We start from the raw sequence: 72,089 nt of genomic DNA on the forward strand, positions 1-72,089 counted from the left end.
ATCAGTCACTCCCTCTCTCAGGCTCCTACAAGTTTTTCAAACGATATCCACCCAGATACTCGACACCTGGCTGGCTGACTTCAGAGCTGAAATCAGCGGAGAAGTCTGTGTGTCTCTCAGTCTTTTTTAATCATCAATTCAGTCACTCCTCACATGTTGAAGCCTATGCATTCGGGGAGATCGCTCTCAATAGACGGATCATAAAGACGCAGAGTTTACTTTACTTGCGAGCAGGTGTGGGACGGCTGGTACAGTATGGTACTGGTTTGAGGACATGTGCGAGTCATTGTTTGTGTGTATGTGATCAAATACATGTGTGTTTTTCTGCTATGTACCACAGGTCTGCATGGGAAGAGTATTTGTTCAAAATGTCTTTCTCCTTGAAATGACAACAAAGAGAAATGTCCAGAGCAGATAATTACAAAGAAAAAATATACACAAGCAGATGGCGCTACCTATATTTTCAATGTTATCCATCTTATTCACAAGTCATAGTGTTTTCCTCAATAAACAATTCCATCTTAAACCAAAGACATTCAGGCCACATATTGTTTTTCTTCTTGAGAAAGTGTTCTCTTGGTTTACGGCCAAACAAAAGTTACTTCAGTGCAAAGTGCTGTTTGAGCCACTTTCCTGCCAGAGCAAGACTCCATATTTTAAACATTTGGAGGAGGGAACAATATCTATGAAAAGTGTGAAATTTGATTTCTACCCCACGGAATAGGCCGTTTCCTTCTGTTGTCAAACAGAATGACTAAACATGCTCATTCACACGCTCCCATGGTAGGACGTTATTAATTTATCACTTCAGAGTTATCAGTGCTCTTGTGCGCGCATACACACACACACACACACACACACACACACACACACACACACACACACACACACACACACGTTTGCTTCTCTATGATTGACAATGTGATAAATTTTATTTGAATATGGCTGACATGAATTATGTAACCAGGGAGACTGGTGGCTTTGTTGCTTCCCTCTAGCTCTTCGCTTTTCCTCCAAGATAACATACAGTTGATAATTTACAGTAGAACACATTCTGAAACTATAAAGAAAGATATAGCGACAAAGCCCCAAAGGGAAAAAAACAGAGCGCTTTCAGTGCAGCCAGCTGAGCTGATTCTGAGAACTGCAGAGAAGTGGAGAGGAGAAGGTTCACGGTGTGGCAGCGCAGCAATAAGGTTAGGTGGTTTGACACTTTTGACACTGGAAAGTGTTTTTTTCTTGAATACAGCTCTGATGGTAGCGATGAGGTCTCAGCGGACCGGGTTAGGCCAAAAAAAGAGAGAGAAAAATAAACACAAATGAAAGAAGAAAAAAAGAGCACAGCACTTGTGGTATCTGATGTTGATAGCTGTGGCCAAAGACAGCCCTTTGAAAGGCTTGAGGAAAATGACAATAGTGTATGTTTTTTCCTTGTTGCTGCTCCTCCAGACGGCCAACATAAAATAACTAAAAAACTTGTCTGATTGGTCTGAGAAGACTGTCAAATGTCAAGCAGTTATCAAACAGCCGACATGTTTTCTTTTAAAAAGAAACCGGCAGAAGGAAAAGCCTAACCTTTCGGCAAGTGAGGAGAAGTCACTCATCCCATCATGTGCGGTACTCCACACAAGAAAAACCCGCTGCTCTTTACAAGGCTTACACTTTCCCCTCTGATTCAAATCTATAGTTGTTGACGCAAGTTGTCTACGGCTCAAATAGATGGATCTGTACAAATACCTAATTCCAGGGAATTATTTATTTGGCGGGTTGCAACGCAGAGCCAAGAGGACAAACTCCAACACGCAGAAAAAAAGAGTTTGCAGAAACTCAAAATTAAGACATTTCATTTTCCAGTCAGAAACCCTCACACAGCCTTTTCCTCAATTCTTGGTCACTTTTTGATCTCTAATTGCTTCAAGGTCTTTTTTTCCACTCCCCACGCTCTCCTTGCATCATGTTTACATTTCAATGAGTACGGCGCAGATTTCATGTCATAATCATCGGCCCGGACTGACAGGAACAGCGTGCTCAACACTGGGCGTACGGTTGTATTTCTGCTGTTCCAGTTCCTGTGGCTGATGTTGTTCAACTCCCTCCACACAGAGCGGTGCTCGTACCAAAAGGGAGATGGGACGACAATGTCCTTGATTTTCAAAGCGACTTGTTAATGCCCTCATTTTCATGTACACTACTGAATCAATTCAATTCTTTTCTGCGGCATTGCACTGTTCAAACAAACTTCTGCACAACTTTCACATGAACCTACATTTCTATTCTCATTATTTTTGATTTTATTCGGAGAATGTCTCTTTGTGCTTCGTGCTCGCTGCGTGGGGAGGTCAGAGATCAGGCTGAAGCTGGCAAGGATTCAGTGTCTTGCTCAAAGACACTTTAGCAGACTGGGTGCTCGCTACTGTGGGCCTCGAGCCCAGCTACACTGCCCTGCAACCCCAACGCTGACAGTTGATATGAATCTCAAAGGCTGCGTAACACTGAGTATTTTTATCTTGCACTTGTGCTCTTGGATTGTCTAAAGAGACTGGGAGTAATCAATGACTCTTATCTCCAAATAGGAAATTACAACATCTCTGGCAATGTGTAAGGTGACCTGTATCTCAGGGAAAACAATAGCCAGAAATGAAAGTATCAGCAATAAAGTGAATTAGCTAGTTATTAAAGAAGCAATGTTGAGGTATATATATCGAGGAAATATATCACAGAAAACAATAATACTTTTTTTTCATTTGCCCTATATTTTTTTGGGGAGGTGGAGGATGGGGTTTTGTGTTGTCACACACTCCTCCATCTAAGAGTGGTTGAATCGCATCAGGGGGGCTGGAAAGAGAATTTTCTCAGCCAGATGCACTGTTGAGTCGTCAGTATTGATCAGAAACACGCAATCCAATTTCTCACATATACAATATTTAAATTTTCAGGCACAAAAAATCCTTAAAATCCACCTTAAATGCTGACAACTCATCTTTTTGAGGTAGATGGATTTTTTCTTGTTTTTATTATCCTGCAGCCAGATTCAAAGTGGTCACTTGCTTATTTAAAACACCAGCAGCTGACAACATCACAAACATCACATCTCCATTTTCAAACAAAGGTGAGGCCGGGACAAACTCTGTACTTTGGAATTTCACTGCATTGAAGGGAGGTGATAATTAACATTAATATGTACAGCTGGCTCTTTATACAACTCTTGCTGTATTGCCTTTGGTGTCCTGTTGAGAGGGTGTCTAAGCAGTGCACCATCAATGGCAGGGAACAAAGCCAGAGAAAATATCAAGTCTTTTTCCACAACTGCCTGTGTGCCTTGCACTGCCTTAAGATTAATCTAATTTGGTCTTTATTGAGAAATGGGTAAGAGCAGTTTTGTTTTATTTATGTATGTTTTTTCCTCCTCTGCTCCTTTCCTTTGTTGCTTCTCCTCGTCTGCCTCTGACAAAAGACAGCCAGCCTGCCAAGCCCGGTGTTGCTCTGGGACGGACCTGTCAATCACTCCTGACGGCACCCTGACAACATGTACGTTAAAATTTCAAACGGGACTCAAAGGCGGCGCGTGACAGCAGAGCCTTTGAAAGTGGCTGTAGCGCGCGGCGACAGCCAGAGGAGTACGGGTGGAAAACAAACTAGAAAACAACAGTGCGGAGGGAGAAGAGAGAGAGAGAGTCACAGACAGAGAGGGAAAGGAGAAAAAAACAAAAGTTAAAAGCAAAACAGTGAAGAATGTGGGTCTTGATGATGGGAATTGGCATTAGATTCTCCCTTGGTGTATCATTGTTTTTTAATTTGGTTGAAACTCCCTTGAGTGGAGAATTTGGTATTCCAGGGACTCAGCAGAAGGCCCCACTCTCGCCGCAGTCCAGGGACAGCAGCGCCAATCTCCTGCTCCTCCGAGGCATCACTCAGATCAAGTCAAGCCTCCCATGCATCTCGCTACCCGATCCTTCAACACAAAACAATTGCTCACGAATGTTAATAGCATTCTTGATTCCATCTCGCACACCTTCGCTTCATGGCTGTGCAATTTATTCCCAGTAGAAATGTGAACCGGCGCTTTTCACTGAGATAAGCCTTTTCTGTAGAATTCATAAATCTAAGATTTGTAGCTTCCAATACCAACAAGAAAATGGACAACTAAACAGAGAGTCTGCTGTCCTGAATGCCCCGGCACGATTTTTCTCTCGTGCATCCGCAATTTTCTTACGAACAAACGAGTGGCATATGGCGTACTATTTGCACACACATGCTTGAGGATGTACTTTTAAATGATCACCCGGCACACCACAGACACAGGCCACCATCACCTCTTCAACATGGCTAAATGAACGGTGTAAATGGGGGCAGCAAAAAGGCCCGGGCTGAGCCAGACCCTATGGGAGAACTGCCATCTCTGCAGTCCTGCAGTCTGTGCACTGATCCTTCAGTCAGCATCCACATCTGCAGTTCAAAAACACATACTGGCTTGAAACTAGTACAAAGCCAACTGTTCATTGTCTATCTGAGACTTTGTGTGACCATGCTGTGTGTGTGTGTGTGTGTGTGTGTGTGTGTGTGTGTGTGTGTGTGTGTGTGTGTGTGTGTGTGTGTGTGTGTGTGTGTGTGTGTGTGTGTGTGTGTGTGTGCATACATATGTGTGACAAGTCTAAGTTTGTTTGAAACTAGAATTCTAAAATCAACTCTTACGCTGTTTGTGTGTGTGTGTATTTTGTGTGTCGCTTGTACAAACAAGTGGCCAAGCAGCATGTGTGCTGGGACACAGGTTATGCCAGCCTGTTAGTGATTTTCCTCGATTTCTTTTATTTTTTTATGTTGTACTTCTCCCTGGGTGAAACTATGTCTAAGCACTGATAGGCTTCAGTTCAGACAGGAGCTATGGCACTGACACACACACACACAAACACACGCATGAGTGACGCACCACATGAATTTGTGCCATTGTCGTGTCTATATGCGTGAGTCCAAGCTTACTTACAAATGTATACATGTAAGCAAACAAACACACACACACACACACACACACACACACACACACACACACACACACACACACACACACACACACACACACACACACACACACACACACACACACACACACACACACACACACACACACTGTTCAGAGATGGCTATGGTATAAAGAACTTAAAACCTCCATCCTGCAGAAAGCCAATGCTTTGGCTTCTAGTGCCCTCTAGTGCTGGGAACTACCTGGCAAATTACTTGGGACATGTTCTGAAACTGCTCAACTGTGAGAACAAACTGGGTGCGATTGAAATGTGTTAGAACTATTAAAAAGAACAACAAGATATTTTGACCAACTTATGTAAAGAAGCTGTTTAGAAATTTGTTTAATTTGAACATAAAGGTGGCTATTTCCGGACAAATACTGAAGGATTTCGATAAGCGTAAATAGGAAGGAACTCATTTCAGAGAACAATAAATACATCTCATAAACAATTAGATACATTAAAATAGTCATATCTATATTGCAAATTCTACTATGGGCAGTTATGCAGTTCAAAAGAGTCAAAAGTATAATTCCACTGATCAATTTTCATACATGACATAGTTGTTATTTTCATGGCTTTAACTAAATATATTTAGAAATATTTTGTATACATATCTTCGATTTGTCAACATCAAGGATATTACTAAAATAATAATATGTAAAAATGTGAGAGTGAATTAACTTTGTTTTTTTTATGTAAAAAGTTGCTATTCTAATGAATATGTTCTTTACACAAAGCTGGCTGAGGGGAAAATCACATTACAATACTATTATGAGCCTGTAAGTTCCATTAAAATGCTATATAATAAGATAAATCTAACTAATTGACATACATACATATATTTTATTTATATTTTAAAAAGGATACTATTGCAGGACTAAGTTCATTGCAACATGCTCTAAATCATGTTTCTTTATTATTAAGAACTTATCAGCTGCAAAAACATTTTAAAATACATTTTCACTTTCTTTGTATCGGCTAGTTTCAGCTGACAGTAATAACTCTTAATCTGATCAAACTGAATCTCATAGATATTAATAACATAATGTTTCTGGTATCCAAGTTTTAAAACAGTGATATGTAAATACATGGTTAAACTGGTAATAATTACAATAGTTTGTTTTAACTGGGTCTTTAATGGGAAAGGGATTGAAGACTTATATTATGTGTGCTTATATTAAGTCTTATACTGTGTGCTCATAAGCAAACGAGTGCTTCTGGACAAAAAAAAAAGCATCCCGGTATTATGCTCTCTCTTTTGTATTATTAATGTGGAGCACAGGAAAGGCCTTTGAAAGACTGGTAACATTATTAAGGTGCCATGCACTACAAACAAGATCTTTGGCATAAAATGTGACTTTCATGTAACTAAGATCACACCTTTTTTTCTTCCACATGCTTATCCCCTCAAATGATTAATTCCTTCAACCGATCATGTTTATTGTACATAATTCTGCAAAAGAATCATTTTTATTTCATGTCACATAATGAAACATTTCCCCCTGTGAAAATACTGTACATGTTTAGATAAAACAATAGTTACGACTGTTAGATACAACACTTTTGTGTTTATATCTGAAAATATTCTTTTTATTAGAGAAATAAAACATAAAAATCAATTAGCAATTCAGTCTGAAGTAAAACTAAATAGAAAAATCCAATGAATCTTGTTATATTTAACTAAAACCAATATAACCTAAAACATATTTAGGGCAGCTAAGGTCACTTTCTTTGAGCAATTGGGTGTTCCACGTGAGGACACTACGTCTTATCTACTGCTTAATTTAATATAATAAGGACGTTTTTTTGTAAATCATATGCGTGTATATTTTGCGCATGCATGATAGAGCCAGCAGAGGTGGGATTTGAGAGGCACCTCAAAGCTATGATTATCCTGAGTGTCTCTGCCCAATAATGTTACCTGCTGGGACAGCAGCACTGCTCCTCTAAATAAATTGCAAGTGGCCTTGGGCAATAAGAGGAACCCTCCTTTGATCTGCCTGACTGCCAACCAGGAAAATGTGCAGGCAGTCAATCAAGCTCTTAAGGCTTTGCAACAATGGAGCCGACCCCAGTTTATTATTTATTTTTTAAATTGATGTATTTCATTATCACAAGGTGTCTACTTGCTGGGTAGAGACGGGGAGGGGGCAACATGATCAATAATTGATATGCGGTGTGAAAAAGCTGATTTGCTGCCTCTCCTCTGGTGCACTTGTCACTAGCTGTTGTCAGAACACATTTGCTTTGATGACAAATTTGAAGAAGTGAACAACAGCATCGCATCTGATTACAAATTTAGTGAGTGGTGAAAGGCAGCGGCCCCTTCTCGCTGAGGCTCTGTTTGTTCAGGGCGCTCAGGAGGGTTGACTACCGGGCTCTGAGGTGAGTTACAGTCTTGTAAGCACAGAGATGAGAAGGGGGTTGAACTTTTTTGTCATGTGTCAGTAAACAGCGTGACTTGTTTGAAAGGCACCTGGATTACAGGGGGAAAAGTTGCTCTTTAAACCTTTAAAGCTGTAGGGCATGGGAGACACGCCACGTCAAAACAGAGTGCGGAGATGAGGAGTGAGAGCAACTAAAAGCCATCACTTCCCTCAGTGCGCCTGCTGAAAGACCAAGGACTTGTCCTGTTTTCACAGAGTTTGGGTCACACTGGGTGGGAGAGCATCTCAAATCGATTTAGTCAAATAAAACAAGATGCTTGAGTGATTTGAACAGTCCACGTTTCCTGGAAGACAGCTTGTACAAATCGTAAACAAGAACACGGGTTTTCCTTCACAGTTAAATGATCACCTGCAGGTCATCAGACTCCAAATAAGAGCAACATCTTTATGCTGATTTCATTGCTAAGAGTAGTTCTTAATTAGCCTAAATGTTTTTTTAATTACATGTACGGAGTGGAGATTTAGCACAAACTTTAAAACTAAATCCTGATGGGGAAACGGTTCAACAAAAAAAAAAATCTCAAAGCAGGGAAAACAAACAACATATCAACAACTCAACATAATTGACAGCTGCATCCATTTGCTCGGTCCAAGCCCCCTCCTCCTGCTTTTTCCACTCTGTTCTTCCAACACCATTTCCTCTTTTAATTATCCCCCAGCAAAAAGATGGAGCACATCAGACGCATCGCGGTAAATCCTGGCCCTGGCACGGGCTCATAGTGGCTCCTGCGTCTGGCAATCCCGATAGAGCCTGGGCGCTGGCAGTGACAAGAGAGGGAGGATGCCTGGAGATTTTCTGACAGAAAAAATGGAGAGGATGATCTCACAGCAAAAGAGAGGTCCTCATTCTACTCCCGGCGTGGGAGGCATTTTGGCAAGCGCTTTCCGATCATACCACATTTTCAGCACCAGATTAGCCAGTTCTCAGGAGCAAAACTCACATAGACCCCCTTGTTTACACCTTAGTACCACAGTGTTTCTGTAATGACTGTTCAGTAAAAGAGCACATTGGAGGCACTGCAAGCACGGCTGCTCTCCTATCTCTGCCTACAACATTTTAGGGGTGAGACTTATTGTATATAGCAGGGTCAGAGAGACCATGGTTTGGATTAAGGGAATATGATTTGTTTTGAATTGAAAGAAGTCTCCTCTGACCCGAAATGTGTTTTACTGAGTGAATTTCACATTCACATTCTAATTAGGTATCAGCTACACGGATGGGGTTTTTCTTTTGGAAGCCGGATAGATGAAAAAGGTTGCAAGTTAACTAATGCTGGGGCTGCTATCTGTCAAAGTTTCTCCCATCTCTGTGGGGTGCACATCAATCACCGAGGTCCCCAACTGACAGTCATTCTGCGGGCTAATAGTGTCGTCATCTCCCACGCGATTACACAGATTGCACAATGAGATCCTCGGACACAATGGAGCTGCAAATCTAGCCCCCCACTCTGTTCCCCTCTCCTTTCCTTTTCTTCCATCATTCTGAGATGAAGAGCGGAATGCTCCACAGCGGGTAGCTTTCTTCTCCTCCGGGGGGAACTGGGAAAGCAGGCAAGGGCCTCTGTGATGTTACTTTCCCTTCAGGGTGGGGAGGAGATGTCTTGTAGCGCAGCTAAAGATGATCATTTGAGAGCCTGTGAAACAAGGTTCCCCTCTGGAAGCCATAGAGACGTGGAGAGAGCCAAGGTCCCAACTAATGAGTTAGGGTTAGCTGATGTTCCTCAGTGATGAAAACAAGAACAATGACAATGAGTCAGTTTTATTCCATGGTTTAGACATTGTATTGCACCTCTGTTACATGTGCTTCTCTGAATACAGAGGTCAGAGGTCAGGCTGAGCAGCAGCCTTAGAGGAGGTAGAGTCCCGCTCAAAGACACCTCAGAAAAGGGAACACTTTGCTACTGTACCATGCAGTGCTTGAACACATGCTATCCAGCCAGAGGATTGCGTGTCATTCTGCTACCTTCTTGCATCAAGACCGAGTACAAAGGTTTTACATTTAATAGGCACGATGAAGGAAATTAATAATCTAAGCATGAACATATGAGGAAAATCTAAACATTTGTTTCTTATATGTTCTGATGAAACCTCTGCACCGGAGTAAATATTTGCTCGACAAACTCACAAAACAAAACAACATCCCATCTGATAATCTGCCACAATTACGCTGCACGCTGTGATGAAAGGATATCAATGATCTACTTATGTCATAGAAAAAGAGTGCAGCTTCAAACATGAAAGCTATTGAAGCCTATGAGAGTTTCAAGTCAATGAATGATCAAAGGAGCAAAAGCTTATCAACGCTGTTCCTTAACACCGAAACAGTATCATATGGCTCTGGATGTGCTACCACAGTAGCAGCGTTTTTGCCCAGGAACATAATGGCTATTGTGCTTTCTGAAACCATTTGCCTTTTTACACAGTTGAAGCTGCAAAAAGCGCACAAAGTGGAGAGGGGGCATGAGCCCTTTATCCCGATGAAAGGCTAAAGGATGAGACTGACCGTTCTAGCATCAGCTGGGCTTTGGGAACACAATACATGGCGGCAACTCTTTCTGGCCTTTTCCCCTTCAGCTCTGGGCTATGCTTACAAGCCAAAGACTCAAGTCCAAACATCTATCATTTTATACAAAGACTCAAACACACAGATGCCCCGAACCCCTCCTTTTATATCACACAAACACACGCACACTGAGCAGTTCTGTCTGTGCATCTGCAAACAGACCAGTCTCGTCTGGCATCATAGTACAACTGCAGGCTATGGAAGCAAAAAGAGACAACATATCACTATAGATTACATCAACACAAACGCTTGACTCAGTCCACAGTATCAAAACCATTTTTCTTTAACAGGAATTGAATAACAATTACATTGTGACCTGCACGCACTTAGGGAACATACCAATCCAAACTCGCTTCAACTGGGACTGACTGGAAAGTAGCTACCGGTATGTTCCAATTTTCCACGCTAGCAACATATGAAATGAAATCCTGACATGGTTAAGTACTAGTTTAGAGCGTGCGCCCCAAAAATGACCTCACCCACTGTACTATTTTAAAGCTTTGTTGTTGGGGGGCCACGTACCTAAAGGGCCTTTGTGTGATATTTCAAAAGGCTGCATCACCAGGTCATGGCAGAACAAGGGTCATACAAACACAGAATAGCACTTGTGTTTTTGGTTTTTGGGGAGTAGGGGTTTGTCAATTCTATAGGTAAACTCTAGCAGACAGGAGATAAGGTAACCGTGGGCTGCCAGACAAAGGGAACAGTGGTTGGCATCTGAAAAGGTAAAGAGTAGTACTGCAGTCCCTGACGTGTCAGAGGCCTCATCGTCAGTGGGAGAGTATAAAAGGACCTGTAAGTGTGTCTAGGTCTATGGTGCGTTAGACATCCACAAACCTACAACCATGGGAAAGGTATGAGCTCACATGCAATATAGCAACAGCTTTGACGGAGTGGTAAAGAAGGAAAATGTCAGGATTTGGGAAAATGTGTCAAATAGTATAACAGGGAAAGAAAATGCAGCGACGGGCAAAGAGAGGGACTTAAAAAAAGTCCTCATTCGAGTGAAAGTATTAGATAAAAAAAAAAAATAGAGTGGACTGCTACCTCTCGACAACTTATTTTTAAGGGGAAAAACCCACTTATAGGTGTTTAAAAGGGAAGCGTCTATGGAGATCAACAATTATATGGTATCCACATATGACAGATTCATTGTATTTGTGTGACAGTAACAACAAAGTTGACTGTGTTCAGATTGGCCGAGCATATAATGAGTTCTTTAAAAAGAAGTCAGCTGAAACAATGGTTTCAATTACCTTGATTTTCACCTGTCAAGCTCTGAAAATAATATACAAGTGTTCAGCAGACAGGCGAGGCTTGTGCACTCTGTATGTCTCATAAAAAAGTAATTGAGTTTGTTCAAGGGAGAGCAGTGTCCCCTGCAGCCCATTCATGAGTATTGCAACTAGTAGATCTATATACCTAACATTAACCTGAGTGATGTATGCTTCTCTCTCCTCTTCAAGATTATCTTCTACGAAGGCCGCAACTTCCAGGGCCGCCAATGGGAGTGCAGCAGTGACTGCATGGACACCTTCAAGCACTTCAACTGCTGCAACTCCATCCGTGTCAGCGGTGGTCACTGGGTGGCCTATGAGAAGCCTCACTATATGGGTTACCAGTACATCGTTGGCCCCGGCGAGTACGCTGACTTCCACTGCTGGATGGGCTTCAACAACTGTGTTCGCTCCTGCCAGATGTACCCCCCTGTAAGTCAATCAAACAGACAGATAGGATTGGTATTCCTCTCCCCTCCCCCGCTCACCTTGTGCATCAAAGAAATGAATGTCAATCACTGGTCTTTTGATGTCATTAACAGAAAACTCAGGCAGGTCAGAGCATAAAAGTCTCTGTTGCAAGGCCCACAAGGAGACACAGTCAGTCTTTAAAAGAGAATATGATACGCACCCCATAAGACTTGGTGCCTTCATTCTAATTCTGTTAGTCACATTGAGTGTTTCTGGCAGTTAAGCGTGGGGGAAAAAAGAGTTGGTACTCATTTTCATCCGTAGTAAGTAAGTATGTAAGTAAGTGTACAAGTAGTCTCTTGAATTTAAAGTTTGAAATATTAACTCAGGGCTGAAAGCTCGACCAAATAGCTCTCAGGTTCACGCCAAAAATAATTATAATAATCGTGTTCTGATTTCTTTCACACACAGTATAGAGGAGCCTACAAGATGAGGATCTACAACAGGCCCGACATGATGGGACACACAATGGAGTTCATGGACGACTGCCCCAACCTGTACGATCGCTTCCGCTACCGTGACATTTACTCCTGCAACATCACGGAGGGTTTCTGGATCTTCTATGAGCACCCTAACTACAGGGGACGCCAGTATTTCCTGCGCCCCGGAGAGTACAGGGCCTGCGGTGACTGGGGCTGCCACAACCCCATGGTGGGCTCATTCAGGAGGATGAGGACTGTCATGTAATCTTTACCCATGCGCAACTCAAATTAAAAACTTGATTTTCAAATAACTATGTGCTTTGTGAACTTATTTGAACAAATCCATGCATTGTGCAAATGTGATAATGGTGTAGAATAATACTCTTTGGCCATGGAGCAGCCTGTTGCTGCTTCATGATCTATGTCACTGTCAAATACCCACTGAAACCAACCCAACCTTTTCTTTTTGCTGCCCTGCCTATCCTCACAGTCTGCATGTAGGTTTCTGGCATTCATGCCAATAAAGGCAAATGTTGCAACTCTTATTGTTGCCCTTTGAGAAAGTGCAGTTGTACAGTATTTTCCATAGACAGACGTGGCTTTGACAGAGACAAAGCGGCTGCTGCAGCTCACCAGTCCTATAGTGTTCTGCAGTCTGTGCTGACACGGCAAAGCTTTGTTTCACATTTGCAAAGCCCTGATCCCAGCAGGGTCTATAAAGAGGTCTGGTACAGCCCGACATTTGGTCTGGACAGAACTTGACACAGTTACAATGGGCAAGGTAAGCACGCAATTTAAAATCTATACAGTAAAAGCAACTCAAATGTTGTGTTATGTGTAACATGTTGATCATTTGCATCTAAAGGGTAAATAAGGGCTAAAAATGTTATTTTGTCACATAAAATGGGACTTAACCTTGTGTGGGAAGAATTGTAATGGTCACTAGTTTTAAAGGATTGTTTATCATATTTTCACATAGAACAGAAACGAAAGCTAGAAATGGCAAACAATCACAGAAAAAAATAAATTAAATTAAATGCAAATTAAAGCTGCACAATAAGACTTAGTTGGCTATACTTAATTAAATTATGCCTTTGTCTTTCGTTGAGGATAGTAAAACATTGCAATTATTCAACTGAACTTAGAGTTCTAATTTGTGTAAAAAAAAAAGAAAAGAGAAAAGATTTTTTTTCTCTCATTAAAATATACCACATGCTGCTCAGTATTTTATCAAACTTTGCGTCTGGTACAGCATTTGGGACATTTCTTCAGACTCCCTTAAGCTTATCTGTTTTAAAATTGTTCACTTGCAGTTATTTTGTACAAGAACTTTGTTTGACAAAGCTTACAAACCTGGCTGAGAATACCAAAATGGTATGGTTATGAATCTAAATGAGACTAAAAGATAGCTTTGTTGAAGAGTCTGAAGATCAGGAAAAGAGATAACCAGTCATAACTTGACATAACACCTTGGTGATAACGTCCACCCATCCCTCACTTGCAGGTTATCTTTTACGAAGAAAAGAACTTCCAGGGTCGTCACTATGAGTGCAATAGTGACTGTCCCGAGATGCAAAACCACTTCAGCCGCTGTAACTCGATAAAGGTGGATAGCGGTTGCTGGGTGGCATATGAGAAGCCCAATTATGGCGGCTACCAGTACATGCTGAACAAGGGCGAGTACCCCGACTACCAGCGCTGGGCCGGCTTCAATGACTGCATCCGCTCCTGCCGTATGGTGCCACCTGTGAGTTTTATCTGATGCCCTACCCTGTTTGCAGAAATGTTCTCACTAAAAACGTTCTGTAGGTGTGCCAGTTTAAGATAATTTAGTTCTCAAGCCTTTTCCTGCTGTTTTCACCACTCTGTGCCAGTATCTGAGGCCATTTTAAAGCATCTCTTTGTAGCTTGACCTGTGTGAAGAGAAAAAGAAACATATAGACTGTGTCATTGCATCAGTTAGTCAATCAATTCCATCAAATTGACAACTTATTCTACTGTGGTAATATGAAGTTGAATAAATGCTTATGGTCAATGACAGTATCATAATGTCATCCCTAGTATAATGGGAACTACAGGATGAAGATCTTTGAGCGGTCTGACTTTGGGGGTCAGAATCTGGAGCTGATGGACGACTGCCCGGATCTGAACGAGCGTTTCCACACCCGTGACATCTCCTCTGTCAATGTCATGGAGGGCTACTGGATTCTGCATGAACACCCCAATTACAGGGGGCGCCAGTACTTCCTGCGTCCTGGAGAGTACAGGAGGCACATCGAGTGGGGAAGCAACAGCCCCACCAGCGGCTCTCTGAGACGCATCACTGAGCTCAACTGATTCCCAGCTTCTTCTTTTTTTTTTGTTTACCCTGATTGAGCCGCACTGCTAAACATCCCACCTTCTTGTTCCCCTAATGTCAGCACTGTTTTCAGTGAGGTCTCAACACCGTGGTGTCCAAGCCCCAAATCATACATTAGAATGATGGAGGGTTTTAGTGTGTATGATGTTGGGTTCTGGTTTTGTTGGGTTGCTTTGCATTGTTGGGTAAAGTTCCTCCCCAACTCAGTGCTCAAGCAATGCTCAATAAATAGTGACGATCTTTTTTGCTTTGGTCGTCCCAGAGCAAAATGGTTTGCCTCGCCGGTCCCCAACCTCCTGTCCTACTGGAATGACAATAAAAGAAAACTTGATGAAAGTCAACTAAAGGAAGCCTTTGTTAATTTTCTATTGGCTACTACAGCTGTCACTATACAAAGATCAGAGGGATATGACTTTTCATAAATCTAAGGAATATCTTTCTCTTTTGTATGGTGATTGAACTTAGTTTCATCAGGCCACAGAGTTAGATCGAAATGTAACCACCGACGTCCTAGTCCAAGAGTTTCTACAGTTTGCCGTGCTATTGTCATTCCACATACACAAAGGGAAATTATCAAGGAAACAGAAGCTTATTCTTTGAAGTTCGATATTAAAGACCAAAAAAAGGGTATCTGAGGATGGGCATGTAGGAGTCTTTATGAGATCACATGGTACAGAGTAAGCGCGTTGGGTCCATGAAAGATGCCCATATTAGATCCACATCACAGGGCCAGTGCCGACTCAAAGAGTTGGAGTCAAAGTGGTCTGGTATTAGCCCCGAGCATCAAGCTCTCTCAGAACAAAAAACAAAACCCAGTCCGCATCCCTGCTCATGCATTTTTCATCAGCCCAAGATACTGAACCCTTTCAGAAATAAATATCAATTATTGAAATTGTTAATTAGACGCTGCGTAATTGGCAAAGATGAATAAATAACTTTGACCATTAATTATTGATTTAAAAAATATTTAAGCCCAGTGGGGAGTGCATTTGAGTGTCTCTTAAGATCAAGCACAACAAGAAATGTGAGTTTTGGCCTTGAATAATGTCCAATTAAAGGATTGTCGGCTTTGCTGTACAAGTCCAGTGATTTGCCCTCATCATTCGTTTTATATCTGTGGACAACATCAACAGGGTGCAACATGGGAACTGATCAGTTGGGGTCTGGGGGCAAAGCCAGATAAGAGATGAGAGGCTGCCAGTTCTCAGCCATAAATAGAAGTTAATCTAAGGTCGTAAAGGGGCACGGTCTCCAAATATTAACCAAATTCAGGAAGTAAGCACTTAAGACTTGCACAGATCTACAGAAAACAGGTGGTTTAGAGTTCATGGTTACAACCCTGCAAAAGCAAATAACCTGAAAACTCTGCAAACAGCCTGCCTTAAATGTTCAGTCAGGTTGCACAATCTAATAGTTCTACTGCATTTTCCACTTATAGCATCAATGCAATCGGTCCTAAGTTCAGTTTTTACACAGGTTGGTACATCAGCAGAGGGCAGAACTTGGCAATTTAAAATAAGTTGTTGACTTGGAGTCAAACCGGGAGTATGAGACACTTTGGGAACAATTTATCTGGGAATTTAGAGAATCCACCATACAGGGTTGCATCTTACTGCCAGTATACGATAAGTTCAATGCAAAATACACTACTCAACCCAAAAAATAATGCAGAGATTTTTGTCAGTGACCTGACAATGTAAGGCTTCCATATCACAACAAAACACTCATCAGCAGGAAACTGGTTAATAAAGCAACTGTGATCCTGAATAGCTATACTGGAGCAAACAACTTTGATGCAATATTGTAAAATACAACTATACAGTATATAAACACACTGAAGCAGGCAATACTCAATGTCCCTGGATTGTTCCTTCTCTACCTCAAGTCATTTAGATGATATTTTCAATCGCTTCAAACATAAAAAGGACAAAAGAGTGAGATCTGAGTTTTGTCTCCCTCTTCATCTCTGAGCCCTTTGGACTTGGTGATGGGAAGCTGATTGAAGGGTAAGTAGTGCGTTTTAGAGAATGAATTCTTTAGATGCTGGAAAAGAGAAAGAAAACGCAAGAAACAGAGAAACCCAGAACACAAGCCTGTGATTCCATTATTAGTCTCAGTTCTTCTTCTCCCTCTTTTCATTTCTGATGGCTGGATAATTAAACCTCTATAGTATTGTCTTCCATCTTCCTTGCCCCACTTCCAGCAATGCGAATTCCCCTATGGGCAACTTTAAAAAGGCTCTTTTAGACATCTGTTTTTCAGATCAGCACGACTTTTTTTTCTCCCCCCATTAATTTGTGTTCTTTGTGAAAGTAGAAAGACTAGTGCCAGGACAGAGATGAACATACGTGTATAAATCCCCAACATTTCAACTGCAAAAATCAAAGAAAGGGAGAAAAATATCCAAATATTCTTTTTCAACATTTTTTATTTTTAATGCTACAATATTGCTATTATACAACCCAAACCAATCCTTAAGTGTGCATTGCAAGACATCAGACAGGAGCTCAGAGGCTGGAATGTTACAGAGCTTAATTTAAAAGCAGTCACGTTTGCCCCTCCAGCTTGAAGGAGGCAGCTTGTCAATTACCGCTCCTGCTCTGACAGAAGCTTTGGGCGCCACAATGAACAAGCAGGAAAACAGCAAAGCAGAGAAAAATGAGCACAACTTGTAACAATAAAAAAAAGGGAAATAAGATGGATGCATACAAGTATTCTAACTTGTATTGCATTAAAACAAAATTGGTAAATGTGTGATACTTGTGTATAAATGTTCATCATGTCATTAAGTATTAAATACAGAAAATATTCATCTCTTAACACACCAGAATTTGGTTAAACTAAGAGAAAGCAACATTGTCTTCTATTGAACGCCAACTTGATGTTACAGCATTAGTTCCAAGTCTGAAATGACAGATCAGCACCTCATCTCATGAATACTTGTTCATTTAAAAAATCCAATCAAGCAAGAAATGAAAAAAGGGACGCTCTAAAAACAAAGAAAGCATACTGTAGAATCAGCAAGTACCTAGTAGGGAATGAGCCAATGCACTCAGCTGAAAGAAAATGAGGCCTTACAGTTATAGAATAAATGTACAATTATAGCAGACACCTTTTTGTGAGAATGATATACAATATCAAATAAATGTATCTTAGATAAAGATACATCATGCCCATCATCATAATACTGTTTTTAAGGGCTAGAGAGAAATACCAACTGTGCTGACCCTTGACAATACATTAGCTTTACACAATAACATTGACAAAGAAAGTACATGTTGTTTATGTCTTAAGAGTCCCATTTTGACTTGCATACATATTTAAATGAGCATTGTTGGTGGGAGCCTGAGAATATTGTAAATGCCAACGACTGCTTCTCTGTAATTGTGCACATAACAAGAAAGAACTTTAACTTCTTTCTTGTACACATATTACAATGAAATGTCTCTGTGAATTAGTTTCACTTTAAAATTCAAGTCCTGAGATTGCTTTATTAGAAGAATATCAAGCGCTTCAGTTTCCTTTGATATTGAGATATAAATAGTGTATTTACTCTCTCAAAGAATGTAATCTTAGTTAACTCCAATCTTGCTCAGAGTACTCCAATTAATCCAATAATGGAGTGGTATTGTGTTGAGATTGCCACATAATACATCTTGCAGGAGCCTCTAAGGGGGACTTTACCCAACTCATATAAAAGAATCATAAGCTGAGGTAGAATTTTTTATATTTGTAAACTCTTAGTGACAGCCTGAAGTCTAAACAGGGACAACTTTGTGGTAAAAAATGTCTCTCTGTGCTGTGTGCTTTAGAAGTTTAATGAAGTGACATCAGCCATGATCCGCAACAAGACCCCAGAGGGAGCTGCTGAACGTTAAGGCCAAGTGCGTGTTGTGAAAGTCTCTGGTCTAGTTGCTGTCCCTCTGCCCAGCAAGAGGTTGCACGACGGGCATGTTTTCATGGAGGTACTTCATGGTACCCTGTTCAGAGAAGTCAGCTGCTGTATGCCCGTCACCTCTCAGGACCCACTTGGTGGTGAGCAGCCCCTCCAGCCCAACGGGGCCTCGGGCATGGATCCGTGCAGTGCTAATGCCGACCTCTGCTCCTAGAGACAAAGACAGCAAGTGAGAATGTCAAACACATGTGTCCTTGAAAGAGGGTCTGCAGCTGTTTGAGAGTGAATAACAAATGAGTACATATATGTAGGCTGTTGAAAAATATTTCACAGGGGGGGAAAAAGGGAACAAAAGACAAACGCTACTGTGATAAGACCGCCACACTTACCGAGTCCGAAGCGGTAGCCATCAGCGAAACGTGAGCTTGCGTTCCAGAAAACACAGGCGCTGTCCAGCATCTGCAGGAACAGCTCAGCTGTGTCCTCTGAGAGAAAAGCAGCTTATTGGTGCCATTCGTCACAACTTTGCATCGCTTGGAACAAGGACAACTATTTATTGCGATTATGCCAAAGACATGTAGTTGAAATAATGCATAAGTGTCGGCTACAGAATACGAGAAACGGCAAAAAGGAAAACCTAAAACTGCAGTTCTGAGGATTTTATAACATAATTACGGGATTTCCATTGCCGTCAACAAATACCTCTGCTGATGTTATTTTAGTACACACCCAGTGCTAGGAAAGCTTTAAAATCACGTGAAGTGACTCAAATCAGGTTGACATTTTTGCAGGTTCTCTTGATGAGATATATCTTCTGATCGACCAATGAATATGTCTATACTTATGTATATACCTACAGTTTATATGATTAATCATCTATCTATCTCTTATCCAGTGTGTCTCTAATATCTATTAAACCTACCTATATGTCCAAATTGTATCCAGTGTATCTATTGTGTCTTTCTATCTATTTTAACTATCCTTTGTATTAATCCCTCTTCTTTGACACGAGCTGACATTGAGGCAAACAACAGAGTACATTTTAATTCACTGAGGTACCTTCTGTGGTCACCAGATGGCAGCAGCACATTATTCACTGCAGGTGAGAATAATCCATGTAGAAATGAGAACGGCACACTTTGGGTGTGTTCTATTACCCATATTGTTTAGTATGACGGAAAATTACTTAGTGTGTCAAATAGTAGTATGCCATGAAGTTTAGCTGCATGCAGGTTTTTTTTGCAGTATGCAGGTTTTTCCTGGCTATTCTGTCCCACAATCCTCTGAGACAGATGACAGCTCATTGATAGAAGCCACAATGATAGATGACAAGAGGACGTATGAGCAGGAGGGTCAAAGGTCAAGGTGCAATGTTATGACAAAGCATGCAACAGTTAGTACTTTGTAAGGGCAGCTTCTGTATGTACTACAAATATAAAGAAAAACTATGAGATTTGGAACACAGCTTTGCTTGAATTTTTCCTATACTGCTCACTTTTTATCTGATCGCCGAAAGACACTTGAAATATTCGGCATATTTATATATCAACCTTTAATGAGGGATTTCCACCAGTTTTTCTCATGCATTAATATATATATAACATATATATATATAATATATATACAACATATATATATATATATATATATATATATATATATATATATATATATATATATATATATATATATATATATATATATATATATATATATATATATATATATATATATATATATATATATATATATATATAACATATATATATATATATATATATATATATATATATATATATATATATATATATATATATATATATATATATATATACATATCTCTCTCTCTCTCTCTCTGGACTCTGCACAGAAAGGTTTAAATCAACATGAATTAGAAAGATGCAGCGTGACGGCTCACTGAAACACAAAAATGTATTGAAACTGTTACACGACCCAAAGTTATGACAGGGAGGACTCTTGTAACCTGTGTTTTAGCATCTGCTCTACATTTCAAATGGGCTCTGTCCCCTACATTGGAGTCACACAGGGAGGCTGTGCACTCATCTTGACAACAAAGTGTCACTGCTCATTAGTCCCTGTGGCAGAAATTGAGATGAATGAGGAAGGTGAATCAAGAGAGTGAGACGGAGAACTTGATGAATATCAGACACCTTCATGAAGAGGAATAAATCAAGACAAGATAGGCCGAGACTAAACAGTACTGTTTAGACCATGGTGAGGTAAAACATGACCAAAACAATGCAAGACTGCAACTTTTGAGTCATGCAAATTGATAGAGACACATTAAGAAAATACTACAATGAACGCATTGGGCCACGTACCATTTTCTGTGATGATGACGTCGGTGTGGGAGCTGCCATACTTGTGGATGTGTTCCACAGCCTCCTGCATGCTGTCCACCACCTCAATGCAGCACTCCAGGTCACCGTACTCTGTCCGCAGGGACTTTGCCTCTGACGGGCTGAATGTCAGGTAGGAGGCAAACCGAGGGCCTGCATGAATCTTCACCTGGTGACACCACACAGAAAAATGACAAATGAGAGTCCTTGCCGAAAAATACAGATTCAAATTACTATTACTATTATTAATACATTTTTCATCATTCATCTTATGTTGGATGTAAAGTCATTGTAAGGTGCTTTACCCGTTCAGTGCGCAACATGTCAATGATCTGGTCAAACAGTGGCATCCTGAGGACGTCCCTGTGAATCAACAGGCTTTCCATGGCATTACATGCAGCCGGGTAGTCGCACTTGGAGTCTCTGACTGGAACATGTTAGTCAATTACTGCCATATTCACAGTTAGTATGGTTAAAAGGTGTAATGTGTTGGCCAACATTTAAGAAATGAACTAACATGAACAGAATGAAAAGAGGTTAAGACGTTGATGCATTATGTTGCGGAGATATCTACTGAGTAATACAGTTACTTCTACACTACAAGTAATCAGGGAGATTTATACATGCTGACCAATTTTGATGACTTTGTCTGCGCTGGCTTCCCCATCAACGTAGACGTGGCAGATTCCCTCGCTGTGACCCAGCACCGGGATGCCCTTCGCAGCCCGCTGAATGCTCCTAACCAACTGGGATGAACCTCGAGGGATAATCAAGTCGATCATCTTGTCCAGCCGGCATAGGTCCTCCACCTCCTCGCGAGTGCTCACCTTGTTACAAATACATGTTTGTCAACTACAAACGCTACATGCCGTACAAGCTTCCTTGGGCATATTTCTAATTGAGGTGATGCATCGTCATCCAGAGTTCTCCCAGTCCAGTAAAATGTGTAAGGGTTGCATTGCCTTGTACTACATGCATAGGAAACATATTTTACCAGCTGCACTGCCTCTCCGACTCCGTGCATGGAAAGGGCTTCCTGGGTGAGCTGGTGGAGGACCCGGTTGGTGTTGGCTGCCTCCTTGCCGCCCTTCAGCAGGAGGGCGTTACCACTGGCTATGGCCAATGCTGAAACCTGGAGGTAAAAACACACAGGGTTTGTGATATTGCTGCAGTCATTTCAAGCGTCCTGCAAAAAAAGAAGAATCAAGAGACGTGTTGGAATGTATACATTTACAAACAAGTGTTCTTGGTGTGACATTTTATGCATTTATCTATGTTGTTTGCATTTGCAGGTACAAAGTCAAATTGCCAGATCTGTTTGCCTGCATACCTGTGGCAGGCAGTCAGGTCGGGCCTCAAAGATGACCAGAAGAACTCCAATAGGCACAGTTATCTGCTCCAGCTCCAGGTTGTGAGCCACCCTGGTCCTGCGCAGCACACGACCCACACTGTCCTGGGCGGCCACAGCAATCTGGCGCAGACCTATGGCCAGGCTGCTAAGTTTGGCTGGTGACAGACTCAGGCGCTTTAGCATGGCTGGTGGCAAATGGCCTGTAGAAAGGAGGGAGAGCAAGGTTGCACTTTGCAATTATGTGATATGGGCTCTCACTAACTGAGGGCAAACCATAGAGAGAGAAAGTGACAGAGTCGCCCTCCGGTGGAGATATGCGCTCAACTGCCCATTTGGAATTATTTAGAAAATGATGTCTTCAGTAAGTTTATTTTGCAATATCATGATTAATTATTAGATTGGATTCTTTCTTGCCAGAGATTCATCTTTTTATAAAGACGGGTACATGTATACATGAGCTTAAATTTCTAAGTAAGGCCCAACAATACCTTGGGGTATATTTCCCTTTGCAAAGGAATTATTAGCTCAATGCCACATACTTAATATATATTATGGACTCTAAGGTACAACACTGCTTCATCCTCTGCACACCTGGCACACTGACTCAATGAGGACCTGTGTTACCTGCATTTACAGCCAGGTCCAAGTCCATCTTGTTGGCAGTCAGAATCGCTTCCTTTTTGTCAGTCAACAGCTCTGCAAGATGGCAGATGATCTCACTCCTCTGACAACAGTCAACCAAACACAGGCAGGATGAGCAAACAGAACATCTATCCACAAGAGGTCAGTGTTTCTCTGTATCTGATAAAAAGGTACTCTTAACTACTTTTAAATTATAGGTAATTAGAACAACATAAACACAACTTTATACGAATAAACTCAAATCATCAAACTAATGTTAAGTTAACTCAACACAAGAATAGTCTTTTTTTTCTGAAAACAATGTGGCACCTGGTCTGGGTGCAGCGATGCCAGGGTTCTTCCAGATGTGCGTGCCATCTCCGTCTGATACTCCACAGTTGGGCCTGGTTGAGGGTCAGAGACCGGACAGACTTCACTCAAAGTGCACTCAGTAGCCAGATTATTATTAGGTACATCTAATGTAGTCTAAAACAACAGTCCTATAATAAATCATACTTTAGTAAAGGTTAAAACAGTAGCTCAACAACAACGACTATGTAATAGAGGTGTTGACTCAACTAGATGATCTTTATGATTTGGAGGCTATAGTGATGCTGTTGAACTGTGTTGTTTATAGAGAGGTGGACAAAATGTAAAGCATGCAGCCAGGTGAACTCACCTGCAGGTTTGATCTCAGAGAAGAAGGTTCCCACTTTCTTTCCCTCCACAATGTCAGTGATGACATGCCCCGTTACTTTGGGGTGGGTGCCATTTGCAATGACCACTGAGGTGCCACCTTGCAGGGCCCACAGGGCAGCCTTCACCTGCAAAAAGAAACACAGAAAGAGACATGTTTAAGTCTCTATGTGAAGTCTTTACTTGTTAAAACAATGACTTACAATTCCAATATGAATGTCAAAACCATGTTACCCTCCACATACATTAATTAAAAAAAGCAGAAAATAATTTACGTGTTTTTTTTCTTGTTTAATTTTTAACACAGGCAACTGTCAGTGCCAGCTAACAGTACTACAATGTGAAAATACTACTGCATTCAATATATATTTAAATAGAAATACAGCCAATCAAAATGTCCGTAAAATATCAAAAGTTAAAGTAGTCATTGTGCAAAAAGATGCATATTGACTGATAACATACCATAATTCAAAATATCTCATTAACAGGTTGTTTTTCCACTAAGCATGAGTAGAAAACCCTAATTTACAAAAACTTTTCACTAAGATGAGGCTTTTTATTTACTTGATTGTCAATAAACAAAGTTTTTAACAAAGTGACTTTCATTATTGAGTGCTTTCAACATACCTTGGCCTCCATGCCTCCAATTCCCACTCTGGATTTTGTACCATAGATGATGGACTGCTGGTCTCCAGGGTAGAAGATGTCAATGAACTTGGCGTCATCTGTTCCAGGGGGGCTGTTGTACAGTCCTAAGCAATCAACAGTGCTTACACAACGTATTTGCTCACACATGGGTCTAAAATACACAACCTAAACCTAGAACTTTTGTAAAATATACTCACATCTATACTAGATTCATCATTTAATTGACACATTAATAGATTTGATAAAACTGATGGTTCTCAGTTAACCTTCTAAATCTACTCAACTGAATGGACCCTAGCTCAGACACACACACCTCATTTGACCCAGAAAGGGGTGTTTTCCCCCCCCCCCCCCCCCCCCCTGGTGAAGAGCGTGGACAGATGGTGTTATTACCTAACAGCTGACCCAGACTGTTGTTGTGGTAACGGACATACCTTCCACGTCAGACAGCGCAATGAGGAGGTCAGCCTCCATCTCCACAGCTAGCCGCGCCGCTAGACTGTCGTTGTCCTTAATGCTGATCACCTAGAGAAACAAAAGAAATGCTGATGTAAGCTCCTGAAGACAGAAACATCTGCAATTTACCCATCTGAGCCATTTCTTGAGGGCTAGAGCCAAAAATACATATGTACTGTGCAAAGTCTTTATCACTATGCTGGACCAGCAGGTCACATTTATGGTATTGTGACAGTGAAAAAGTAAAATTATCAGCAACCAAAAATTCAATCTTTTCATGTCAGGGCAATTTTTTCTGGATGATTCATTGAATACCTCAGAAATAAAGCTGCATTAAGTCCATGTAAGTTTACCAGATAATAATGTATAGCACGTAAATTGACGTGGCCCAATATTATTTGCAAACCCTTTTTAGATGTTCATAATATCGTTGGTTTTTGCCAGAAGGCATCTATTTTATCTGTGTAATGAGAAAGAGGCATGTAATGCTAGTTATTTCTGCAGGAGGACAGATAAAGGATGAGTCTACGTACAGAAGTTAGTCCCGTCCCTTCTGACAGCACCTCCTCCCCAGTGACGCATGCACTGCCATCATGCCCTCCCTGCATGCACATGCCTTAATGGTTGAAGGCAGAGCTGATGAGGTGATTCAGGTGGCAGGGTGGCAGAGGGGTTTCAGCGTGTGAATGGTTGAAAGAGAATACTGCCGCTAATGAACAGCGACTGTCTACACTTTATGAGCACTGTCTCTACCAACCACTTCAGCATCCCCGCTGCCACCGTCACCCCATGCTGTCTTTACCCACATTTACCCCCTGCAGGTCGCTGTTGGGCTCCGGCGGCGGCACCACAGCGTCATTGGTGTTGATGATTGGTACGATGTTCATACGCAGCAGCTCCTGCAGTGTGCTGTTTAGATTCTGCCTCTTTTGGTCATCATGGAAATCCAGATTTGTCACCAGAACCTGGCGGCAGAATTATCAAAGAGCATTGAGCGAGAGAGACCAATTAAAAGATGTCACTCTGCATAATACATAGACATCTTCAGCATTTTAAAAGGGATTATTTTCCTACGAGGTTAAAAAGTACCTGTGCAGTGCAAGTGCTGTATTGGGTGAACATGGCCTCATACAGGGCCATCAGGCCACTTTGTCCCGCCGCAGCACAGGCCCGGGCCTCCAGCACTGGCAAAGACTGAACAGAAATGCAGTAAAACGTAGTTACATTGATTCTCTTAGTAAGCAGCTTCAACCAGAAACATACCTCAATGAAACTACGCCATAATAGCGCAGGTGTTCTACAGGTTCAGAATTAATAAAAATGAACTGTATCCACAGAAGTGTCACAGGAAATAAAGTGTCACAGAGTAAAAGAGAACAACTGCTTTTAATCTTAAAACTGGCCTGTCAGATGGAGGTTTTAATGTCTGACATGCTAATTATTAGAAAAAAAGTATGATACGTTTTGTCAAATTAACTGTCTGACAAAAACATCAGAACACCTTATATTGCAGGGCCAGCAATTGAATGGCACCTTAACATGAATTACTTATCGAGAGGTGGATCAATACCAATTAGTCTAAAGAAACGCTAAACATTTAACTTCACAAAGGATGTATTTATTGCAGGCTTTTGTACTGTATTGCATTTTATTGGAGAGTTGTCACCGGTACTGTATTCAAGAAAAAAAAACATTTGGCGTTGTTATTTTATGTGATTTACTACGGCAACAAAATGCCAAATAATTTAGGTAATCTCTAATTCCATAATTGAAAGAAAGCCAACAGAGAGCAGCAAGAGTGCTATCTTATTTATCTGACTCAGTGTTGATTTACACTTTAACATTACTTAAGCCTCAACACATTCAGCTTCTCTCCTCTCACCATGTCTTTCAGCTGATTGTGTCCCGAGTGCAGCGCCTGTCGGACACTCTGGGACAGCAGGATCTCATGTCTTAATCTTTGCTTGCCAAAGGCCACCGCTCCACTGGTGACAATCATCATCTCTCTGCCTTGATTCTGCAGCTTGGCCACCTGGACAACGATACGCGACAATTAGGAATCACACACCACAGCTGGGGCTACAGTTTCTTTTTCTTTTTCATCTGTACAGACTCACTGAAGATTCAGCTTGAAAAGGTTTGCCCAACCAAATGACCAAAAAAACCCGTTCTCTCTTATCCCTCGTGGTAACTAGTCATGATGTTATGTATTCCTTTAATTGTGCCTCAGATTTCTGCCTCAACCCAATTACAATAGAGTGAATGGAATTACACGTTGTGTGCTCAGAGCAAGAAAAGTTACATTTACGATATAAATTCTATGTGTCTGACTTTTCACAAACACGCCTTTCTACAACATAAACAGGTTCACAGCATTAATAACAAGGTCAATTGTATTTAAATAAATGACAACAAAAGTAAATGTACCTTGTATTCATGACAGAGTTACTTTCCCATCAATAATTTTCTATATTCAAGTATATATTTTGCTAATATTTGGCCTCTTAACCTGCTCCACAATGGAGGCCAGCCTCCCCAGTGCCAGGCCACATTCATCTCCACGTGTGACCACAGCACTGCCGAGCTTGACAACGATCCTCTTGGCCTGACGCAGTTCACCGCGGTGTGCAAAGGAGCTGCCGTGGGCTCTCCTCAGGGCAGCTGTGTGGAGGTGCAGAGGACGAAGATATTATTTTTACATCACTTGTGGGAGAGAGTGTTTTATCACCTAGAAGAACAATGAAATGATGCCTGAATAGAAAAAGACGCACCAGCCATTGAGGAGGCAAACTATTCTATTGGGAGTCATTAATCATTCTTGAAAGGTTCTGTTCAACCTCAGCTTTAATCATACTTACATAGGAAACTAATTTAGGAGATCCATGTATTAACAACAATCTACTGGAAATGAAATTCAAAAGCAAAATCGTGAGAAGAATAAAATCAATGCACAGATGAAGGCGACACCTTCAATTCATATATCCTATTAATTTATAGACATAAACCTTTTCACACAAAACACTGCCATCATTACATAAATGTGCAAACAAGCATGTTACGCTGGTTTTCATTGATAATGAGAAAAACAGAGTAAAGCACTCCACTAGATGTATCTGTAACCAGGGAAACAGATAACCACTGCCTTCAAACTGCCACATCAGCAGGGGAAGCAGAAAAGCCTGTGCTGACATTACACATCTCTCTGAGGCAATGAAGCGCATGTGAGTGAGAGAGAGAAATACAGAGAGAGAGAGACAGGGGGAGAGAGAGACAGGGAGAGAGGGGGAGAGAGAGAGAGAGAGAGACAGAAAGAAATAGAGACAGACAGAGAGAGACAGACAGAGAGAGACAGACAGAGAGCGACACAGAAAGAAATAGAGACAGACAAAAAGAGACAGAGGGACAGAGAGCGACAGAGAGCGACAGACAGACAGAGAGCGACACACACAGACACACACAGACACACACAGACACACAGACACACAGACACACACACACACAGGCCTGTGGCATCTTGTTCTGTCTAGAGTTGGTCCCTGCAAGCACAACATCCTCGTCAAAGTTCTCTCATCTGCCTGTAGACACTATATTGACTCTGTTGATATGGACACAATCATGAACTTGTTTGTCCACGTTCAGTAGAAAACCAAAAAGATGCTTTCCAATTAGTAAGCAAGAGCGTATTAAAACATAATTATTTACATTATCAATTAATGTCTGTTATTTCTTCAATAAATCATGAAGACATAAAACAATTCATTATTTTATCGGAGCAACAGTCCAAACTTAAATGTATTAGTTTAAAGGAATATAAAGCAGAGGAAAGTAAATGTTTGGTATTTCTGCTTGATAACTAACAATATTTGTATTATTGATCAGTTGATTCATTTTCAATACATCAATGAATTATTGGGTCTGTAAAATGAGTGTATATATATATATATATATATATATATATATATATATATATATATATATATATATAAACACAATGTTAACGTGGGATAACCTGTAGCACAACGTGTACTGCAGCATGACTTGCCTTGGGTCAGGGCTCTGGTGAGGCATACGTGTCTCTGGTAATCCAGGTGGATCCTTGAACACAGGGCCAACCTTTGCAGCAGCATGGCCAGTTTAATGACTTCACTGTCACTAAGACATACAGAGAGAGACATATAACATATAAGCATCAAACACATTCGAGAAATTAGAGGTGAGAGTTATGTCTAAAAGGCAGCATCAACGTGATGCCTTGTAACTTAATGTAGTCACAATATAATTGCCCTGCTGTCGAGCAGCGTCTGCTCTTACTTAACCTCCTGAAGTCGCTTGTCCTGTGTAGGCTGTGTACCTGCCCTTGCTCCTGAGCAACGTCTTCTATTGAGCTGTTCTCATCTTCGTGGACCCGTTATTCCATCATTTATAACGGAAATGCTTCAACAGAGGTGGACTTCACGTGTGAACGACTCCTCCCCTGAGAGAAGAGCTGCTGATGAAACCGCCACCGCCGTTTGCAGCACCCGTTGCCACCGCGTCTGTGACTTGTTTCCCCGCTACAGTTAGCTACAAGGCCAAAGATTCACTTATCACTCGTGGTCGCATTGACGTTGACAAAAAAATGTTGCGTTTCAAGTTGTTTAAACACAGAAAAGCCTCGTGAAGTGGCGGTGAAGTGGCAGGATGTGACGTGTCAGGCCGGCCGGCGAAATGCGGAAGACAAACGGAAGTGGAACACATTTCAAAATAAAGCGCTATATCTCTCTAACAACTTTTTATCAAGATGTGTGGTTTTAACCTTCTTATATACAGTCTATGGTTCTATCAAATAACACATATGTATTCTGTAAAACATTAACAACAACTACACATAAGGATTTTGAAAGAAAATTGAGGACTATTTAACACCTAAACCAAGCTACCAGGGATGTAATGTACTATGGAAACAAAAAACAGAAATGTAATATCCATAAAACCGATTTCTCAAGGTATTTTAAAGATAGATCGAAAACAATAACACATTTACATTGCTTTTACACAAATAACTCCATAGTTTACAGTATGTATCAATATACATGGCTACCAAAGTTTAAAATTAAAAAAAGATTCTCTCTTAGTTTCTAGTTATTTTCAGTTCATCAATCTGAAACTAATGGAGGACAAAGTGGGACCAGCTGTCCTAATTAGTTCTTTCATTAACTTGTGCACATTTAATTCACACCATGTGGTAGAGAAATCACAGTGCTGCAGTAGAGATGAAAGTGTTCTGTACCTGCACCATCATGCTGTGACAAAATTAAAAGTAAGCCAGAGCAGATTTGACTGACACTGTCGGACTCCCACTGCCTCTAGGACCTTAGATAACTAAATTGGCTCCTGTAGCTCTGGCTAAATGTGTGTTATTCCATTATATATGTCCTGTTCTTCTCTCTGTTGTCCGCTCTTGCCCTTTATCTGTCCTTCTGTGTTCCTCCTCCCCTTCGCTCTTTTATCTTTCCATCCGACTCAGAGGAAGGAACTGACCCCTACTATACTCCTGGCTCCAGTAATTCACTAACTATACGATTGTGTGTGTGTGTGTGTGTGTGTGTGTGTGTGTGTGTGTGTGTGTGTCTGCACAACCTTTTAACTTATCGCAGGTTTGTTCCTTTTGATCACTTTGAATCGGTACAAGTACACATTTGTCCTACTGAAACAAACATATTATCAATTTTGTACCACAACAACTTACCTATGAACAAAATTCATACAACATTCACAGAAGACAGTGATGTTTTATCAGAAAGGAATCATATTCTAACAAACTAACTAATACTGAGCTTTAATCTCACCATAACATTGTGGATTGCAACACAATATCACTTTGAAAGTAACCCTTACATAAACCTTTTTCGAATAGATTGATGATCTGGCCAATAGGTGTGAACAACTGCCTTCCAGTATGTTTATCATTTTGTTGGTTTGATTGTCTGTAATTGTATTCTGCTATTCTGGACATACAACATGCACTTCTTAAAATGACTGAAAGGCAATTACAATGGTAATGAGAACACAGGTTTGAGGTGTTTGGAAGTATTTAAAGCAGAGAAGTCTTCAAGCAGTTCAATAATGGGATAACAGGAGGATTTCCAAAAGGAGATAGTTTGCTTAAGACTTGAAAGTGAATGTAATAACCCGTTAAAGTGCACAGTTTAAACTCTACTGTGTTGAGGTTTCTTTGAAGGACTTATTGCAGTCATAGATATGTGTTGGTTCTGTTGTGTTGGAGTGTGTGTGTGCTTCATTCATTTGGCCTCATTATCTCTATTGTCAGACCCCTTGGAATCACTTTCTAACACACTGGGTAGCCCAGCACACAGTCACAATAAACACATAGTTAACATTGTGAATGCAAAACTCTTTTCTTCTGTCTTTGTACTACGTCATCACACTCCTGGAGCTTTTTCTCAGGGTGTCGAATAATGGACTCGGATGGGTTGACGTTGTAGTTACTTGAGAGCAAAGTGAGTCTCATGCATACGCTAAAGGGTGCCCTGTGACACCGCGGGGTGGGACAAAGCTTTGATATTTGACTCCCGGGGAATGAAAACGGGCTGATTGTTTCTAATATCAGCATGTCTCTGTGGTAGAAGAGCCAGTCTAAAATAGCTGCAGATACACGACTATATAACCCCTCTAATACTCAACCCACATAGTCAAGCTGACCAGATATCCACTGAAGAAAAGCAGATCAGAGAAGCTGAACTGTTTCCATTGAGGATCAACATTTATCTGTGGAAAAGTTCTGACATAGGAAACTTCAAGGGGATAGATTGCTAGAAGCAAACGAAACAATAGCAACATAAAGAGTGAGCGAGAAGGAAGGTTTGTTAGAAGAAAGGATCAGAGTAAAAAGTAAGTTGCATTGCCGTTTTACTCTCCATTTTTCAAAATTGTACTAATTATTTTTAATTACTGTATTTTTCAAAAGAGTGTATCCTTTTTTATAATTTTTTTTTAGCATCTCCCCTTTGATAACATTACATTTTAATCAATCAATTTAATGATATAAAAACATTGTACGGTTACAATAAATCAATGATAATGTCAGCAAGATAATATAGCCTCTAGACTAGATTTCATATTGTGCAAATGGACAACATTTCACAGAGAATCAGTTGGATTTCTTAAGGCGGAAAAGGAGATTTCTTTATAGCACAAAGCACAAGAACAGAGGAGGAAATCTGTCAAAAAGGGGATGATTATGGCAAAATCAGGATGAAAGCAAATGACATGGAGAAATGTATTTGTGGACAAATGTGTCTAAAAACTAACCTGGCAGCATTTGACACATATGATCTGGGTGATATGTTTATGGTAACACATAGCAGTACAGTCCATCATTTTCTATTCTCAGTCATTTTTTAATAAGGCCTGTCAATCATGAAAATTATTAGGACAAGGTGTTAAATACAACTATGGAAGACTGAATGTGATAAGAACTTCAAATGCAACATTGTCCTAGAAAGTCCTCACAGTCACATTAGTTAAAGAGGTACTTTAATGCTGCCCACAGATGATTACCGGCAGCACTCTGTACACTTAATCTGAGCATTTTCTGACCTCAATTATTCAGACTGATCCAACCCAGACAGGATTGGTGGTCGGTGAGGTTGGTGGAGGCAGCAGTGATGTGCAGTGTGGGTGGTGCGGGTTCAGCTGAACTGGAGTGTAGCGTCCTGGAGGAAGACTGGCAGACGGGCCAGAGCTACGTGGCTCACTGGCACAGCCTCGCCCTCGTACCACAGCATCACCACAGGTCAGTGAAAGAGCCACACATTTACATGGAATTATTTTGTGATGACACTTAACTAACATGCTGAGAAACTAGTACAGTTGTGTGTGTGTGTGTGTGTGTGTGTGTGCTTCTGACCCTCTTAGTACGCTGATGGAGGCAGAGCGCTCAGGAAAACACTGGGAGGCCCGGAGGCTCCTCCAGAGATTCCTCTCGGGTGCCATCAACAAGAATTACCCACATCCAAAAACACACTTGACCAGACGACCCCATCAGTCTATCGCCGACCCCTCTGTTGTGGTTCATAAACAGAAGGAAGAATGTTGTGCGACAACAAGAGCAAAGAGCGTCAGAGATGAGTGAGAGGAAGTCAAAGAGGGCAAAGTTGCTAAGATTCCTGGGCTGAAATGTTTGTACTTGATAAACATATTCAATATTTCAACAAATCCAAAATATTCTATTGTACCATTTTTTTTCCAGCGGAATTAATTAGTGATAGATTAGTGATGTGTTTGTAATTAATTCCAATTAGAATTTAACTTGTCTGGCTAAAAGCATGACATATACAAATATATCTATTTGAATTTTTTGTTATGATGAAATTGTAAATGTCAAAGAGACATTTAATCATTAGCATGAAACATTTTTGATTAATGCTCACAGTGGGATATGTTGTTGGTACTTTCAGGCTGTAGTTTTTGTATGAAAGTTGTATCTTTATTATATCTGTCAAAATAGATTTGTATAAAAATGTGGACACTTGTGGAGAAGACTGAGGCAAAAATATAACTTGCATGTATTTCATGTGGATTCTAATTGATCACTTTTCTGTTAATCTGAACATAAATAAAATTGAGGCTCTGTATTTTTATATGTGTTTTATTGCTTCCTTGTATTTGAATGGGAACATTTAGAAGCTTTTATAATCATATTTCCTTCCAAACCATCAATGCCAAATGGAATTTATTATGCTTTGCGTTCACATTCTCCTGGAAAGAAAGATCTTGACAACTTAACTTTTACTTAGTCTGACTCTAATTGTAGTCTCCAAATATCATGATTTTAGATCACTTTGCAGAATTCCAAATCCAGAATACCCTGTGTCCCGATGACACTGTATTAGTTTTGTCTGATGGAGGTCATGTTTTTGGGCCGTGTGCACTTGGGATTCTGGTACAGCTGCCAGGGATAAGCGAGGTGTTAAGAGACTCCTGGGGAGAATACAGTTGATTACAACATGGCATAGATTAGTTCAGCTGTTGCTTTGGGATACGCTGGGAATAGACAGCAAATTAATTCAATCAGGGGTTGAAGCTCAGCTCTGTTTAGTCAGCTGGCTGTTGTGGATAGTGGTTTTAAAATATACACAAAGTTATTTCAATTGAGCAATAAATAAGATTTGTCCCATTCCCTGGTGCAAAATAACCACACTGAACATCTACAGTGAAGTGAGATAAGTTTGCTGACATTCTTAATTTGCATAATTAGAAACTGCTTGTATTGTGATTCACGAAAAGTATTTGAATAGCTGAAGTAACACTGTCAAGTTTGACATGAATCTTAAATGTAAACCACCAGTTCATTTTCATAAAGTTCTGTGATTCAACAATAAGCCTTTTTAAACTTCATCACATGAAAGGTATTTTTATGTTGGAAAACTGACCCAAATATAAGCCTTTCCTCATTCTGTGGAGGTCAATGTTGGAAAGCAGACAACAGGCATCCGATCCCGAATGATATCAGTAATAATAATGGGCAGTTACTGAATATTATAGCTACTCTCCATCTGCCAATTTAATTGTCTCTGCATGAACAGGTAAAGGACTCCTTAATTTCTTGAATATTTTCCGGTTGTGTATTTAAATACCCTTTAAACCTGATCTTCAATTTGTCTCCAAAATCCATATATGAAGTTACACCAAGAAATAATTCCGAATATATTGAAAACATTTTAAATCCAAAGAACATCGTGTAACAGTTTCTTTTTTTTTCAATTTCTTTGGCAATTTAATGTGGACGAAATGAAACCTTTTATATTTTGTTATGTATTATTACTCAATATATTAACAGCTTCTCTTTGTGCCGTACAACAACTTCTACTTTTGTAAACATCTACAATCGCCTGTCAACATGAGAGACTTTTCCTTTCCCTTGCTACTCACTATTCCCCATCTCTCCGCCGCTCTGTTCAAACATCATCGAGGTAAAATGGCGACATGGAAATCGAGACAAATCTGTTTGTGTCTTTCAAACAGGGTTTCCTGAGTAGAAACTGGTCCATTGTTTGCGTGTAAAAGGCCCTTTAGAATGATTGTTGAGATATGGTGAGCCTCTGAGAGGTGGGTGGTAGACCTGAAAGTCCATTAGTGGGTCCAGTGTTGGAGGAAGCCCCCCTGATCTGATGGCATCAGCACCTCAGGGCAGTGAACGTGAACAGAACAAATGCTATCAGGCAGCAGCACAGGCCCAAACACAGGATTGCTATCTCTGCCCAGGAAACTCAGAGTAGCCCAAAGCACGACAAAAAAAACACTCACAGAGGTATATAAGGCGGTTGATGGGATAGCAGTGCACCTGAATGCGAGGATGGAAGAAAAGGGAACAGAGAATGGAGTGGCAGCCATGGCGGCCTGCTACCAGGGATTTGATCCTGCAGCGTATCTGCAATATAACTACACTCCACCAAGGGCAGATTTTGATAGAAAGGACAGCATTGTGCCGTGGAAACTGGCATGCCTGCATAGAGCTTTCACTGAAGGTAAGGGGACAATGGACACTACCTAACACTGTATAGTGTTAATCAAATGTAACACTACCGGTTAAATAACTCCGGAGTGTAAATATCATTCTCATTAGTGTTGATTATTTAACTCTTGAGTTAAATTCCACAATTCATTAACACTGTATAGAGTTGTAAAAAGTTAACACTAGAAGGTCAGTGTTGATGTTACACACTACTGTGTTGATAATTTACTCTATTACAGTGAAAACAGCAGCAGGGTCCCTGTAAAGAGCACAATTGTCAGTTAAAGGTTGTATTAGGTACTCACTAGTTAAACACACACTGCTCACACAGTTAGCCTGATTGTTTACGTTACAGCAGAAAACAGCATTTACTTAAACACACTTACTCCTCTGCTCGTCTAGCTCTCAAGGCGGTTTTCTGATGTAGCGACTTCAGCACACTGTACTGTGCGCAGTTAGCTTGTCTGTAAATATTAGCTAGGTGACTAAAAGACACTTAACGCAGTCTGTTGACGTTAAGAAAATGGCGCCATGAAAAATCCAGATTAGAAATGAGGTGACGAGGGGGAGGGGTGTTTCAGAGTACTTCTGTTATAACCATGTTCAGTTTAAATGCAGAAGACCTATTTCATGTATGTATGTAAAAAGTATGTAATATGACAAATAAAGTTGAAGTTTAAGATATCTGAATTGGAGGTAAATGTGAATCAAGGTATTGTATTTCAAAGCTTATCTTACTAGGGTTACGCTTGTCCTACTTATCCTCACACTTACCTTTCCAGGTGATGTGAATGGCGAGCTCCTGGTGGACATAGGTTCGGGTCCCACCCTGTACCAGGTGCTGAGTGGCTGTGAGGTTTTCAAAAAGGTGCTCCTCACAGATTTCCTGGAGGTCAACAGGCAGGAGCTGAGGGGCTGGCTCCAGGACGAGGGAGGCAGCAGCCTGGACTGGACACCCTACCTGCAGCACGTCTGCAAGCTGGAGGGACGACGGTACAACCAGATCCCTTTTAACTCTGTTTGAAGAACTTGAGACACCTTTAATTATCACAGACACTCAGAATGATGGTTGTAAGACTAGAATCCTCATCAGGAAATAATATATATATTTGTAATGTACGGTATTTCCTGCAAAAACTAAATAATTATCTTTATTTTGTTATTTTAGTAATGACACTCAAATGTTACCTTTTCACTCAGAGATCCTTTATTTCCTTTTCCTTCTGCTAAAAGTCAGTCAACTGCTTTCAAGGGTTACATGTTTTATTCTAGGCCACTCATTGCTCAGCTAGTCATCCTTGTCATCATTGTTTTATGACAATAATAAAAGTGCAAAGTACATCTGAGGCTGATGAGAATATAGTTTGTTTTGAACAAATTGAACAAATCAGGGAATCACTGAAATGATTATATTTCATCTATACACATCCAACACTTCCATTTCACTCAAAAACACATGCTAACCTCATGGTAGCATCATGTATCCTACTGACCAAAGTCAGTAGGATACATGATTTGGGAATCATGAACATTAAGTACCAATTGATCAAATAGATGTGTTTCACTGGATAAGTGAACGTTTTTTGTGAAAAACTTGCACTGGAGGGAAAGTCAGGGGATCACCATGATCCATGCATGTCTGTGCAGAATGTCATGGAAATGAATCAGTTCTGGAAAAACAGAGTATGAATTGTAATACAACTTATACATAACTATAGGGTAAATTAAAACTGTATTGTGCAATTACACTAGCTGTTTTAATCTAATTTGATGATTCGTTGATATTGCCTCAGGCCCTCAGCATGGACAGAGAAAGCTGCCAAGCTACGTCAGGTGATCACGGACGTCGTCCCCGTAGACGTGCACCGGCCTCAGCCTCTGGCCCTTGATGACCTTCCTTCAGCAGGGGCCGATTGTCTCGTGTCCTGCTTCTGTCTGGAGAGCGTCAGCCCCGACTTGGCTGCCTTCACCAGGGCCCTGGGTCACATTGGGAGGCTCCTGCGGCCCGGTGGCCACCTCCTGCTCATAGGGGCCCTAGGAGAGAGTTACTATTTTGGGGGCCCTGGAGTAAGAATCCCTGTGGTCCCACTGAATGAGGCCCAGGTCTGTGCTAGTTTGAAGGAAAATGGCTACACCCTGATCAGGCTGGAGGTTTACACACTGCCTCAGGACATGAGGGTGGGGGTCGATGATGTGTCTGGGGTGTTTTTTGCAAAAGCAAGAAAGGAGTAAAAGTTAAGTGTGAGAAAAGAGGATATAAAGGGTATTAATATTGAAAATATAGAAAGTATCCAGATGAAGAGTATTGATTAAGCCGAAGCATGTGGATAATGTGGTGCAGTTGACATTTAAAATAAAAATGGTGTTATTTGTGATGATAATAAAAATACAAATGTTTTTTTTTTGTGGGTTGGGAGGAGGGGGGCGCTGATCCACAGTTATTTGAACAAGTATTCTATTCACTCTCAAAAGTCACAACGAGGCAAAGACAAAAACATATGATTTAATTATTTAACTTCATTATTGTATTGATCCAGTGATTAAGGGTGAATAAGGAGACGTTCCCTTTTCTCAGTGTGAGAAATGTAATTACACATCGCCACCTGCAGTTCAAACTACAGGATCAACAATGGGATGCATCCATTTTTGTTTTACCTGAAAACAAATCACATCATGACACAGCATTTTCAAGCTGTTTATAAACAGTATATTTTGAAATGCCCATCTTGTTAAATTGTGATGATGTGAATAAAGATGATACAACTAATCTTAGTTCATGATGGTTTGTTCTCTCAAATCTTATATAAATAATTGCAGATCATTTCCATGGGTGAATCGTAATATTTGCTAGGGTATAAACTTAATTTATGCAACTGAGAATAGGATTGTGTAATTTGAAGTGTTGAACACTGGGCGTCAGTATTCTGCCATCTTCAGTTGCTTCTCAAATATCACCCATGGACTAAAAATCTTTATTTGACATTGGCCCGCTTGAGTTTGTAAACACGCAGCATTCAAAGTTGTGCCCTGCTCTCCGGCAAACGAGCCAGAGAGAGAGATCTTGTTTGCATCTTATAGAGGATGCTTTCCTTGTACAGTAAAGTGGGCTTTGGCAATACTGTGTAAAAACACCAGAATGGGACAACCTGAAAAGGCTGCACACCATGCGAGCTGTTATTCGCAGGAGGTTATACCTTCTTTGGAACTACTATAATATAAGCGGTAAACCACACACATGTGTACATCCAAGGCTGTTCACAAATGGACAAGAATAAAGATCATGAAAGTGCAAAGACGTGTTCAGGGTTTTCATTTAATAAAACTCACCGTCTGCTGTCATTTGCTGTATTCAAACATCACTTTGCCACATTTCCAAATTACACACCGACTCCATGTGAAATGCCAAATAAAGTCTTGTCTTTCTTTTCTTAGAAAAGAAATATGATTGGGGCATCGACATTCCTGCAGATTAAGTTTACAATCATACGATCACAAACACCAAATGCCCATTCTACTTGTTTGATTAGCGACCAACAAAAAAAAAGCCAAAAATGAACCTTCATACTTATCATATATATTGTTATGGAAAAATGATGTCCTCTTTCCGTTCCCACCGATCATCCCTGCCTTCCAAAACAGATCCTGCTTGCTAATCGCTGTGTTACAAAAAGCCTGTTTATAATATCAAACCAGAATTACTGTGGTGCATTATCGTTATTAGTTGGATTAGCCTGATATGATTTAATCTGGTCTGCTGTGGCTGTGACTCACTCAAATAGTCTGTAATACATCCTCTGATTTCCTTGACCTTGCATGCAAATGTCTACAAGGTTGAGAAAAGCAAACTGAGGGTGCTTTTGTACCTTTGGAAGTTCCTTTGTTAAATTCAAATAGAGGTTGGCTCTGCAATATTACTGTGTACTAGTTATCATACTACAGTATGCTTACTCATGTAATAAAGAGTGCCACATCTGTGCATTATATAATGCAATAGCCTCTGGACCTTGTGTGAGAAAGACTATAACATACCAACCTCATTAGGACCCTCAAAGACTACAGATGAAATAGACGTTTTTACAATACATAAAATGGTGTATATGCTGGCTTATCTTGAGTTGCGTACATCAATCGCTCTTTCTATTTGTTGTATTTTTTTTTTTCTAAATGTGTGGTCGAGCACCAGTATCATGCTACATGCCCTGTACATGTGTGGATAAAGGTTGATTTGATTCTGGTTCACACAAACCACACACTGTCTCCTGTATCTTTCCTGTTGAATCCTGTATAAATAAAAAAAAAAAAAAAAAAACAGTTATTTGCAGCTCTTATATTTAATCGTCTGACCGAGATGTAATTTCCTTTCAGGTTAAAGTTTCTCATACCTGCTCATTAATACTCCGACCTTTCTTAAGGTCTATTTTCCTCTTTTCCACATTAAACTCATTTGTCGCATACATGCACACACTCAGACCCAAATAACACACTCATACGTGCACCCATACACGCACACACATTGGCCATATGGGTGCCATGGAAGTCTGTTCCACACTAACATTTTGTCTCCACTGGAGCCCTGTTCTTTTGTCATTCTCCTTTGTCTTCCTCTCTTTCGTTGGCCTTCTCTTTGCCTCCGTGGTGACGGCTCCGATCAGCACTTCCTGTCAAACTGTCCGGAGGAGCACACTGTTCCCTGAGAAGTTTGCTTTCCATCCTTAGATCTGACAAAAAAAAAGAAAATTCAAAAGAGTAAGCAATGTCTATCTGTGGCACAAATGTCAGTAGAAGATCGAAAAATGCCATAATGTGAAAGGCCGTCGTGTTTGATCCACCTGTAGCTGAGACTGTCTGCTGGCTCTCCTTCTCACGTTCCTCCTCTTCCTCCCCAGAAGAGGGCTCCTCTTTGTCCACAGAAGATATGTCTAGGGAGGCCAGATGGGCCAGGGCCATTCTCTGGACGGCTGAAAATACAAAACTGAATATAAAATAAAGGAGCACAAACCAATGTTACACATTTAGGTCAGTTTACCCCTTCCAGGTTTAAATGGCAACATAGATTATTATTATTTTTGCCATGGGTGCACCTGGTCATTGAGAGCAGGCCCCTACAAAGTCCTGACGGAAATATCTGTCCCTTAAGCCGCTAAATGCTCCATTATGTTCACCAGCTAGTCTCTTACTGTGTCTCTCTGCCGTTTTCTGCTCAGCAGGTGTGACCTTTCTTGCTGAAATCAAGCAATGATGCGAGAGCAATGGGAGTAAATCAGAACAAAAGGTTTGCAAGCCAGATAACAAGCTGTTGAATTAAAACTTACTGACGGTGAAGGGAGCTGCATATTGAACAGATAATTGTCTATATGTTCATACTGGATATGCCTCTCAGGTTGTCACATTGTAGTTTGACTTATTGTCATCGGTTACAGCAACTCTAAGAGCAAAAGTGTCTCTTTGGTTGTCAGTTTCAAATCACTTCATCGATCTAAATATGTAATAACTTCAGGAGAGGACACCTACATTTTCTTTTTAAATAGGACAACATCATCTGCATGCAGAGTGATGTTCATAGGTGTTATTGTTATACCTGTAACTTAATGAGCTGGAAATTGATTAAGTGATTCAATATAAATTAATGAAAAAGGATAACGGGCTCTGAAACTATACTATTAGTTTTTCCTCATTTAATAAAATTCCCTCCCAAACCAAATCTTGGTAGAAATTAGGCCATTCCACTCTGTTTAACATCATTGATGGATGTGGTCAGAAGTTTGCTGTGTTGCACTAACCCGCCTGATGTCATGGTGTACAGTGGACCATCACTGCCTCAAGGTGAGACGTTAAAGTTGATAACATGTGGGTGATTATATCTAGTATTCTCACTTCTGAAATGAAGATATGGTGTTTATGTCCATATGGAGAGGCATGACGATGTCCGATACATTTTCAGTCAAACAATGTCGACATTTCAAGTGGCAACAGTAATGATTGTCATGGAAGATAAATCACGATATATACATATTCACATCAAATAGTAATGTTTTTGTGTGTACTTATAATTGTGTGACGACGGTTGTATCTGTGTATGTCTGTGTGTGAAACCATGTTGCATCTGTGAGCCCATCCTATAATCCAGGATGATCCAGAATGGACTCACAGCTGTCTCTGCTCCTAATCTCGCATAACACACATTCCCACACACAGAGACACATGCCTCTCACTGTGTTTTTTGGATACGAACATATTCAAAACAAATACAGACCAAATGGCAGTTACTATGAAGGAATCAGGTCTCCCAAATCCTTTCATCTTGTGTCATTTGCTACGGAAATTGAAAAACTTCTATGTAACACACAGACTATATTAAAGGCAGTGCATTTACCTTTAAGTGAGGGTGGCTGGTAGGTTGACGTGTGAACCAGTTTGGCTTTCAAGGCTCCATTTTCCCCCAGAACCCACTGCAGAAGCAAAGCATCCAAAATCATGGGATTAACGAATATAAATACAGTAAATGTTTTAGTCCTGCGTCAGTGGAAATATCCAACACTGGCCCGCAGTATTGTAGGTTTAGATGCATTCCAAATTATAAACTGCTTTTGTCATTTTTTAATTAGTAGCATTATGGTGAAAAGGCAGCAAAGATGAAAAAGTTGAATACAACTGAGATACAACATACACAAAACAATTGCATTTAACTGTCAGACTATATGAAGGAAAGTGAAAAGAGTCTCCACCAGATAGTCAGCCGTTTATAATATTGAGATACCGATGTGGAGATACTATCATGACCACTGCCTTAGCTCTTTATTTTGCCATCAGCCAATTGCCTCTGGTCTCCAGACACTTCTCACCATGCAGGCCTTGCTTACAGCAGACATTTTAACTTGTTACAGTAGGAAAAGCACAGGTGTTAAAGGAAACCACACTAACGATGGCTCTGTTCTATTCAAGGGCTCAAAGCGAGTGTGACAGTGAGCAATCTGTGACAAGAAAAGGCACATATATGTATCACCATCAGAAACCTGAAATCCAGGCAGCTCCAGCCATCATTAATTCCATTGTTCACACCTGTGCTTTTCCTACCGTGACAAGAAAAGGCCCATTTCTGATAAACTTCCCAGACCTGCCATTCTCCACCTGTCCACCCAGACACTCTTGGAATTTCCCACCAATCCTGGTTACCTGACCCACCCATCTGTTCATATTCCTAAATCCTCTCCTGTTGACACACCTGCTTCTCATTATCTCATCAGCCCAGTCCTTCTGCCAGTTTGTCATGTTGTCAGTGGGGCTCCAACCATCTGTACCTGTTGCTGCTTTGTTGTGACTTGTTCCTGTTTATAATACGGGTAGATCAAATCAAGCATTCTGATTGGTTGAGAGTGAGTCACGAGGTGTAGTTTATTCAGCCATAAAGTACTGTACAGTCTGTTTACATTTAGAGCGTTCCATATCAGTGCTCACTTAAAAATAACAGGTAGATTTAAATTGCGCGACCGTTAGTTGTCATTTCAAGCTTGACAGTTACCAAACATGTTTTGTGTAAACTTTGATATTGTAACGTCCGCAGTAACGACTCACAGACGTTGGTTTCCTTAACTTGCAGGTTTATTGCTTGCAGGGCTCTCAAGTGTCACGCATTGAGCGTGACTGTCACGCATTTCGGTCTTAAGTCACGCCCTCCCGCCACACATCGTATTTTTCACGCTGAAAAAAAACTCTAGGCTATTTAATGTGCCGCAGCGCGCAAACATGACCTGGTCGCGCTGCCCTCACCATGGAGGAATCAAGCACGTCTCCCCCGAATCCCCTGGAGCTCTGCCACGAGGTGGCACTCATCAGCCAATCAAAAAAAAGAAATGAGCTACACGAATAGCCAATCAGAAAAACGTATCTGTTGTATCTGGGTGAAATGTAATCCCGGCCCGCGCCCCCGCGCCTCCGTCCGGAGGGGGGCGGGGGGAGAAGAGAGAGATAGAGATAGAGAGAGAGATGTCACTCTTACCTGTCTTAAAAACTTGAGAGCCCTGTGCTTGAGTGTTCACAGTATTGCAACGGGTTCTTCGCTAACAGTAACGTTAGCTCAAACGGAACAGCTAACAAGCTAACAAGCATTCCCCACACTAGCATAACGAACGACAACACACACGTCACTTCCTCCCTAACCTAAAGATGAGGAATGAAAAGGGTTTGATCACAACATCGTGATAATTTCCAGTGAGAGATAATTACGTCGGTAATTTCCCGACGTGAGGCAAGTTCTCTAAACATCATGGAGGAGAAAAATTACGGAGAAAAGACGGACAGAAGCAGCGAGAGCACTTCTTTACATTGGTGGCTGCGTGTCATCCTCCACCCTGCTTCCAACCGGCCTCCTTGAACAGTACATTATTGCACGACACAGTACTCCCTCTCGCACCTTATTGCTTAAATATTAGCCTGTTACCTGTCCCTGGTCTGTTCATCTTTTGTGCCCTCTTGAATTAGTTTGAATGTTCAGACTACTGCCATCCATGTCCAATGTATAAGCCTGTTCCTGACCACTGCCTTTCATATTTCATATATTTCCCCTCATCCTATGTTCTTGCCACGCGTTTTGGACCTCAAGTCTATTGCCACACACACACACACACACACACACACACACACACACACACACACACACACACACACACACAAACACACACGATAGATACAGAATTGGCTCAAAGGTGAATTTATTTTTTTCGTGTTCACCCACTCTCTCTCATCCCACCTGATACAATCCTAATAAACAACCTTTCCAAGAATACTCTTTGTACAACCCCCACAGAACAAACTTGAGAGTGCAACATTAACTTTGTGTGCATGCTGTATATAAAGCTTGATAACAAACAGAGGGTTAAACATTTAAGAAGAAACTCACACTCCTTACTCAAAACACAAACTTGTTTTTCTGGTGCTTTGATTGACAATGATCCAATCAGCATCTCTTCCTCAAAAATCATTTAAATTTGATGCAAAATTGTAGTTGACTCCAGCTAGCCTTTGCTCTTTGATTCTTAAGTTCGTTTGCTGGATTTTAAAGTACTAAATAGTATATTAATATACCAAATAGTGCAGACCATCTGATCTACCTGGTGAGGACCAATTTCTTCCTCTGGCGATGGCGGGTCTGTCAGTCTGAAGAGTGTGGCTGGTGTCGGCCTCCGACGTCGAATCTTAGCAAAGAGAGAAAGAGAATCTATCAAACCATGCATATGTGTGAATTTGTGTATGTTTCCATGTATGTCTGTGCTAAGCAAACTCATAACACAGACAGCCACGTGCATCGGAACAAGGTGTGACAACAGTCTTTTATTAACTTGTGGTTCTTGGCATTACGTCTGCGGTCTTTTATTCCCGGGACAACTGTGCAATGAAAAAATGTATATCCTTGCGTAACATTTAAAAGATTGTTCCTGAAGGATTACGTTGTCATAGATGGTGGCTGCTTGGATTATTTAAAAGTGCTTATACTATTTCACTGCATGTTCCCATCACTTGGTCGAAATCATTCAGGTTTTTCAATTCTTCTCTCCAATTTGTTATTTTACCATCAGATGCAAGTCGACTTCCACAACCTTTCTTCGTACTGTGAAACAATAGCCTTCTTTCCTTCTCTGATTAGTGCTGGGTGGCTGTTTAAATATTGGCAATGTATTTGTTATTAAGCCATTCAACATCAATTCATGGTTTAGTAGTAGAATTGATATAAAACATTTCATATGAATATAAAATGATCTCCATCTGCACTATTAAAACCTTTCTGCACTAAATATCCAAAATTCATTGTCCATTGTCATTGTTCCTGTGTTCATATATATTATTCAATATATATTTATATTGTACACACTAGTTGAATGTTAATGTGGATGCTTAGTTTTTGTGTTCTACTCTGTTGCCTTTTATATTTCTCTTGTATATCATATGTACATGCATGACGAGAGCAATGTGTAACCGGAGTCAAATTCCACATGGCCAATAAAATAAACCTGATTGTATTGTTACAACTGGTGTATTGTACTACTGCATTTGTTGGCTACAACCTGGTGTCTCCACTCAGGTCACACAGTGGGCTCAAAAAACAGATACTCTACATTCCAGTTGATGTCTTATCTTCCCGTAAGCAGAGTGAGTCATCAAAACCAACAGTTATGCAACTGAAATGGGACTAAAATCTCATCCGTTTCAGTCTGATGTTAGAAGACCATTATATAATACAACTTTACAATAATATGGAATATAAAATTCCGTTTGCCTTTGTTCAAATATGTTACGTGTTTTGTAAAGCACTTTGAGCTACATTTCTCATATAAAAAGGGCTTCATAATTAAAGTGTGTTATAATTAATATTAATAATAACAATTATAATAGTAGATCAACACTACAGGGGCCATTACACATTCTAATTACTTTTACTTTAAGTAAATTTTGTCGCCAATACCTAATAAAACACCTCCCTCTGGTCAACAATAACATAGTGTTATGAAATATACAATATATTCATCACTCTTCCTCTCTTTTGGGAAGTGTTATGGTAATAAGATTGTTGTGAGATACAAGTGGCTGCCAAGCCGATCACAACTGAGGGTGTAGGCATGAAATGTGTGGGCGGCTTTCACACTGGAGTAACTTACTTACTGCCTCTGCTTCACTCGGCGCCCTGGATTCATACATATTCATCATTCAGGCACTAGAATTAGATATGCTGCCCGTTGTGGGGGAACACACTTAAATATGAATTACATGGCATCCAATTAGAGGTTAAAAATGTGACAACATGAATATTTAAAAGCAGTACTCTAAAAAAACATAAGGGGTTTTACACACATAGACGGACACACGCAACACCAAATGCAGTCAAAGGACCAAACCACAAGTGTGACACCTGTTTGAGAGCCTTTTCAGACACAGTGACCTTTTCTGAGTGTTCACATGGCTGCCAGAAGGTCAGGCACCTACAGGGAACATAATACTTTCATCCGGTTGTTGTTGTGCATGTTTGAAAAGCCTGTCAATACCTGTGGGGGCTCAGTGAAGCTGCACCACACAACTGATTTGATTAAAATGTCTCAGCATATGCAGCTAGCTGGTACACAGGAAAAACGGGGGAGTAATTGTTCCGGAGTTACTAGTATTTTCCTCTTACGGAGTAATATTTCATCATTTTGGAGCATAATTACTAGCCGCAGCTAGTAGAGTAGGAGCAAATATTCAGATTAAAATCTATTGGGAGTAAAACAGTGTGACCACGCCCACCACGGTTCCTTAAATTCCGTTTCCGCCGCCATGAAACCTCTCGCTACGCTGGAACGAGCTCACGGTTTATGAGCTGAAGTAGAATATAATTTAGAATTGAATCTAATTATATATAGAATTCTATATAGAATTGCATCCAATTATATATGGTTGAATCCAATTCTAGTAAATTATCATTATGTAGAGTTAAATATGAACACTGAATAGAGTATTAAAAAAATTGTGTAGTAGATTCAATACTCTAGGTTTATGAGTAAAATTGTGTCATTTTAGCATAGTATAGATTGACTGCTTGAATGGGCTGCATGAGGATAATGAGAGTTTGTGAGCAGGATGTAACTGGATCGTAGAAATGAGCCTATTGGGGATTTGATTTACACAGAGCAGGGTTAGTTTTATTGAATCAGATGTGTTTTTGATGCTATCATTTAGTTTTGTTTGGGACGATGGGTTACAAAGATTTAATGAGACGCGCCTCGAGACAGAATTGGGATTCGTGGGATTGACACTGCTTTACAAAATCTAAAGTAGTTTCTAAAGTAGTTTAGGCAAGTGCAAATTAGGGAATCACAGAAACTTTCTTGTAGGTATTTGAGTTTCTCAATGACAACTGGCCTCTACACAAATAGCTTTCCCTCTACAAAATCATGTATTAACACGTCTGTTTCAATGACAAGAAAGGTCAAAATAATGAGCCATTTAAACCCATCTAAGGACCTATAAAACCCACTTAAAACAAGCCTTTGCATATGTCTTGAACCCTAGAACTTTAAAAACAGACCCTAATGCTTTATAGGTGCTCAAAGAGTGTGCATTCACTGAAATAAGCCCAACGATTTACACACTATGGATGTGATACAGGCTGCATAACAAAGAATATCTGGTAAAAAAAATAAGTGAGGCATATCAAGTAATTCATTTTGGTGCAATCAGTCACACAACAGCAAGCCTTGGCCGGTGAAAGTGGGGACAGCTGGACAAAACACTACGCCAACTGTGCTTGTCTGATGTGTTTTTGAGAACTATCCAGCAACAATTATAAATGCAGCAACTTACTAGACCCTCATTGCCACAGAAACTGCTAGAAAGAGGAATTAAAGCAGCACAGGACTCCGATATTGTGCTCCCATTGTAAATTAATAATCCTCCACCTTGTTTTTGGTAGGTACTGTGGGATGACCTTTATGGTTAACTAACATTCAACTTCAATGCATTAATCTGGGTGTTTATAAAGCACAATGACAGCACTTCCTGTCCTAAAGAGCCCTTCATAGAGAAATATCCACTTAACAATTAAGACCATGCAGTGACGGCATAAATCCCCAGTTGTGTTCATACAAGGCTTTCAATTTATCCTGTGAATAATCCTGTATAGAGTTTGATTTGATGTTCAAGAAAAGACAAATGAAACCCAGGGTTGCCATTCGACCTCTTGTTTTCCAGTGAGGTATTTCTAAAAATAGATGAGATTTGATTAAAGAACAATACATCTGATTGTCAATCCTTCACCAGACGCCTTCACCAGACGGCTTTTGATAGTCATGCACACACACACACACACACACACACACACACACACACACACACACACACACACACACACACACACACACACACACACACACACACACACACACTGTTATTGGCATTTTTTTGACAGGATTATTCTCATACCAAACAAAGGTTTCCTAAGTCTGCAGAATATGATGTGCAGGCTAGGACATCTCTGCAGCGCCACAATATTTAAATATTACGCGTTCCGCCTTAAATAAATATTGCGATTTTGATCAAATTTTGATCATCTGTGCCGCCCTGTTCTTTGTCAACAGGAATAATGTGTGTGCTTGTTTGGTTGAATAGGACCCTACTGGAGTTTAGAGCTGCTGGCTGTGCAGCAGTGAAAATGGGTTCTTGGCATTAGCTGACCTTGATTCAGGCCTCAGTCATCCACAGCTAATCTCTTTGGTTTTAATCAGTCATCTCCTTGGCTGATGACTTTTCTCTCTTCCCTTTTCTTATTTGCCTTCTGTCAGTTATCTTTCTCTCTTTCTCCCTCCCTCTTGTCCTTCTCAACACTTTTTTCTATTTATTCCATCCCTCTTTTCTACTTATCTACCTGTTTTCCCAGGCTACTTCTTGCCATTTCGATGCTAATTTTATGGCAGTGTTTTGGAAAGAACTTGGCTTACCCTCACATATGCCCCATATAGCCTTCTGTTGGCTGTTGAAACACAGGTTTCAGTCACTGACAGTGGGAATGTGCAGCAGCGTCAGCCTTTGAAAAAAGTGAACAAAAGGATGAGATACTCTTGACCAGACATCACAGGGCTGTACGAGGAGGTTATTGATGTGAAACCAACCTTCTTGGCACTTAACATGGCCTTGAAGAACAGCAACTTTGCAGACTCTCCAGTGGTCAGGCTTGAGTAAATAATGCATTAACATCTGACCTACTGGTGGTAGATGACAGAACAGGTGGCAAGTGAAGTCAAATCTCCAGTGTGGTTTGGAAAAAACGGTGAAAAAGAAATGCTCCTGATCCGCTACTGTCAAAGTCAATGAATGAATGAGAACCATTTCCCAGAAGTAACTGCAACATGCTGGGGTCAATTATTAAGAGTAGTGGTTTGCAACATTTAAACACTCTCAAGTACAGTTTAGTCTCATCACACATGACATGATCATTAGGCAGTTTTCTAAGAAGCAGCCTGCACAGCGATGGTAAATTGGGAAATAACAGATAAACAATAAGGCAGGTTTCAAATGCAGTCTTCCTAAATCATGGATTATAAAATATAGTTGTTTGTATTACTGTTTGTCCCGTCAACTGGATTACTGGTATATTAAGCATTAAGACAATGTCATGTATTTTCAGCAACAGGTGACCCTATGAGGAGAGTTAGCTTTGGTGACTATAAGAAGACAGATCCTAAGCTGTGTTGTGACATAAGGACCGTTTGTGTGCTTTACCCAGGAATAATGCAGATTTTCCTCCCATTAGATCCATGGAAGATTATCCGTAATCTTACGAGGTCCTGAGACGGCAGAGCATTTTATAGACAACTGACTCCGCTCACTTGATGCTGTCAAGGAACAGTCACAGTTTGAAATGCATGGAAAGGGTCTTAATAATTGAGGAATGTGGACGTAATGAGCCAAAGTAATGTGAAACTTTCGCTGATAGTTTGTTACAAATTACAATAAAAGAATAATTCAATTAACGTATCAGAAAGAGTTGGTTTAACCCAAATAGTGTTCAGAAGAAACACATGGGGTTGCTTAATAAAGCAAATGAAGACATGAAGGGGTAAGTAGTCCAAAGCCAGAGGGAGTGCAAGTTGGTCTGTAAACAGATGTGTGAGAAATATCTGAGTGCCGATAGCCATTATTGATTCATTAGTTTATTTTTAAATGCCCCAAGAAATCTCAAAAATTTGGGAGGAACTGAGGATATTGCATCTGTTCTGCGATTAAAACATGAAGTGGAAGATATGGATTAACTTAAAGCATCACTTGGTTGTCATTTGCTGGAGGAATTGTATCCGAAAATGATCTCAGTGTTACCTGTACGCCCTTTATGGGCTGTCTTTGCCGGACTAGATGCTGGTCTGCATCCATCCTGCACACGTCGACATTATTCCTGTTCACACTGCACTATTTCCCCAACATAGTTTCTGTCCGGCCATGTCAGCATGTTTGAACAGCATTTGCTTTGGATTGGTTCAGCACACGTGTCAGATAACGGCTTTACGTATGTTTACGTGTCTCACCACCTCCAGGTCCCACATGACTAATGATGTGACCTTCTATAGCTTGTTTCACAGATGTGGTCGGAGCATTATTACTCAGGCACATAATCTCATTTTTAATTTTACTAACGGGGCTTTATCCCCCGTTTCCTCCTCCTCTTCCTCCTCCACTCCTTTTGAAGGGCAGAGAGATGCCTCATCACTTTTAAGGCCTAAAAACTGCTCAGCTTAATCCCAGTGCTGCCCACACCCTGCTGCCACAGATTTATACCCATCAAAATACAGAGTTCTGCAAAGTGGTGCTAGACTGGTTATGTAACTGCCTGTCTGGTGCTAGAGGAGGCTGACACTCACTTCTGTGTACTTAAGAAGTCAGGATGAAAGTTAGAAGGAAGCATTTTGCATCATTGCTTTTTCCAATTACTCCAGCTAACTTGACCTAACGGTCTAAAAGTGGGGTGTTATAAGCCGCACAAAACGCACTGGCGATCCCGAAACAGCTTTTTCTCTATGACCCGCCGAGTTTGACCTCAGTCTCTCACGCGCACCACCGCACGCCATCGTCATCATGCACGTAGGGAACAAACACCGCCACACGGCCTGTCTCTCACCATCTCCACCTGTAGCGGGTCCAGCTGGGTGGGCACGGAGGAAGGCACGGAGAACTGGATCTTCCTCCTCGCATCCTTGTCTGCCTCGCGCTCCATCACGTCCGTGTCTGCGGGCAGCAGCGGGTCCATGGCATCCAGCCTGTCACCTCCACAGCCGAGCGCACCTTTGTCCAACAACAACAACAACTAAAAGTATACTTCTGATGGAACTGCCTGCGTAAACTGCAAGGCTCCCCAATTGACGAGACAGCAATATACGTCCCACCAGTCCTCTGGTCTCTTCTTCCTACTCTCTCTCTCTCTCTCTCTCTCTCTCTCTCTCTCTCTCTCTCTCTCTCTCTCACACACACACACACACACTCACTGTCCGTTCGTGTCTCTCGCTCCCACCGAGTCTGCTGTGTTGTGTGCTGAGGAGAGAGGCAAGCCGTGAGTGTGTGCGTGTGCGGGAAGCTTGGTGATGCTTTCAGTGGCCGTCGGAGAAAAAAACACGACCCAAACGTGCAGTAACTGCAATACAAAAGTGGTCTAGAGATCAGTTTCCCTGGACATGGACTGAAAATAAGATTGTGAACACTGGTGAGAGCCATTCAGTGTTACACAGGTTCAAACCCAATTTGAATAAGGAAGATGTATTAATGGATGCATGTCCCTCTCAATAGTGTCACTGATTAACCAATAATTGCACCCTTATAAGGTGGGTGTATTTGTAAGGTACGGCCTCCACAAGGGTCTGCCATGTAAAATACATAGAATTAATGAGGCTTAAAATAAATGGGACCCTTTTGTAGAATGATTTGATTGAGTTATAAAAGAGAAGCCATTGGTATTATTAAACACTGTGTTATCAAGGTAGAGTAAAACAAAACTGCTCTATCATATGTACTGTAAATACACATAAGGGTTAGTCAGTTGGGAAATTCATTGCCATGGCAACAGCTTCTCTGTGTGTGTGTGTGTGTGTGTGTGTGTGTGTGTGTGTGTGTGTGTGTGTGTGTGTGTGTGTGTGTGTGTGTGTGTGTGTGTGTGTGTGTGTGAATGTGTGAATGTGTGCTCACAGTATTGAGGGAGGAGAGTACACATTATGCTATATATTGCTGCAGGTTGGCAGGTTAACAGCATGGTGACAGCAATGTATTGCAGATATGATTTTCACTTAATGTAAATATAACAGCAGACAATATGATGGAGGTTCTTGGCCACATACTCACAAATAAGTGCTATAATGTTGTACATTTATTTAGCATTAGACTAGAGAGAGAGGAAGAGGTGACACAAGGATGAAGAGAAGACATGGACAGAAACAGTCATGGAAAAGATGAACCGTTCATTGTCCTTGTGGCTATAAGTAAATACTTCCTCTCAGCCCTAGTGTTTGATTGGAGAAGGGGGTCCCGTGTGTTGAGCTGCCTACAGGTTCACCCGGTACTGAAGTGAAGTTGAGAGAGGCTCTGCATTTCTGCCAGCTGCAGGGAGAGTTGCTGCTGGAGGAGGTCTTCAGATTAAATATAAAACTTCCACCGTGTAATTAAAAATAACAGCCCAACTGGGGCTCAATTCACTTCCAGTTCAACGGTCGTCATCGAAAACAGAAAAATAGGATAGACTGTTCGTGAGCATTTGCAACACTTTGTGTCTCCTGGAACAAAGTGTGATATAAACGCTGATGAAATGAGGGAGGTTTGTATATATGTAAATATCACTACATCCCATAATACAATGAATCACTCACATGCTCAGATCTGCAGAGAAATAATCTAAAGGATTTTAGTATTATGACCACAGAATATATCTGTAAAGAGTAATCCATCAATTATCAGTGACGTGGAGAGCGTTGCTCTCTCACACAGTGTCTTCTTTTATTCCAACACTGGGAGGCGCCAACCTTCTTCACAGTCCCTCATGGTTTACTGCTGTTAGACAGTGGTGGAAGAAATATTTACATATTTTATTCAAGTAAAATTAAACCGGACACTGTGTAGAAATACACCATGACGAGTCCTGCATCCAACATGTCAGTGCAGTAAAAGTACAAGTGTATTAACATCAAAATATACTGGAATTACCAAAAGTAAAAATTCTCATTATGCAGAATGGCCCATTTCAAATTATTGATACATTAATGTTGCAGCTGGTAAAGATGGCACTGCTTTTTATTATTTTAATAAATATTGAGTAAAAAGTATGATAATTGTGTAAAGTACACAGTGTAAAGTATAGTAGCATGACATGGATATATACTTGTGTAAATGTACTATAAAAAGTAATGACATGGCTGTTATTAAAGGAGCCCAGTTTCATGTGTAAGTTACTGAGGTGTCTTTAGTGACCTGTTTGACCTGGTTGTAAGTGGCCATATGTTAGCGTTTGACTTGTGTTACAATATCTGTGGACTACGTCTGTGGAATGACAATCCTTGTATTTGCTTTGCCGTGCACACGTATGTAAAACAAGTCATTTCTTTCCACCGACAATCAAACACAACATTTGTCCCACTCAACAGAGAATAATAATTACATTTGGGGTTATTCCAGCATGATTTTTTTTGCTCGTACAACTTGTTTCTATATAAACTTTACAAAAGTTCTCGATGAAAGTATACAGAAGATGAGCAAACCCTAATATTTTTGGGGACACAATGTATTTAGGATATGTTTCGTTTAGTTTTGATCCTGAATACGAAGCATTCAGGTCATTTAAACCAGAAGAAAAAAAAAGTCAAATAACAATATCGTAGTGTCTCAATTTCCAGGAATTAGATTTCAAACTGTTTTGGAAGATGAACATACACTCATTCACGGAATGACATCACTTCCCCCCCCCCTCCCCTCCCCCCCCCCTCAGACATGCACTGACCTTATATCACCAGTAGATGTCCCCCACACGTTGCTGGAGAAAGGACATCAACAGAGCGGCCCTGCTTCTGTGTGAGCTCAAACCAAACGACTGACTGGTAATGTACAGATAACTGCATTATTTCAAGGTTGCTTATGAAACCCAAGACCGAGCAGATATGACACAAAGTTCAAGTTTCACACTTGTTTTGAACCTCAAAACTCTGCTTGATGTCACATGCTCTATGAAACCACTCAGCTGGACTCTCGGGTTTTAATTGTTAACATTTTATTTCATGTATTTTAAAAACACAGTTTTGTCATTCAAGGTTAGTAAAAAATAATAATATGAATGTGGTCACTGTTGTATTGGATTCACACTCAGCTGTAAAAGGAATGACATGATGTCCTGTAACGCAGCATGAAAACCTAAAAATTCTAAAACAAAATCATAATAATCAAAACATTATGTTATGCATCTCCAGCCCCTCATTAAACAATACTTTGTGTGTATTGTCTTCATATTGGTGAAAGACTGAAGAACCGTTATGCATCAGAATGTCTACATTTACAATAGATCATGCTTTTTGACTAATACACTGAGTCAAACAATGACCATTCTTTACACACGTGTCCTTCAGGACTAGAACACAGGGGCACCATGTTGGGGTGTGACCCCGGCTATGAAAAAGTCTTCATCTGGACAACCATGACCAGAAATACATTGATCTAATCAGTCAGACATGTTGATTGTTTCACTGAAAATGAGGCAGGAGCCAATAAACTGTTCTCCACCAGCATCATGGTAATCCTTCCATTTTTTTGTCATTCTTCTTTTCCTCCCTCTCTCTCTTGTCCTGCCCCATCTTCTGGCCCCTCTGCGCAATCTGTGCCTCAGCCACCTTTGGCACCAGCCCGCCCACCAGCACCTGTGCCAGGCCTGGCAGCCCAAACCAAGACGCTCTGTTTGGCTCAGTTCAATTGACTCGTTTAGGCAATTGCACCCTGACTCTGATCTTTATGGCGGCTTCCTTATTTATCGCGGGCCTTTGTTTGAAGGCAGTTTGTTGGAAGCTCTGATCACGACATTTCTATATAGGGATCTAATTGTTCCTAATGGCCTAATTCTTCTAATTGTATCATTATATTCAATGTGGATTATTTGAAGGTTTTCCTTATCCAACAAAATAAGTAATCCTCTAACAATCCAATAGTATTTGGATGATATCATTCTAAAATTGATCATAATAGGATTGCTATAATAATTTCTCTAAGGGGATTGTTTCCCTAAACCTTCTATATGAGATTAACCCCGTTTTCCCCCAGAAAATGGAGGCTAACAGAAGCTGTCTGAATCCAGTGCGTTTTTTTTTGTGGCATTCACTGCTTATTCCATTTTCTCTTTCAGCTCAGTGACAGATGGCGACTCCCTCTCCCCCAGGGGAAGCCAGTCTCTGTGAATGCGGCCGCATGTCAATCACCGGCTCTCATGTGATGGCTCTTGCCAATGACGTGCCAGCCATATGGGCCTGGCATCAGAGCTGGTATGTAACCCACCCAGTCCTGCCTCTGAGGTGCCACACGGATCCCTCCACGCGTTTGGGCTGGGGATAGCAGCAGCAGCAGCAGCAGCAGCAGCAGCAGACAGAGCAGGGCGGCACGAGAGGAGAGAGGAGAGAGAGAGAGAGAGAGAGAGAGAGAGAGAGAGAGAGAGAGAGAGAGAGAGAGAGAGAGAGAGAGAGGTGTGAGCAGAACAGCGCCTCGTCTGCACAAGCATCCGAGCGGCGCGTGTGGATGTGATGCCCACCCGGAGCGAGATGGTGTAAACAAACCCGCTTTGCCCCGTCACTGAGCTCCACCGCGGAGGTAGGTTGCACATCTCTGATCAGATATGAGAATATCACATATCAAGATTTTTTTTTTTGTGTATTTGTGTGTCATTGCCTGTTGTATTGTGAGGGAGGAATTAGAGTGGCAGAGCATTTATCAAAATAAGGGACTCTTTTTTCGCATCTTTTCCATGCCTGTGACGATTATATAGCTTTTAATCTCTTCCGTAGGCTCTTTGTCGCCGCACTTAAAGATCTCACGACGTTTAATAAGTAGATTTTGTTGAAATACATCTATAAATCCACATTGATCCCTCAGAGATGTGGTCTCTCTGGCACTGCTGTATTCATAATTTGCATCGTATCGTAAAATAAGCACTGGAGAGTAGAAAGAGTTTAATTAGAAAACATCAAGATGTGTGTGTGTGCATATTTGTGTGCGTGTGTGTGTATGTTTGTGCGTGTGTGCACGACGCGCGTGAGCGCACTGTGGGGGTAGAATTCTCCATAGAGATACACAGGCTAATTGACAAGGTATTGGTTGGCATTAATTACATTGTGCTTACAAGATTAGAAAAAGACGTCCTTGGACTCCACACACACAGCTGAGCTCTGGATACTGGAATAATCATGAAGATGTTGATGCTACAGCTTTTTACACAATTTAACTTCAATAAATAACTTGTCTGTTTAGCCGGATTTATTGGTTAATCAGTGACACCATGGAGAGGGAAATGCATCCATTAAGTGAGATTTTAAACGAATAATGATGATAACATATCATGTTCAAATCTCCCCGTGAGACCCTATGAAACGCGTCAGGAATTAAAAAGATCAATTTAAAGCACACTTCATCGCTTTCTTTTATTCAATTTATTTTTTCGTCAGAACAGGCGAAAGTTCAGCAAAGGAACATGTCAGATATCGACCCTGCGGTCTCGAGGGTCCAACATGGGCGCCATGAACCTGGGCAGGTTCTGGCCCTGAAGGCACCTTTCGACATCGATTTATAAAAAATATATATATATATATATATTTTGTGAATCACATAAATTCAAGTGAGCTCTGTTGGGTTAAAGTCAATTTAATTTAAAGCGGGTTGAATGCAAAAACCTGTTCATTCAGAGGTATACAACGTGTGGGACCCAGTGGTCCAGAGAGGCCTGTCTGTGCTGGAATTCCTCCTGGTCGGTAATTTATAAGACGAAGGAGGGACCCGCACCCTTAATGCGTCCCTGGGGGACCTGCTGAAGCATCGCTCCCTGTGCCGGACTGCTGCAGGGCACAGACAGGTCTGGCCCACACTGTTGCTTTATGCCATAAAAAAAAGAATCCGATTTTATTTCATTTTTTTAATAAAAAGACAATTCACGCTTTGCGGAATCTTTCTTAGCATCTCGTATTAAGGCCCCATTCTCCAGTTCAGCCTAAATTATCATGGATTCATGTCAGGATGAGCATGAACACTGCAATCTTAATTAAACATATGCTGATAAATACCACACACCTTTTATCTTATTCATAAACACATTTACGGATTATTAATTGTAGTCCATTCCTCCTTAATTGGTTGGGACACACAGCAGCCTCTACGGCCTTCGCGCTTTGACAGCAAGCAAACAGGATGCAAACGAGTCCAGATAAAGTGTGTGACGACTGTGTCTCTTTGCAGGTTGCTTTGCCACGATGTTGAGCCGTCTGTTCAGCGAGGTCCTGCCGGACGTCCAGAGGCTCGCAGCTGACTGGGCGGAGGACAACGAGCACAAGCACGAGCACTGCAAGATCAAGGACGAAGATCAAGATGACCTCCACGAGGACGACATGGACGAGCCGCTGGAAGGCAGCAGCAGTCGAGCTGATTCCGAGATGGCCTGCGACGATGACGAGGATGATGAGGCCGAGGAAGAGGAGTGCGACGAGAACGGTGGAGACAAACCCAAGAAGCGCGGCCCAAAGAAACGCAAGATGACGGCGGCGCGCATGCAGCGCTCCAAGGTGCGTCGAGCGAAGGCGAATACGCGGGAGCGCACGCGCATGCACGACTTGAATTCTGCGCTGGACAGTCTGCGCAAAGTGGTGCCGTGCTACTCCAAAACCCAAAAACTCTCCAAGATAGAGACTCTGAGGCTGGCCAAGAATTATATATTGGCCCTTGGGGAGATTTTACGCAACGGGAAGCGGCCAGATGTGATGGCCTACGTGCAGATGTTGTGTAAAGGCCTGTCCCAGCCCACCACCAACCTGGTGGCAGGCTGTCTGCAGCTCAACACCAGGAACTTCCTGACTGAACCGTGTTCAGAGGGAGCCCGCTTCCACGTGCCCAGCTCTCCGTTCTCCGTCCACCCGTACTCCTACCGGTGCTCCCGCATCTCCAGTCCTCACTACCAGCCCGGAAGCGGCGCGCTTAACGTGCGGGGCCAATCCTACGGGTCTGGGTACGAGGCCGTGTACCCGCCGGGTGGGACGTCCCCTGACTATAGCAGCCCGGACTACGAGCCCCCGCACAGTCCGCCCGTGTGCATGAACGGCGGCGGGCTGTCCGGCAGGCAGCAGGCGCCCTCTGAGGCCGACAGGAACTACCATTACTCTATGCATTACTCCGGGCTGAGCACGTCTCGGCCCAGCCACAGCATGCCGTTCGGGCCCTCGGGAGCGCGCGGCGGCGGTTCGCACTCGGAGAACATTCCACCTTTCCAAGACGTGCACGCGCACCACGACAGGGCGCCTCCGTATGAGGATCTCAATGCTTTTTTCCACAACTGAGCCCTCACGTGCAGAGGCATTGCCCTTCTAATGACAAATCCTATATAGCGTGTAATATTGTTTGGGAAACAAGAGAAGCTTCTGAAAGGATGAGAGATGGAGTCCTCTGATTACCTTCTGTGTTCTACTGATGTCATCCCTGTTGTACATCCTATCAACATGTGTCCAGTAATATCCTGTCTGCAGAATGAGTGCACTTGACATACAAGATGTATAGGCCTAAACATGTTATGACACAAACAACAGAAATAAAAATAAAAGTTTTATAACTGTCTGATATGATCGAACAATTATTCTTCTGAACATCATCACTATCGGGTTGTGGGTATATAGGTCTGGAGCAGTGGTTATGGCTTTTGCATTCAATAATAATAAATAATGAAAGAAAATCTCGTCTGAAATGTCATCATCGAGAGTGTTTGGTTGCAGTTAAGATTAAAAAAATATATATACTGAAAACAAAATGGATACTGGATCCATAGGCATGTAAAAAATGTCTTCGGTTACTTACCTTTCGTTTGTTTATTTAAATTATGCTTTAAATTCGCTTTTTGAAGGGTCTAGCTGCAGATTGTATGCATTGTTTAGAGATGACACAAATAAAAGTTAATTTTCAGGTAAACATATTTTTATTTAATGTAAAATACCACACTGTCTGTTGTGTTTAAGATTTTTCTTAGTTTTATCTTTACAATTAAGAATGTAGGCTTGGGAAAAAACTAAATATTGGCATGGATGATAGGAGGCACATAGCACACATCATTATATACATAACGTCTAAAATATCTGAAGAACAGGGAAAAAGAACACTGACAAAAATGAAATGCTGCATTGGCTAATTAACAGCTACTCATAAATGAAGCTCAAATTAACAAAATGGTTGCTATCAAATAATCCAAGTAACACTATTGGGCAGTTAAGATATCAAACAAAATGTGCAGAGTGCACATTTAAAATGTTAAAAAAAAATGTTAAAAAAAAGACCTGTGACAAAATAATTGCAGGCCATTTTTGTTTAATTCTCACACAGCAGCCAGACATTCATGCAGATTTGAACTTAAGTGGCTTTAATTAGACTTACCATTCATAAGGACTTCATCCTGCCAAATGTGATAAATGCATGTTTCCTCAGAGATCACCTCAGGGTGGAATTATTGAATTAGTGAAAATGAAATGCTATTATTCAGATCCGATGGACCTGATCTGTAAAACTGGCTGAACAGTAAATACACATGCATTACAACAACACATGTTTCTGTCATAACCAGTTCATGAGTGAACTGCCACAAAACAATTGAGATATTGTATGTGTATTTTCTTGTTTTAACAGAAAACATTTATATCTAAATTATCAATACACTCAATAAAACAACTGATGTTTTAGGAGCATCATATCTGCCCACCAGATGATTTTAATATAGAATGAGCTCCTAGAAATCAATAGAGACTTATAACCCCAAATAAAATACACAAATGTACCATTAGTTTTGTGTGTTCTTTGTTTCTAAGTCTTTAGTACATTTGATAATAGATGAGTTAGAGACAGAGAACAAAAGGCCTCCGCTGGAGCAAGAGCAAGCACATGTACCCACCCTTGACACACACACACACACACACACACACACACACACACACACACACACACACACACACACACACACACACACACACACACACACACATATGCATTTCCACATGAAAATGCTCAGCACTGGGGAAGTGGATTTGGGCCTGGTCACGTCATGTCAGAGTTCCCAGTTGGGTGGAAATAATACAATTATCTTGGTTACAAGTCACACATTTAAGTAATCTATTAAAATACACGTGTGACCTGTGATCATGAATCCGACCAAATTTTATTTTGTGCAAAAACTGATATTTTTTACTGACAGTTCTGAAAAATATAAAATTCAGGCTTTTCAACATTGCAATCGATGCATATTTCTGGTATTTTAAACTCTATTTAAATGGAATATTTGACACTTTGGGTTCATAAGCTCTATAGGCCACATTATTTGTGATTTCTCAAATCAATAGTGGGAGCCGGCTCCATCTTTGGACCGCTGCCCTGGGTCCCATATGTTGCTGCTGACGTCCAGGGGAAATCAGCACCGGGCACCGCAGGGTGGAAACGGCCCCATCCAGCACCGAGCAGGCGGAAAAGGAACAGAAGAGACGTAAGCAGATTCTACATGGCATGGGCGTACTATGGAAAATATGCATTTTTCATGATCTTTTTCACATTCTTAATTTGATTTAATTGTTGCCTATAGGCTCATCTGACTCACCACATCATTGAAACAGTTAGGCACATGCAATATCAGGTGGATCCATGGCCCGTTGGTTTGAAATGAAGAAGCCCAGGGACATAAAGGACTTACACACACACACACACACACACACACACACACACACACACACACACACACACACACACACACACACACACACACACACACACACAATAGACAATCCCAAACTATAGCAAAACTGATAATAAATAAACCAATTTGAAAGTTTGATGTGTTAATTGGAAATGCTGCAAATCTGAAGATCAACAACAGGCAAAAAGATACTTTTTATATTGCTATGAGATTACATAATTTGTCACCTATCCTTTTGTTCTCGAATAGAACAGCTTTGCTTTCTCTAATATTAACATGATATCATTCAACAGATAGATTTTTGGTTTAAATAAATTAGCTTTAGTTTAGGTGGGTAAATACAAAGAGGAAGTTAAATTAGGGAATTATGGGTCTTTCCCCTCTATGTTAAATATACTATTGTGCAATCTAAAGAACATTTATAATTTACAAACAACTATAAATTTATTTATATGCTACACACTACTTTTTTAAAAAAAAAGGTAACTTACTTTAATCCTTTTGGCCATCGACTCCACGAATATCATATAGTAATTAGACACTTTGGTTTATTCAAATTTAGGTCTCGGATGAAATCCCAGATGGAGAGGTTTTTTACTTTTGTGTTAATTACATCATCTGTTGACCGAGTCAAATAATTCAAACGAAAAATCCTCAGACACTTGTCAGAGTGCAGCCATTTGAATATTTAAACCTCTTGGTGTATCGTGGCAGGTTCAGGTCACCGTGAAATCTGTTAATACTGACAAATCTTTCTTCCCAGCATCCCTCTGTTTCCTGATTGGTCCACTTTAGTTCCCAGGCCTCGGAGGACCAGGTGAGAGAGAGAGAGAGAGAGAGAGAGAGAGAGAGAGAGAGAGAGAGAGAGAGAGAGAGAGAGAGAGAGAGGTAGAGAGAGAGAGAGAGAGACACCTTTCTGCTTTTACCTTCTGCTCGAACCTCTCCGTCAGTTCTTTTAGTGAGGAGAGGCGGCGGCTGGCAGGAGCCTTGATGGCGCAGCGCGTTGCCAAGTCGCTAAATGTCTGAGCACCAGTAAAGCCAGAGACCAGTAAAGCCCACCATCACCAAACCCCGGTGCCAGCTGCGTCACGTGGCAGCCAGGCGGCCCCTGCCAAAGTGGCCCTTGCGGGAGGGACCCAGTATTTCTTTCCTAATTCACTCAGCATCTGTTCATTATTCTCCGCCGCTAAAGGAAGCTGAGTGTCCAGGCGCGGCCCCGGACAAAAAGAGACCCTTTTTTTTGTTTGCTTCCGGTCACGCACTTCTGCACCACAGAGCGAATGAAACTAACCGGATATGTCCGCCGTGTTAAAGACGTGTCCGCTGCTTCTGCAGCAGACTTTTAAACTGACTTTAAACCCGTGAAACTCACCTGTGGATCCAGAATCATTTAGATAATTCTTTTTTTTTTTTTTGCCCTGAAGACTAAATGGGATTGATTTAATAAATACGCATATGATTATTATTATTGGAACGATTTTTATTATTGTCGTTATTAATACAGGAACAAAACGAATTGAAGACGCAGTGTATATAATAACCCTTGCAGACATCTAAACGAATCATTTTATGAATTCCTCATGTATTTTTACTCATATTTTTCAGAGTTTAGACGCTCACTTAAGTGGCCGGATATCATCATGATGTAATTATAGGTATTCTAAATATCCATGACAAATTGGGCGGAACTAAAGTCTATCAAATCAATTAATCGGGGTCCTATTCTAGCGTAATTGTTCGAATGAATGTTTATAAAATACCATGCAATTACTGTAATTAAATAATCCAACACAGAGCTCCATTTAAATACTTTAAAAATGATCAACTGATCCGCTAACATCGCAGCAGAGGAAATACGCAGCACAAAGTAGGCCCAGGCCTACTGCACATAAATCTCCATCTGGAGAGTTTTACTCACATTCATCAGATTAGGTTAACATTTATCGGATTAATTATTGGGATTAATCTCGAAAAAAATATATATTCCATGTGACTAATCAGTGTCATAAACATATTATAGAGCGATTTGTTGTGTGGGAGAGGACAGTGACAGAGGTGGGAACCACAAATAAACCAGCATCAGAAAGACAATTTGAATATTAAAAGATGAGTGACAAAGTCCCAGCAGTCTGTGCGTGTGAGGTGTGTGTGTGTGTGTGTGTGTGTGTGTGTGTGTGTGTGTGTGTGTGTGTGTGTGTGTGTGTGTGTGACAGGAGAAAGCTCTATGATGCAACATGTTTTATGTGTCACACACTCACCTTTTTTTCCAACAGTTGAAGAGAGGTCAGCAAAAACAAAAAACAGCACTTAGACGAGCTTGTCTGGGTGCACACAAGGCTAAATTTGGGGAGTCACCTCCACGGCATGGGCATCGGGTGCCACTGCATCATGCTCACCCACCCTGCACCCTCCCTCCATCATCACCACCCTGCCAGCCTGAGCGCCACGCCCCAGCTCTGTGAAGCTAGATGAGGCTGGCATAGGGGGAAATTCCACTGCATCTGGAACAATGGTAGTGTGTGTGTGTGTGTGTGTGTGTGTGTGTGTGTGTGTGTGTGTGTGTGTGTGTGTGTGTGTGTGTGTGTACTCCCTGAATGCCCATCCCTGCATTAACTGTCTTTGTGTGTTATAAGGGGAAAAACATGAAGGTGTGAAGGTATCAGACTTCACTGTGGTTTTTTGGACACACACACACACACACACACACACACACACACACACACACACACACACACACAATCCAAACCAAGACTTGCCGTCGAGTACAAAAGCACACAGAGCCCATGAGTGAGGATTTGCCATGTTTGATGTGTGTGTTTGCCCCAAGTGTGTGTGTGCAGTGTACAGTCTGTGTTGTGCATGGTAAGGTATAGAGGTTGTTGTCACTCTGCACAGATGGTGGGAGTTTTTTTTAATTTATTTTTGGGGGTGGGGGGTGAGGCAATGAGGAGGGGTGTGTGTGTGTGTGTGAGGCATAGGAAAAGGGAAAGGAGAGGCGAGGCGAAGAGGAGGGTTGCGTCTCTGATGCTGCCATGCCACGGTCACGCGGGCAGCAGTAATTGGCCTCCATATTGAGGGGTTTTGCGGTGCTGCGGGGTGGGCAAACTCCCAGCTGGACCTGTCAGATGGTATTCAATCCAGCTCATTGCCCTCGCTCCTCTGCTCCTTTCTCCTCTCTTTCCCTCTGTCTCCTCTCCTTCTCTGGCATGTTTGCTTATTTTTGTTCCCCATCTCCACCCCTCCCCCACACCCCTATTTTACCCACACAAAAACATGCATTACCTCCTTCTTTTCTTCCCACCCGTCACTAATTTCTCTTCCCACACAGCACTTTTACAATCCCGGCATATCACTTTTTTTACCTCACCTTTCTCTTCTCTTTACTTTCTTCTCTCCAGTTTTTTTTCTCACTCGTGGCACATGGTCACTTCTATCTAACACATTCAACTTCTTAAAGTACATCACACCCTCGCCTGGCTCCTCCATCGCTGGTCACCCACACACGCACACACACACACACGCACACACACGCAGTTCCCACCCCTGCAATTGTCTGCCATCTTAGAGTTTACGTTTCGACTGAAGACACACTGCAGTCCAAAAACGGTTGTCTTTTTCTATACATTGCAGTATAGATGAGGACAAAGGTCAAGTTATAGATCAGGAAAATAAACTGAATGGCTCTTCTAATCTTTTCAGTTGAGGTATTTGCAACATGTTGAAATGGGGACTGAAGTTAACTGAGAACTAACTTGTTGGCAAAGACGACTCTGTGATGCGTCCGTTGCTGCTTTTTCTGATGAAACGGATTGAAATAGTCGCCATATACTAATTTCCAGGCTTGCTGCCAAATGTGGTTTTATCGGGACACATGGATGGTAATATGGACGGGTTCGTTCTCAAAGGTGGAGCACAGAGGTGATAGCAGTAAGAGAGAGGGGATCTTGTGACAGTGGATTTAAATCTCCTTTCACCTGAAGAAATCAGGGAAAGTGAACAAGCAACATTTTCTCTGAATCCATCAAACAGCATTGCAATGCAGTGACTTCCCTATATTATGCTGTTACACCCCCCTTATATCATAATGATGTCCAAGAGGTTGTCGTGTAAATTATACGACTAAGAATAGGAGATGAGCAACACAAAACCCCAAACAATCATTTCATAAAACATGTAATATTCACAATCTTTAAAGTATAACTTGCAAACGTATTAGTGGATGCAACACAAGAGGCATACACAGTATTACTGCGTTGCAGTCACTGTTAGCTGTCAACATCTCAGAGGAGTTCGATCAGAGGAATTATATGGAGTGAGGAAGTAAAGAAAAATGAAGACAGGATATAGTACAAGCTGTCTCTTTAAATATTCTTTCTTTTATCCTGTGTTACAATAACTCTAATATTCTCTTGTCATCACTGGCTCTAACGAGTCCCTTTTTTCCATTTCATGTTTTTTTTAATTGAACCTTCCCATGAAATAAAAAATAGGATAGTTACTTAATTTAAACAATTTTCTCGATATAGTAGAACATTTACTAAAAACATTTAAATGCAACTACCAACCAATACTGTACTGTAAATGCAATGGGTATCTGCCAGGTGTGAGGATTTCATTTAAAGTTCAATGAAAAATACCCTGGTTACTGTCCATGTGTTTCCATAACGTCCCAGATGTAGACACTGCACAGCAATACAACATATAACAGCTAATAGACGTTATAGTAAGTAAAAGATGAGAAGAGGAAGTAATAGTTTTCAAGTATTTTAACTGCCACACATCGCATGGAATGAAACTGTCATTCTTAATAAATATCGGAATAAAAATTCTAATCATTAGCATGAAGACGAACAAAACAAAAATAACGACTGTTTTTCTGCAGATATGAAATATGTCTTGTCCTTCCCGTAGAGTTTACCAGCATCTCTTTCTGCTGGCGTCTGCTGCTTTGAGGAATCAGCAGTGTTGGGTTGTAATGGACTAATGAACAGCTGTCACTGAATTTAAACACTCTCTCACACATACAGAGACTACCACAGTGTCCCTCGCTCATGCAGATGCTCACAACACACACATGCAGATGCTCACACACACACACACACACACACACACACACACACACACACACACACACACACACACACACACACACACATGCATATGCATCTCTTTAGACGCTGGCCTTGACTTAGCAGCCACCCACAGGTTTCGACTTTGTGTGGGACTGACCTCTAAGTGTGCATTTGACCGTGTGTGTATTTTCATATAACATGTGTAAAGTCTTTGATTAAAAAGGGCACAAAATGCTAACAATTCAAAAAGTGTTTTTAGGAGGTTTTAGATCTGTTCCTGCATTTATTTTACTGCGTGTATAAGCTTTATATGTTGAGAGAGTGTACACCAGGAACACATATCTTTTGTACACATGTTTACTCATTTATTTGTTTTTGAGGCACATGTAGAGTAATATAAATTCCAGCTATATTTTTATTGGTTATTTTTTTCACATCAGTTTGGTATTTCTATTATTTTAGTTGTCATGTTACAACTTGGCCAATTGCTAAGGGCTTTTGCTAACTGTTTGGTCTACTTGTTATGAAAGGACATAAAAGCATCACATGATATACTCATGGTCATCACTAAATTATCCACCACAAAGACATTTGTGACCTCACCTGTAGAGAGAGAGATATAAACAAATCATGTCTATTTTGAAAGAAGGGCAAAATTGAGCACAGGAAATAGTAGAGCTAATCGGGTAACTTCCACTTGAACTAATTTACTGAATCTCAAGTCATCAAACCCTAGATATCATCTCTTCTTATTGTGTGTGTAATACCTGAAGACACATGTCTGTTGCAGCACAATAGTCACAACAGAGTACATTTGACATCATAAAGATACAATATTGTTAATGCAATACTACTTTGATAGTTCTTTAATAATGTACACACTGACTGTAACCATGTCACCGTTTGTATAATGTTCTGCTCCTCCAGAGACACAAAGAGGTGCTGCATGTTTTGCCTTAACATGTAACAATAACAGTTATACTTTTCTCTATGATGGTTGTGATTACATAATCATCCTGTGTATCAATGTACTGAAGGGCATTCAGAGGCAAGTAGGTCAAGCGGGTGCACATTGGCCTCCACGATAGACTCCATAGACCCGTCTCTTCTGAGGTGATGGCTGTTGATAATCACTTTTATCCTGATTATGATGAGTTTGCCAAAGCTTGATAATTCAAGCTGTTCAGTATTATGTAAAGTAGCAACTGACTAACAACCGGCAATAATGTTCTGTTAATTAGTTGGTACTGTTATTAACATAGCTCTCTCATGCTGTTTATCAGAAGTCAAACCTATATGTCACTGCCTTTCCCGTGGGTTAGAGCCCACTTGTTCCACTCTCTCCTCTTCCTTTTACGTCTCCCTCTCCACTTCATGCTCGGCCTCTCTCCCTCCTCCTCTTTTTGTCTCGCAGATCCGTCTCCCTCGACCCCTCTTTGGATGTTAAGAAGAAGTAAACATAATGGAGTGCGAGTCCCGGTGGCGGCCTTGAGACGAGGTATTGACACAGCAGCCCTCGCCTGCTTTCTCAGATTAAAAGAGATTATGAGGAGAGGAATAAGGAGAGGAGCTCTCAGCTCCCATCACTGCATGGGGGAGAGGGAAGGGGGAGGTCATCCAGTGAATTAAAGAGAGACTTAAGGGTCGCATAGAGACAAAACACATGTTCATGCATATGCACACAACAATGCAACAATGTGCATGTGAACATAAATACTGGCACAGACTGGTACCACTTCAGTTGCAAGTGATGTATCAAAATCTCTTGAACCAATACAAATACATGTGTATTTATGATGACATGAATGTAAAGTGTCGAGTGTCACATGTCATAAATATGTCAAGGAGCTGACCTTAACTCAAAAAGCCTCATCTCTTTAAAAAACGGGTCACAAGTTCTTGCTTTAAATAGCTGCACACTGTAGTTTTTAGCAAACATTACATAAACCGGAGCTCTCAAAGTCTTTAGTCAGATATTTAGTTCAAATATTGCATAACTATCAGCCATGTGCATCTGTTTGTTGCAGGGAGATTGTGTATTTTCAGAACAATGGCCGTTTGTGTACCTGATAACATGGCCCTGCTGTCCGGCCGATCAGAAAACACATTATTTGTCATTAGTCGCATAGACAATTTATGTATTTTGTTCTTTCATTTGGAGGACTTGTTGCTATGGCATCAGGATAGTGCAGGATTGACTCAAAGTGAAGGAGCATGTTATCCAGCAGCATTCATGTGTTTTTATTGGTTTTTGGGCAACAATGCTGCTCGATGGCAAGAAGGAATACGCTAAATAACACAGCGCTTGTTAATAAAATCAATGAATGTTTAGGTTTGGTGTTTTCATGGGATTTGTTGACTCTGAGAGGAAAGCATCACAAGACTCATCCTTCAACGTATGCAGTGATGAAGATAGAAAAGCCCGACGGCGGTCCCGTCCCGGCAGCCACATTTCAACAGTGACATGGTTTGAAAAATGAAACCCAGTCAGCGAATGGGCAGCCATCACAGTGAAACATCAGAACGAATGAGGAAGTGCATCAGCATCCACCAGGATGAATAAATCAACACTTTCCGCTGAATTAATCTCTCTCAAGTTGAAATTTTACTACAGATGAGCTTGGACATCTCCATGGTAACAGGAATTCCACCGCCATTCCCAAGTGGATTCACAACCAGCATGTATACGGACTGACAGTGCACGCTGCATACACCGCACACTTGCACAGACATGCATAAGGTACACACACACACACACAAACTGAAGTTTTGCAGAGTTGTGCCTCTTCCGGTACACACAAACACACACAGTTGGCGGAGGCCAGACGCGGCAGAGTTGGCACAGCCAGAGTCGAAGTGCCAGGGGGAATGGAGCGCCACATGGCACGTTCATGGCAGGGCCAGCTGGGGGGAGGGAGACAGGGAGGGTGTGTGTGTGTGTGTGTATATAAATATAAATGTGTGTGTGTTGGACCGGGGGGGGGGGGGGGGGTGGTGGAGGGGTGCGTTCGCATCTTAAATTCCACAACATCTGTTCAATAGGCAGCACCATATACCACTGAAGCTGGTATGTTTACAGACAGCCACTGCAATTGGGAGTTGGTGTGTGCGTTTCTGTGCATGTGCGTGAGCATGTGTGCTGTCTGTGCATGTATAGGTGTTGTAGAAGAGAGGAGACAGGGGGTGGTGCGGGGGGGGGTAGTTCACCACAACAACTGGGTTACGAGTAATTTCAGCGTCATCCTCATACAGTCGTGATGCTCGTGAACTAGCTGTGTACTGGTGCGTGGGGAGTCATCACTCTGCTCTCCGATGCTGGAAGTCCACAGACTGACACTGACACTCAGGCGAAAGCTTCTCACCTCACTCGACGAGAAGCTCAAGTCTGAATATGGCTCTTCCTTGACACATGGAGACGCAGGCACGCTCACACAAACACGCAAACACACGCTCATGCGGCTCGTCCCCCTCCTCGTCATCCCTGCTGGCACTTTGGGGAAAAGTACCCCCTCCCATCCCCATTTATCTGCCCCCACTCCACCTCCCCCCCCCACCCGTGGCAGCCGACGTCCCTCGCAGCGTGGCATACCATCTGTTGCCCCCCTCTCCCCCTCCCTCTCGCCCCATACCCCCCACACCATTCCACCCTTCTCCCCCCGAACCTCCTCCGCCTTCCCCGCGCCATCCTTCCATCCTGCACCTCTCTAGGCCGACTCTGGGCACCAGCAAAACAGGAGGATTTTAAGATTCACATACACACTTTTAATGAAAATAGGCATACTTAAATAACACTTCAATGTACTATGTTCTACGGGCGAAGAGTTGATGATTGCATCAGTACAGGAAAGTGACCGTAAAAATAAAGTGTGCATACACAAGTGCAGCATTCAACAACATAAACCTACAGGAACGTGACACGACGTAGAAACTACAGATGAAGTTGTACAGCAGGAGAGGACACATAAGGTCTGCTGATTGCTCTCATGAATGTTTAATCTGCGAGGCTCTAAAAGGGATGAAGTCTGTAAAACCTCCTCCAACACCTCCAGGCTAAAAGTGAGGCCATGCCAAAAGCCTAATTAAATGTTTTTTAAACCTTCCCCCTTGGAGAGGACACAGAGTAGTTTCACCCCAAAGTGTATCTGTGCTACAGAGAGGTTGGTGATGGTGAAAATGGACTGTATGTATCTAACCTGCTTCATAAAGGGCAGTTGGTGGTACTCTTGTCTATTTGTGAATGCTAAGTGTGTTAATGCTATTTGAAAACTATCCTTGCAATATTCACAGGCCTGCCCGTTTTTATTTGCTGGATGTAAAACTCCTTACTATTAATATTTCATAATAAGGCGTTAGTTTTTGTGGTTGCCATTTTTAAATCAATGTAGTGAACACAATATGTTGAAAGCATGAACTTAGATCAAACTTTTTAATGATTTGTTTTTATCATAATCCATATAAAATATCAAATTGAGGGAAAACTTTTCCAGGATTTTAGCAGTTAATTCACCACAGTAAAACTTCAGAACTGGAAATGCATGCCTGAATATTGAGTGCTGCCACTTGGTCGTAATTTCCATAGACCCATGGCCTGAACAATATGCCAAAAAATGAAGTCTGCGGAAAGACGCTGGCAGTCAGGCTCAGGGTCATTCCAGTTGATTCAACTGATTAAAGCAACAAATTAAAATGTATACGCCACATTTGCCAAATAAAAAAGTGGGGGGACTCCTGACCTTAGTCAACAATCTTCTCTATTTCTGACACATGGTTTAAAAGACATGTGGTAGCTTGAAATATGGATTGGATGCAATGACTTTTTAATGTGCATGTTTGGCGTAAAATTCAGACTGACATTTCTTTTGGCAGTGAGCTGATATCGGCCTTTTAACAGATGTTGCCCGGCCAGTGCGATCCACCTGCATCATAATGCAGATGTTTCTATCTTCACAGCTTATTAATGATAACAAATTGAACAAATCAACGCAACTTTTGATGCCATTATGTATAATTAAGTAAGTGAAGTGGATTCACTGCCAACCAACATCTTATCTTTCCAGCAACAATACAAATCCTGTGAATCACTGAATCCGATAATGCCGGCGCAAAATTTTGGCTAGTGGCAACTTGTGTCTAAAAATAATGGTATTGGTCTTCAAACACTCATATCTGCTGAGCCCCTTGTGTGGGGACAAGTGTGGACAGCAGAATGTATCTAAGCAGAGGAAGATGGATAGACAACGAAAGGGCCACTGCTGTTTGTCCATTCATCTCAGGTGAACGCAGAAGAGCTCAACAATGACAGCTCATCCATCAGCCACAGGGGTACTACCGAGCCTCCTGGAACAGAACCAAAAACCATCTTTATCCATCATGCATCTCTTTTCTTCTCTTCTCTTCTCAGAATATTCTATTTGTCTGGGTATAGTTTTGGTGTTGCTTTCATGTCTGAGCGTGTGATCGGTTGACAATTGGCCAAAGATCAGCTCTACCGTGTGGGGGAAAAAAAATTGGATATGGAAATAGAGGAGAGGTCCAGGAAATAGTGCTAGTCGGCGGCGAAACTAAAAGTGGCAACCCCAGGAAACGAAAAAGACAAAAGTGAAGGGTCAAGGAGTGAAACAGGAGAATGAGAGTGTGTGAACAACATGTGTGTGTATGAGGAAGGGAGAGAGCGTGAGCAAGGTAAGCAGCGACGCAGCAGCTGTCGACCTAATTCCTTCTTAACGCAGTGCTTGTGCTCTGATTAAGAAAGCGATCTGGCCTTTAATTTCCTCTCGACACCAGCTAATGCTCTGTATCTCAATCGCCTTTCCTGGCCCTTCCTCTCACGACTGCTACACATCAGCCTGCAGCCTACGTTTAGCCAATCAGTGTGGTCTAATAAGATGTGTCAGACACACATCACGAAATCAGAACTTCACATAAAACAAAAAGGATCGTACGTCTAATTCCAAAATGTTATTCTGCGAGCACTGAGAAGACTTGTGAATGGATGAACGTGAACTGAAGTCAAAACTGCTGCCTTGCGTCGAAGCTCAAACAAATGCAAATGATCTGATGCCCCAAAAATGATGTTCGGAAAATAATAGATGAAATAGCGCTGAAATTTAAAAGCAAAATATTGTTACACCACGACAAATTTGAACCTTGATAACTAAAAGAGTCAACGCATCTTAACATCTTAATGGATGGCGGGCTCATGATCTGCTTCATGTAAACACAATAAGTGGGAGTAGAATGTGTCCCTTTGGCATTAATAAAATTAAGCAAAACCTCAGAAAGACCTTTCAATTTCAAAGTTATCACTTGGTTATCGTGTCAAACCGTTAGCTGGTACCCTCTGAAAGTCCCTGTGGAGTTACAGTCACACTGAGTCATAGTGTGGGTGGGCATCGAGAAAATAATTAAGACTAGACTCTTCCAGACCTTTAGATTTTCAAATGCTTGCACAATATATGCCGTTAGATGCTTGC

At 41.3% G+C, this 72,089-nt stretch overlaps 5 protein-coding genes and 1 pseudogene across 8 annotated transcripts; 4 read left to right on the forward strand and 2 right to left on the reverse strand.

The window, feature by feature from the left end:
- Nucleotides 1-10,876: 10,876 nt before the first annotated feature.
- Nucleotides 10,877-12,466, forward strand: crygmxl2 (crystallin, gamma MX, like 2; the record flags this gene model as incomplete). Its single annotated transcript, XM_079237324.1, has 3 exons — nt 10,877-10,885; nt 11,444-11,740; nt 12,191-12,466. 3 exons carry the CDS (start codon nt 10,877-10,879, stop codon nt 12,464-12,466), a joined length of 582 nt encoding a protein of 193 aa, XP_079093450.1.
- A 507-nt stretch (nt 12,467-12,973) lies between these two features.
- crygmx (crystallin, gamma MX) lies at nt 12,974-14,538 on the forward strand (the record flags this gene model as incomplete). Its single annotated transcript, XM_079237325.1, has 3 exons — nt 12,974-12,982; nt 13,706-13,948; nt 14,263-14,538. The coding sequence occupies 3 exons, from the start codon at nt 12,974-12,976 to the stop codon at nt 14,536-14,538; spliced, it is 528 nt and encodes a 175-aa protein (XP_079093451.1).
- A 3,817-nt stretch (nt 14,539-18,355) lies between these two features.
- Nucleotides 18,356-26,604, reverse strand: aldh18a1 (aldehyde dehydrogenase 18 family, member A1; the record flags this gene model as incomplete). Of its 3 annotated transcripts, none has more annotated exons than XM_079214397.1 (15): nt 18,356-18,665; nt 18,845-18,940; nt 20,798-20,984; nt 21,121-21,242; nt 21,447-21,642; nt 21,810-21,947; nt 22,146-22,351; nt 22,791-22,890; nt 23,118-23,191; nt 23,467-23,611; nt 24,111-24,235; nt 24,566-24,656; nt 25,400-25,552; nt 25,677-25,781; nt 26,470-26,589. In XM_079214397.1, the coding sequence occupies 15 exons, from the start codon at nt 26,587-26,589 to the stop codon at nt 18,469-18,471; spliced, it is 2,055 nt and encodes a 684-aa protein (XP_079070523.1). In that variant the 3' UTR covers nt 18,356-18,468. The 3 variants fall into 3 exon arrangements, with proteins under 3 accessions (XP_079070523.1, XP_079070522.1, XP_079070524.1); XM_079214396.1 differs by having other exon boundaries at nt 25,394-25,552; XM_079214398.1 differs by lacking the exon at nt 25,677-25,781 and having other exon boundaries at nt 25,394-25,552; nt 26,470-26,604.
- An 8,340-nt stretch (nt 26,605-34,944) lies between these two features.
- Nucleotides 34,945-37,335, forward strand: pnmt (phenylethanolamine N-methyltransferase; the record flags this gene model as incomplete). The annotated part of the gene is made up of 3 exons (XM_079237326.1): nt 34,945-35,116; nt 35,886-36,096; nt 36,897-37,335. 3 exons carry the CDS (start codon nt 34,945-34,947, stop codon nt 37,333-37,335), a joined length of 822 nt encoding a protein of 273 aa, XP_079093452.1.
- A 2,352-nt stretch (nt 37,336-39,687) lies between these two features.
- LOC306753462 (protein phosphatase 1 regulatory subunit 1B-like) lies at nt 39,688-50,863 on the reverse strand (the record flags this gene model as incomplete). The annotated part of the gene is made up of 5 exons (XM_079237327.1): nt 39,688-39,821; nt 39,933-40,061; nt 41,477-41,552; nt 44,211-44,294; nt 50,735-50,863. The coding sequence occupies 5 exons, from the start codon at nt 50,861-50,863 to the stop codon at nt 39,688-39,690; spliced, it is 552 nt and encodes a 183-aa protein (XP_079093453.1).
- A 4,228-nt stretch (nt 50,864-55,091) lies between these two features.
- Nucleotides 55,092-58,160, forward strand: LOC306754155 (neurogenic differentiation factor 2-like; annotated as a pseudogene). The gene is made up of 2 exons: nt 55,092-55,438; nt 57,070-58,160. The product of its transcript is annotated as a neurogenic differentiation factor 2-like (transcript).
- Nucleotides 58,161-72,089: the final 13,929 nt, after the last annotated feature.

Source organism: Taurulus bubalis, assembly GCF_910589615.1.
Source record: "Taurulus bubalis genome assembly, chromosome: 2".
NCBI lineage: Eukaryota > Metazoa > Chordata > Actinopteri > Perciformes > Cottidae > Taurulus > Taurulus bubalis.